General features: G+C 39.6%; 1 protein-coding gene across 2 annotated transcripts; it reads right to left on the bottom strand.

The window, feature by feature from the left end:
- Positions 1 to 8345: 8345 nt before the first annotated feature.
- On the bottom strand, positions 8346 to 34091 carry sertm1 (serine rich and transmembrane domain containing 1). 2 transcript variants are annotated; one of them, XM_008107899.2, is made up of 2 exons: positions 33768 to 33925; positions 8346 to 9424 (listed from the first exon to the last, which is right to left on the bottom strand). In XM_008107899.2, the coding sequence occupies exon 2, from the start codon at positions 9263 to 9265 to the stop codon at positions 8942 to 8944; it is 324 nt and encodes a 107-aa protein (XP_008106106.1). In that variant the 5' UTR covers positions 9266 to 9424; positions 33768 to 33925; the 3' UTR covers positions 8346 to 8941. The 2 variants fall into 2 exon arrangements, with proteins under 2 accessions (XP_008106106.1, XP_062830802.1); XM_062974732.1 differs by having other exon boundaries at positions 9263 to 9424; positions 33768 to 34091.
- Positions 34092 to 60017: the final 25926 nt, after the last annotated feature.

The raw sequence follows: 60017 nt of genomic DNA, 5'->3' as shown, positions 1-60017 counted from the left end.
GATATGGAGGCCTTTTCACCACATCCCTGAACCTGTTTTAAGTCATATATAAGGTTATTTCTTTTCTTTTCTTTTACAATAAAATGCAACTTGAGGCCTTTTCATAGTTATTGCACTATGAGTCCAAATTAATTGTCATGGTTGTATCCTAGAGAATCCTGGAGTTTATAATCTGGTGAAACATGAGGTCTCTCTGCGAATTCAAAATACTTTGAATTTGCCTAAATTTGAATTCCACCTAAATTTCAAATCCCATGATTCCACAAGAAGGCCATTGCAGTTGGAATAGAATCATAGTATTATAACTGTGTGATGTGAAATCACACCCAAGAAATATCCTTTTTAAAAATGGCCAGAGGGGAGAACATCCCCAAAATTTAGCTCCACAACCTCTGGAACCTATTAGGGGTAAAGAAATGTATTTTGGGGACAGAAACTGGAACTCAAGGTGGGTCCTGGGGGTCACATTTTACCCACTTCTGTAAGTGGGACTATCCCCAAGACTCGGTCTTCCCAGCCAGCTAATTCCTAGCCTCATTACTTATAACCAAAGGTCAATCCTAGAGATTTTTCCAAGCATGCTGTATAATATGTATATATTAAACGGGAAAACACACTACTAGTAGAGATTGTTTCCTCTTGTACTTACATGGAATATAGTACAGAGGAATGTATACCGTTTTAAAAAACCCAAACAAATTCTATAGCTCTTTTTTTCTTCTTCTTGACTACACATTTTGATTGGTTAAATTTATTCTTAGCTGGAGTGCTCAGCAGTGGGCACAAGAGCTTACGCATCACAGTCAGGATCTGTTTCTAATGATGTATTGGAAAGAGATTGAATTTTTTATGTCACATACTGAGATGCAGGAAGACAAACTCTTTACGCAGTCACATGAAGAAGCAACCAACTTGGCATGGGCCCCGCCATGTGCAATCATGTCTGGATTGGCAGGAGATCAGGATGGTGGTGCAGCTGTGGAGGTCTAAACCCCAGCAAGGGTTCTGCGGCCTTGCTGCTGTTCCTCTTGTCATTACTGTCAGCCTGTCTCCTCTCTCCTTCTAAGCCAGAAAGCATGCTTGCATCAGTAATGAAAGCAAAGGGGGCGGGGGAGTACTTGTTGACTTTGAAGATGGAGATGTTAAGAAGCATGCCTATAACTTCAGAGGAAGAGAATAGTCCACGAGGAATGGAGGAGTCTACAAAGAGAAATATTGGTAGCAAGGAATATAGATGGATTATAATGCTACATGGGTAACCACGATAATGCTATTTTGGCAGCCAGTTCAAATTTTAGTCCCCCAGAATCATATATTTTTACCAAATTAATTATTTCTTAAAGCATTTCTCTTGCCTCTCTCAGCCCACCAGGGTCCTGGCAAACAATATACCAGAATATTCTGGTATATTGCTGCTGGAGGTTGGACTAGATGGCCCATCTGGTCTCTTCCAACTCTATGATTCTAATAGTTTCAAAATAGTTGAAATCATTTCCTTAAAACAGTTTCAAAAATCACAGACAGGTATAACAACCAGATAAGTCCCTTTTGCTTTTAAGGACCAATGGCCATATAATTCAGTAAAAATAGAATTAAAGCTACAGAATTGATGACTGTCATCCAGAGAGTTGCTAACAATTCCACTGACATCCAGGCACTTGCCAGGTGTTTTTTTTTTTCCTTCTGGCAGAAAAGCAAGAATTGTCACGAGAATCTATTATATTTAGCCACTGTGGTATTTCTTTGTCTCAGTCACAGTGATGCAGCCATTATGTTGTCTCACCATAATGTCCCTTGCTATTTTGCGGCTAAAACGTGATGCATCAAAACTGGTGTGAGTGTACACATGGGAAACAAGCTCTTTTCCTGCTCAAAGCTGGGAGATTAGTAAGTGCATGCCTATTTGATCCTGTCCTGAAAGGACAAAATGGAGATACAGACAGCATGAGCAGAGATAGAAGGATCTGGCACAGAGGACATCCACAGACAGTTCATTGTAGAGATGCTTGAGATGTTTTTCAGAAACTTACAATACAAAAGGAAGATATGAAAAAGTGGTGCTAGGTATTTCCTTTAAGACAGCATTCTTTCTTAGCATGTGTTTTGCAGGACAATATAGAAGTAATCCTACCAAAGTTAGTGTAGAAGTCCATTGACCTCACTGAGCAAAAGACATACATTGGCCTACTACTCCTGGTGCATGTATTTCATGGATTGTTTCAAGCCTTGGAGGAACTGTAACATCCAGTTTTAGAAGCAGCCAACTTAAAGCAGCAATGAGCCTGGAAAAGATCTGCTGAACTTTACTAGGCACCAGAAGCTTGATAAGAAAACAAGAACAATGCATAGTCAGTAATGATCTATCTGCCTTTAAAGACAGTTGGATTAGTTCTAGTGAGTATCTTTGAAAATGGTGCACACTAAGGAAACTGTGGGGCTTCCAGTGGCGCAGTTTGTTAAAGCGCTGAGCTGCTGAACTTGCGGACCAAAAGGTTGCCAGGTTCGAATCCACGGACCAAAATGAACGCCCGCTGTTAGCCCCAGCTTCTGCCAATCTGGCAGTTCGAAAACATGCAAATGTGAGTAGATCAATAGGTACCGCTCCGGCGGGAAGGTAACGGCACTCCATGCAGTCATGCCGGCCACATGACCTTGGAGGTGTCTACAGACAACGCCGGGTCTTCGGCTTAGAAATGGAGATGAGCACCAACCCCCAGAGTCAGACATGACTAGACTTAACATCAGGGGAAGCCTTTACCTTTTTAAGGAGAACTGTAAATAACCAGAATGTCTATTCTGGTAGCACATAATAAGTAAGGCAGAAGAATGTAACATAAAAAAGTGTGGTACTGTTGCAGTACTAATATGTGGACTCATGTGCAACTCAACCTCATGTTTAAATCGAGGGCACGTTTTGGGGCCAAAATTTGAATTCTGATATAATCTATGGATAAGTCAAGGATCACTCCATGGAGTGAGGAATGGAACAGTGCCACCTCTGGGCCAGCCACCTGTGGCCACTGCTGCCATTTTCCCACCCAGGAACTCAAATAGGCCAGTGACAGCCTTCCATCAAGGGGCGGGAAACATTAGTCAGGGCGAGGCTGGCCTTAATCCATTTTAACGGTAGATGAGAACTTATATACCTAACTTAGAGGCAGGTGATGAGCAGTATACCACAATCTGATTCAAGTGAAAACTAATCTTGATCAAAAACCTGCCTAAACCACCAGGTTTTTAGTGCTTTATGAAAAGTGGGTAAGTTGTGGGCCTGTCTGATCTCTTTAGGGCGTGCATTCCAGAGCTGGGGGGCCACCACCGAGAAGGCCCATTCCCTCATCCATACCAAACGTACTTGGGGTGATGGTGGGAGCGAGAGAAGAGCCTCCCTGGCTGATCTCAAAGACTGCACCGGTTCATAGGGGGAAATGCGATCACAGAGATAGGCAGGGCCTGAGCCATGTAGGGCTTTATAGGTAAGTACCTGCACCTTGAATTGGGCCTGGCAAACAACAGTTGTTTCGAAGATGGTGACATGGGTGGTGGGAATAACAGGAAGACAGGGAAAAGGTTTTAGTCCTTCAACTCCCCTCCCCCAATAAAATGGACTATCTTTCTGTCTAGGCTCCCTTTTGGCCTCCGCTTGGATAATAAAACAGTATCATGGTTATGTAGAAGAGAGAATTTCAGCAGGTGTTTCTTATCACGTGGTTGTGTAAGGAACATCTTGCTGAAAATCCTTTTTCTACATAACCATCAGTCTTCTCTAGTTTTCACTCTGGCAACCCAACTCTACACTCACTAGAGGACATGAGACCCCTTTTAAAGCCAGTTTCTTTAAGGGGCTGGGTGTATTGAAGGATAGGAGCAGTCCTTCAAGATTCAGAGGAAAGCCCAGCACATATACAAAACAGTGGACATTGCCAACTGCTGCAATGGAATGCCACACTGTGAGTTTGTGGTCACAAAAAAAATCACTGTATCATTAACTGCTGGATGAGGAGGAGCCCATCTGCTATGTTTCATCTTGTCATAAGACGAGGGTGTTTTGTTTAGAGAAACTACATATGACAGTTCGGTTCAGCTGGAACTATCTGCTTTGTAGGTGGTTCCATGATGCAATTGCTCTCTGCTTGTGCCAAACCAAAATTTCTCAGTATCTCTTAATTTATATGGAATTCATTTATGATAGATTTGACAGAACAGACATTTTTGTTTGAAGTAGAGCGCAACTGTACCTGTGCAAAGGACCTGTGCATAAAGAAAATGACAGTGATGAGTTAACTAACAAAGGGCATTTGTGAAGCATCTTGTGTTTTTCTTACTTATTTAACCTGTCTCTTTTCTTACCAAGACTGATATTCTGGGATGATTTTACTTCCCTCTATTGGTCTGAATTATGGGTTTTTTCTGCGCATATAGCTAGCTGTAGGTTCATTACCTATTTTCCAAATGTAGCTCCTATAATAAACATCTTTCCTTTTTTACTCACACCAGCTTTGAACAATATTGTGTTCATTTATTTAATTGTAACTTTTCACAGATATGACAGGGAACAAAATCTCTTCCCAGAGCAACTGTGATAAAGAGCTGCTTACATTGTTGTGCACTTTCAAGTCATTTCTGACTTATGGTAATCTTAAGGTGATCCTATCACAAAGAGCGTGTGACTTATCCAAGATCACCCATTGGCCTTCCATGGTCAAGCAGGAATCAAAGTGATATGGCTAAATTACTATACAAAGTCCCAGAATACTTGTAAAGTATCTATACACACAAACGATTGTCTATGTACAAAGAAAATGTGTCCAAATGACATATATTGTTACAGTTCCCCGTACAAAGCTCAATTTGGCCGTACCCGACAAAATGAAAAGGAGCAACAGCTCTAACACAAAAGTTGTTCAAGTCTGGTTCCAATACATATAGGCTTCAGGGATACAGTCAATGAAAATATCTTCCAAACAGATGGTTGGTCGTGTTGCTGTATACTGGATTGAAGAAAATAATGATGGAGCACCGCTCTCAAAAAAGTCTTCAAAAGTAAAGTCCAAATAAAGTCCCAAGTCTACAGGGGTCCCGGGTATTTTTGACCCCTTCTTCAGGAGTTGTTAAACTCAGCAACAATGAATTTCTATTTAAAACAAAACATAGAGTAACAAGTATTTTACCAGCAGTATTAACAGAAGTAAAGGTTACCCATATAACAGTATTATACTTACATAGTGCTAAATGCTTTCACTGAGTGACTCTGCTTGTGGTGATTTCAACTGCGAGTAATTCTGGAGGTTCATTCAAAGGTTTTTAAAGAGTACTTGAAGGTTTAAAGGAAACAGCTAAAATTAAGTGATTCATTAAGTCCCTGAGGGGAAAAGGTTTTAAACTTAAAGATCCAGTACATTTCCCTTTGGGATAATAGTTTTTTCAAGTCCATGAAAGGTTTTTGAGAGATGCATTCCAGAGCACAAAATTTAAATGAGGTAGATGAATGTTTGTATTGGGTGAAGTGTGAATATAAAAGAGATTCTGTAGATAAATTTTTGATTCTGGATTTATGTTCAGAAATTCTGATTCTCAAGGATCTGGTTGTTTTTCCGATATACCAGAGATCACAGTCACATGTCAAGAGGTAGATTACATTGCTGCTATTACAAGTAGAAAAATGTTTTAGTGTGGTGCCCACTTTGTTCCTATGATTATATATCTCCTTAGTCTTCCAAGATTGAGGACAACACTTACAACACAAGGATAATGGCCTCTCAGGGTGCTCTTCGGTGTACTAATGGGAGTGATTAAATCTGTATGGATTAAATATTCTCTAATATTTTTAGTACGCCTGTTTCCAAAAATAGGTAATTTATCACAACCTGAAATATCTTGAAGAAGATGCCAGTGCTTTTTTATAATTTGAATTATGTGTTTGGAGTAATGCGATAATTCTTGTGTCCAGATAATTTGATTTTTAGTTGGTTTAGCAGATTCTTTCAGTAGGGTGGTTCTATCAGTTTTTTCAGCTTTAATTAATGCCTTTTTGATGACATGTTTAGGATAGCCTCTACTTCTAAACTCCTGGCTTAAGGTCAGGCTTTCATGAATGAAATGTTCATTAGACTTGAGTTACGCTTTAGTCTAAGTAGTTGTGAAAATGGAAGATTGGTCTTTAAACCAAAGTGGTGGAAGCTGTTATAATGAAGAAAAGAATTTTTATCTGATGGTTTTCTGAAGTTCTTGACCAAAAGTTTGTTATGATATTTATACACAGTAACATCTAAAAAATTGATATGTGACAGGTTGAGATGACTGGTAAACTTAATAGACGTATGTATAGTGTTAATCCAATTAGAGAATCCTACTGCGGCCTCAGTTGTTTTAAATACTATGAATATATCATCAATAAATCGGCCGTAGTATATTATATTAGCATAGTACATGTTTAAAGATGGATTAAGCAATATAGTGTTTTCTAAATGTGCCATGAATAGATTGGCAATCGATGGAGCTAACGGACTTCCCATAGCGACACCGAAGGTCTGAAAGTAAAATTGGTTTTAAATAGAATAGTTTTAAATAGAAATTCATTGTTGCTGAGTTTAACAACTCCTGAAGAAGGGGTCAAAAATACCCGGGACCCCTGTAGACTTGGGACTTTATTTGGACTTTACTTTTGAAGACTTTTTTGAGAGCGGTGCTCCATCATTATTTTCTTCAATCCAGTATACAGCAACACGACCAACCATCTGTTTGGAAGATATTTTCATTGACTGTATCCCTGAAGCCTATATGTATTGGAACCAGACTTGAACAACTTTTGTGTTAGAGCTGTTGCTCCTTTTCATTTTGTCGGGTACGGCCAAATTGAGCTTTGTACGGGGAACTGTAACAATATATGTCATTTGGACACATTTTCTTTGTACATAGACAATCGTTTGTGTGTATAGATACAAGCAGGAATCAAACCCTGGCTTCCAGAGTCATACTCCAATGCTCAAACTACTACACCAGGTTAGCTTTCTCTGCTTAAATATCTTCAAAGAGAGACATCACCACCTCTTCTACAATTAAGCAGATCTTATTGCTAGGACTTCCATCACTAGGTTTTACAGAAACCATTTTCTATCAATTTCAAAATTTGTCTCCAAGTGTTGGCATTCCATCTCCTCCATTACCAACACAGTGTATGACTTCCTCAGCTGAAAACATGTTGGAATTAGCATTTTAATATATATATATATATATATAGAGAGAGAGAGAGAGAGAGAGAGAGAATATATTTAATCATTTTTATAATAAGGATTAAATGTTCAGTATATATGAGGCAAACAAGGATAAAACTTGTGTTAGTATGATCTCTTAATTAATCTTTCTTCGACTCACAGCCCAAAAAAAATTTTTTTTTGGCATTTTGGTTTTTAGGTCTGTTCCTAGGGTTATATGAGGTGGTGATTCAGAAGATTGCATTGGATAGACCACATAAGCTCCCCAACCTTTTTTTTTTTAAACCAGGAACCACTCTCCAACATTAGTACTGAAAGGGTTACCAATCAGTTTTTGGTCAACTTTAGATTCGGTTTGGTTACTGGGGTTATTTGGGATGCGGATTCAGAAAATTGTAATGGATAGACCACATCAGCTCTAGTTTCTAATACAGAACATATGCCACCCAGTAATCGCCATCTGCTTGCCCACAGAGAACCATATTTAATAATATAGAGCTGATGTGGTCTATCCAATACAATTATCTGAATCCGCATCCCAAATAACCCCAGGAATAGGCCTAAAAACAGACACCAAGGCGCCCCCACTTCCAGGCACCACATGGAATGGCTCTGCTCAGGGGGAGGGAGGAGGAGGAGAGGTAGCAGTCCTCAAACAGTAGAGTCTCACTTAACCAACACTCACTTATCCAATGTTCTGGATTATCCAATGCATTTTTGTAGTCAATGTTTTCAATGCATTGTGATATTTTGGTGCTAAATTCGTAAATACAGTAACTATTACATAGCGTTAATGTGTAATGAACTACCTTTTCTGTCAAATTTGTTATATAACATGATGTTTTGGTGCTTAATTTGTAAAACCATAACCTATTTTGATGTTTAATAGGCTTTTTCTTAATCTCTCATTATCCAACATATTTGCTTATCCAACGTTCTGCCGGCCCGTTTATGTTGGATAAGTGAGACTCTACTGTAATTGTGATAATTTACCCAAACTCTCAATTTCATTATTACAAAGTATCAAAAAACCTAGAAAGGTATTTTAAGATTAGAAGCAAACACCACTTAAAAAAAAAACCCACAAAAAATTCACCATATAATTTTGTTAATCTACCAAACACAATACAGTTAAAATGAACTAGCAAGCACATTTATTATATTTGATTTAAAATAAAACAATCATGTCTGACATACAGAGGATTGTATTCAGTATAATATACAAGTAAATCTCAGCAACACACTTTTGAGCTCTAGTTTAACTTGGTTTTGTTGTCTTAAATTGCCTTAAGTTCTGGAAATACAACACAATAAAGCTTTAAATGGCTAGGCCAAGAGGTTTCAATGAATCAGGGTATCTATTTTGAATACTATAACACCATTTCTGGGAAAGGCCATCAAATATTTTGGGTTCAATGAATCATAGCTAAATAGGATACTCAATGTTCAGTTTAAATCTCTGTTTCATCTTCAGAATGGGCAGGGGAAATGCTATAAATCTGCAATGCTACTATAGATATATGTCAGTTTATGTGCTGAGAGGTGAAAAGAACAATAAAAAGGGGAAAGGAGACTACAAAGAAAAATAAAAATACAAATGAATATTAAAGATTGCTTATGATTGGTAGTCCTCCATGGCAGATATTGCATGAGTAACTTTCCTTGCATCCCAAGAGTTAGACAAAATTGTGGTTCCATCCCCAACGTATTCCCTTTCATGTCTTTTTTCACGAAGAAAGGGTTGAAAAAGCAGAGTGCTGAGAGGAAATGCTACAGACTTCTAAGTTAGTGAAGGAGCTCCCAGCATCACTGGTATATTCTGGATAGGACGAACTAGAAGAGATGATGTTCTTCAGCCTCTGGAGGGCAATGATTAATAGCAAGAGAAGAAAAGCAAGGAGGCTGAGAAATATTGACACATAGACATAAACATTAGACATACGTCCCGAAGATGAATCCATGGATGTTGAGAGAGAAGTGGGGTACAGTTCCAGGAAAGTTCCATTTTCCATATTTCCTATTAATCCAGATGTAGGGTTGAGTTCTGACATTTTTTAAAAGAAACCTGACTGTTGTATAATAAAACTGAATAGAGCTAGTAGTCCAAGACAGATTTCCATAAAACGAATGCCATATTAAGCAACTCAGTAAAGCCCATTACCCTTCACTTCTTTGATGAGAATGAACCTGAGATGTGCTATGTGTTGGCTCTGTAAAGAATAAAAGAGAGAAATAACCGTTAGAGAACTGCATTTCATTATTCATTTCCATTTCCATTTGATATGGTATCGCAATTTCTAAAACCAACCATTTCTGTTACACATTTTGTAAGCAATGCAAGACAAGTTTGGACATATAATTTCAAAAGTATACTCTGTGCTTAAACAGTTAACAAATTTGACAAATTCAGAAATCAAGAATCACATGCATATTCTCCTAGTTCCTGAAACAAATAAAATTATTATTATTATTTAATAATAATAAAACTTTATTTGTATTCCGCCCTATCTCCCCAAGGGGACTTAGGGCAGATTCCAACATACAATGACAAACATTCAATGCCTCCGTGAACAAACTAACAGGCAAGGTAAAGGTTTTCCCTGACATTAAGTCCAGTCATGTCTGACTCTGGGGGTTGATGCTCATTTCCATTTCTAAGCCGAAGAGCCGGCGTTGTCCGTAGACACCTCCAAGGTCATGTGGCCGGCATGACTGCACGGAGCGCTGTTACGAACAAACGAATACTGGCATAAAATCCCAGAGAAACCCCGCATATGAAAATAACATTAAAACCTAACATTAAATCAAAGCCTAACATCAGTATATTCAACCTACACGTAGTCAAACAAAATTATATAATAATTTTGCATGTGAAATAGCTGTTTGCTGAACTCAGTACATTATAGTTGTTTTGTTGGTTATTTGTTAAGTCCATAAATAAAGAATTACAACTCTATATATTTCTTCATGTCTGCAGTAATTCCCAGTTTGGTGAGTTGTCTTATTTGCTAGGCAGCTATGTGAGAGCCAGGGAGGTGTAGTGGTTTGCGAATTGGACTACAGCTCTGGAGACCAGGTTTTGAATTCTTGCTCGGCCATGAACCCGACTAGGTCATCTTTAGAAAATCATACTCATTCAGCGTCAGAGAAAATCAACGGCAAATCTGCTCCGAACAAATCTTTCCAAGAAAATCCTGTCATAGGTGTTGGAATTCAATCCCACACTGCACAAGTCTGCAGTCCTCAATGAGAAGTAGTTAGTTAGTTTAGAATAGGCTGAGGGAAATCCCCTGACTCCTGAATGACATTTCTTCTCTCCTCTGTTTCTGCTCTCATTCTGATTGGTTATGTAGAATGGATACTTTGCAGGTACATGCCTTTTGTCTTTTGACTTCTACTTTTATATCTTGGTGTGTGCTGTGTGTATTGAGACTTCTCTCTGCTTGAGTGTCAGGAGAGATGTGTTCTTGGAGATTTCTCTCTCTCTTTTGAACCTCAGAGAGATGGAGTTAGACAGAAACTCAGAACCAGTTATTTACCATTAAGAAATGTAGTTATTATTTTTGTAAATAAACCTTTTGTAATCTTAAAGATTGAACTCTGGATCTTTGCCTCCTAAGCTCTAAATTCTTTACAGCCACGAGGCACTTCACGCTCTGCTTGCTGAGAGCTGAATGCTCAACTATAACTATCCTGCTTTTGTATTTTTGGATGCTCTGCTGTATTTTGGGAGTTTTCCCAAACACACAAAATCCCAAACAATAGGTTTTCCCTAGAGCCACCATAGAGCAGAAACAACCAGAAGGCTTATAATAACAAATATGTTATACTATATTTTACTTTATCTGTTATCTGTAATTATGTTTTAAATGTGTTTTAGTTATGGTTTTTAATATATTATTTACAATTATTTTTTCTTGTAAAAATTGCCATGTGGGTTGACATGAAAAGATTCATTCTAATATCCTAAACACTATTTCATTCCCTCTCTCTATATATACTTATCTCATCCACATGCTAATGTTAGTGTTAGCATTCCCATTTCTACTCAAATGGAAATAGAATGGAAAAACAAATTCCAAGGCATTTTGGTGCATAGGACCCCAAAGTCTATGTCATCTCAACATGATTGATCTTTAGGCAAGTGTGCATACCTTTCAGCATTTCACAGATTGTGTTTCACAGGACATCTGGGGCTAAGTAACTTAGGAGCTGATCAAAATGACAAAGTTTATTAATGAAGAAGAACACACAAGCTAGGAGAAGCCGCGGCAGTTTGTTTTTGCCCAAGCCTACTGGGAAGTTGCAGGAGAGAGAAACTAGGACCCTTTTAAAGGAGATGAAAAAGCAGAATGACAAATTATTAATCAGGACTGTTCCCACCAATTGGAGACAGTTGGACAGCAGGAATATGATAAAAGTGGGGGGTGGGATTGTGATTGGGGAGATATGAGTTTTAAAGGCCACTTTAATGTATGTGCTATATTTGAATTCTGTTTTTACCACACTATTTTTATCTTTTGTATTGCTCTTTTTAAATTTATTTATTATTTATTTACTTCATTTATACCCCGACTTTCTCACCCCAGAGGGGACTCAAGACGGCTTATAACTCTGGCAAAATTCAATGCCATTTATAAACATTGCAATAAAAACAGACCCCATCAACTATAAAACAATTAAACATGTGAGAAAATAAATACATAAAGCAATAAAAACAGATTAAAAACATATAAAGTGCTTGATTCCATTCATCCATAGTCCTTGTTCATAATCCTTATTCAGACTGTGTCAAAATCCGTAAAGTCTTATTCTCCAAAAGCCTGCATACAGAGCCAGGTTTTTGGCATTTTTCTGAAGACCAGAAGGGATGGGACTTGCCTGATGTCACAGGGGAGGAAGTTCCACAGCCAAGGGACCCCCACTGAGAGGGCACTGTCTCTTGTTCCCACCAATTGTGCTTGCGAAAGAGGTGGGACTGAGAGCAGGGCCTCCCCAGCAGATCTTAAGGCTCTAGTTGGCTCATAAGGGGAGATGCGTTTGGACAGGTAAGTTGGATCAGAACCGTTTAGGGCTTTATAGGCCAAAGCCAGCACCTTAAATTGGGCTCAGTAGCAAACCAGCAGCCAGTGGAGCTGGCGCAACAGAGGAGTTCTGTGCTCCCTGTACGCTGCTCCAGTGAGGAATCTGGATGCCGCTCATTGGACTACTTGGAGCTTCCGGGCCATCTTCAAAGGCAACCCCACATAGAGCACATTGCAGTAGTCTATATGAGATATAACAAGAGCATGGACCACCATGGCCAAGTCTGTTTAGTGTGGATAGTTGTTAGCCACCTTGAGTCCCCATGGGAAGAAAGGCAGGCTATAAATAAAGATAATCATAATCATAATAGTAACATTTCTTCAAAAAAGAAGAAAAATGTGTTTACATATGTTCTCCTACTCTATTCTGCTGGAGAACACACATTAGAATAGATCAGTACAGTGCAGAAATCCAAATAAAAGCCCCATAGATTAGACTATTTCTGTCCAAGTGCATCAAAAGCTAAGGTTCGTCCAGTTCTGATGTTCAGCCATCTTATTTAGTGTTTTCTTTCGCAGCAGGGTCCATTGGCTTTATCAGTCTCATTGAAAGAGAACACAGTACAACTGAAAGACATCAGTGTAATACAAAAGTAGTATTTGCTTCAAGGATAATTACATTTGTTTCAATGGGACTATAAAAGTGCCTAGCAGCATTGCCAATGTATTTTTATAGTCCCATTGAAACATGATAAATCTTTAGGCCATGATTGCTATTTGCTTGCTTCGGATCTCATATTAAGGTCAGAGAGACAGTGTTGCATAGGGAAGTGCAGTGCTGGATTAAAACTAAGGAGATCCAGGGTCAAATTTCCACAACACCATAAAACTTACCGGATGACAGAGTCCCTCCCTCTCAGCTTGACCTACTTCATAGATTTCTTGTGAGGATAAATGAGGGAGGAGAACCTTGCAAGCCACCCTGAGCTCTGGGGAGGAAAGATGAGTTCAAAATGAAATCAATTAAGTTAAAAATAACCCTTCTGTTCTTCCAGGAAGCTGTGCCAATACTTCTACACATAGTGCTCTACTTTGTCATCATTGTTTGGCATTTTTCTATCCTCTTGATTCCTCTAACATACATTAAAGGCTTCTCCTTCAAGATGCAGACACTTCCTGTGGCTGAGGAAAGCAAGAAACTATGAGTACCTGTCAGGAAATACAGCATCCTTTTACTAGCATCATTTGTTTCTTGGCAGACTAAAAGGTGCCTCTTGAGACACCTTTGACAGCCCTAAATAATCTACTTCACCATCTTCCTTAGTGCGTGTGAATAACAGTCATGTAACAGTATGGTCCAGACAACAATCTGTAAATTGCTACCTCAGACGCCTTTTAAATGGCAGCTAAATAACTTTCAGAAATATTATATGTGAATACCACACGTCTGATCAAGTCTGCATCTTAAAAATGCCACACTGTTATGTCCTTCAAGACAACTCCAACCTATACCAACCCTATTGTAGATTTTCTTGGCAAGCTTTATTTAGAGAAGTTTTGTCATTCGGCTGAGAGAGAGGGGGGGGGGTAGAGGGGGACTTTCTCAAGGTTAGATTTTCATGGCTGTTCAGAGATTTGAATCCTAGCCTCCGTACAACACTGAAACCACTATATCATGCCGACTTTCTGCACAAAACTAGCTGAAAAGAGTCTGTGTTATTGCTGAAAACTTGCCTCAGTTAAATAGTGTAAAATTTTTATTGCATTGGTCAACTGGAATATAGCATGAACAGGGCATCAGGGGAAAATATCAACTACTATATATATACACCACACAGAAGAGCACCCATTAGCAATAAGCCTCGCGCTATGCCCAAAAGTGTCCTTCCAAAATTTGCCTGAACTGCAAGTATCCACAATGGGTGTTTATTCTTTTTATGGAAAGCTTAACACTGTGATTTGCATAATACATATGCCCTAATCCAGCACTTGCTTGCACATTTTAAAAATATTTCATGCGCTCAGTTGCTTTAGATCAGGGGTGGAAAACTATGGGAGAGGGTGCATTAACACTCTTGAAGACCTTGGAGAATGCACTGTTCTGCTGTTCCAGGAGTTCAAAAGGAGAAGCATGAAATCTGCAATGATAAACAGTCTGAGATCAAGAAGCCATAAATCAGAACAATCCAAGTAGAGAAGCCAGTAAGCAGTCCATGGGTCATAAATCCCAGGCATTCAATAGCAGGATCCAATGTCACAAGGTGGACTGAACTTGCTTTTAGTACCAGACAGAAAGACACTAGCAGCTTTTAAAAAATTTATCTTGGCCGACATACCACATGCCTGATAGTATTTAGAAAACATGTCTCACGGTTGTGGACACATAGCTTTTCTTCATCTTTGCTCACAACGACTTGGCGGTCTCTCTTCCACTTCCCTTTCTTACTAAACTGGAAAACGACTTGCTATTGGAAGCCTTCCTTATCTTCTGATGAAAGCAAACTTCTCCAAGGGGCATGACACCGCACATGACAACCCCTGCCCAAAATTGCCCTGCAATTCCCTCCAGTGCTCTCAATGGCTGTGTGTGAGGGGCGGGGAGGGGGAGCATCTTCACCATGCTTTTTAGGCCACCTGAGTTGCTTTAGGCTCAGAAGTACGTATTGCAAATTCCATAACTTATTGCAGAAGCTATTGGAAAACAATTGCACCCAGTCTATGGGCACATATCCTTTTGGCAAATGTGAATCTCCATGAACATGTGGAGACCACCTTTTGAAAACCACTTGTCAAGAAAAGCATGACCTTGTTAGAAATCAACTTTTTGAACAAGTGATATTTACAAGCATTAATGTAATGACAGACAGGTAACTCAGCTGTTAAACTGAAGAACCATGTCTTTAAATTGCCAAGGATAGAGACATGCCACTACAAAAAATGGTTGTTTCTTTGCAGTTGAAGTTGCCCAAAAAATATTCCCTTTAAATCTCTTAAATCAAAATATGCACTCAGAAATAAAAATAACATATCTTGTTTACTCATAAACAACTTGCGTTAATTCACCATACAGGCACATTTCTTATTTAAGTTCAGTTACAGATAGGATGTAGCTTCTCTGTGTTAAGAACACAAGGTTTCATTCTTTATCAATAGTCCATAGTCTTTAAGTATAGTTGTACTCAGCGCCGTAGCCAGAAAAAAATTTCGGGAGGGGTTTTGAAAATTTCGGGGGGGGGGGGGGTTTGAACCCCTAGGACGCACCCCTTCCCGCTACAAACCTGTCAATATCTGCTTGAGATAGTGCCTGGAGGGACTCTTAATGTTTTGCATCTCATAGACTTAGCATGGGGATTTGGTTAACCAGTTAAAATTCATGAGTAAACCAGATTTTTTTATAACCTGAAAAATTTCGGGGGGGGGGGGGTTGAACCCCTAAAACCACCCCCTCACTACAGGCCTGGTTGTACTTACTGAAGTCCATAACCCTACTGTATCCATTAAACTCTCTAAAGCATACTTCTCTACTGAAGTCCAAACAGCAAGGCATCCACCTCGACTGAGGTATAAAGCAGACTGACTACAAAATGGAGTCCTGAGTCTACACATGCTCAGTACAAACACATGTCTACAACCCCTCCCACACCAAAGAGTCAAACTGGCAAATAAACATACACATAGAATACAGGTTAGCAAATATATACATCAATAAACAAATAGTGAGAGGTATGGGAGGTTGCTATTTCTAATAAGAAGAGTCCTTTAAAAATAAAAGGAAGTGGCTGGGAGTCACTTTGGGTTTACTTTTCATTTTTAAAAAGTAACATTTACAGGAGTAAATTATGTATGTAAATTGTGGATCATATATTAGAACTATTGGTTCAATAAAAATATAAATATTTGAACACTACATGCTGACAAACAACAACATCAGCATCGTTCATTACTGGCTAAGCTGAACAAGCCTATGGGGAATTAGAATCTGGAGAGCCATAGATTCCTCAGCCATGACATAATATACCCAGATCATGGGAAGTTATCCCATTTAAATCATTCCTTGAATGCCACATGTTTGAATGTTCCTTTACTTAGAAAAAATAAAGTATCTTTTAGGAATAATGCAGGTGTCTCCAGTCTTCTGATTTAATGGAATTGAAAAGAAGGATCCGCATTTAATAGACAAATGTGGCTGCAGAAAAGATAAAGTGACTGATGGGATCTCATCTCCACATACTGCAGTAAACTGAGTGTTCTTTCAGATAACCTTGCTAATGCTCATTTCTTACATTTTCATTGCCTGTGGTTCTCCTTTATGCATAACTTGGTTTTATCACTCTATTTTATCCTTCAACCTTTGTCAGCAACCGCGGAAGCTTTATCCGTGGCTCTTAGGCTCTAGGAAACACACTTCAAGTCATTCCTGGCACATGGGTTTTAGTGCAATAAATGAATGTATGCTATGTGGTGTGATTATGTACCATCAGCTTCTAGTAAAGATCAATCCACAAATGGAAGAAACCTCAGAGGGCCCTTCCACACAGCCATATAATCCAGAAAATCAAGGCAGATAATCCACAACATCTGGTTTGAACTGGGTTATCTGAGTCCAAACTGCCATATAACCCAGTTCAATGTGGATTTTATACAGCTGTGTGGAAGGGGCCAGAGGAAGTCCCCACCAGTGCATTCTAGGGAGGTCAAGCAATACAGCAATGTTTAACAACTCAATTTTCAAATGTCCTGTACTCAGGAAGGTGTACCATTTGTAGTTTGAAAGCTAGAGTAAGTAATTAATTGTAACTTTTCCTGTAACCCTAACCCCTCCAATTTCATCCCCAGAAGGTCAGGAACAAAAGCAGCAATTGGTCACATCAAAGGGCTAAACACATAGTGGGATAAGGTCTGACCAAAGCAATGACAAAATACATGGATTCTAGAAAGAGCTTGGAAATGGGCCATGCTGAGTGGGAGATTCTGGGCACTGTGGATCCCAAACGTTAAACTTTATAGTTCTGATTCTAAAATGTCCTTTTGATTTCGAGGGACATTGGACTGAATTAAAGACAGGACATTGGTTTGTAGCACAGTTTTCTCCCTGTAAACAGGAACAGACTGTCTAGTGCTGCTAGTGATTTGTACACTATCACAAAAAGCGCCAGATGGTCTCCAAATGAAAACTGAGATGTCTAAACAACAGCTACCTTCATATTCTTGCCAAATGATTCAGTTGTGACGTCTGGCACGATGGACAGTAAAAATCTAACCATGAGTTCAGAACAGTTCCTGCATACACGTGTTTATGGATTTTTTAAAATGCTGGTCAGTTTAAACTTATTTTTCACTATAAATAAAATGTACATGTTTAAATAAAATTAGTCACTGTACCTACTCTGCAATTTCCACTCTTACTGCAATAATTGAGCAGGGAATAGCAGCAAATTTGCAAGACAGGAAAACCGGATTCTCTCAACAATGACAATGATTATGAGGATTTGTTTATATTCCAGCTTTTCCACAGTACTGGGACTATTGCTCATGCAGCAGTGCTCTCAATCAATTCCTAAAGGCCTGAAGGAATAGGAAGGTTTTGACTTGCTGCCAGATGGAGTTCAAGAAGGGAGTTACCCTGAAGTTCCTAGGTCTTTCAAAGTCTGGAAACAAAGACTGAGCAAGCCTTCCCCCTCATTCCCACCAAAGAAGCCTGAGAAGATACAAGGGCAAAGAGAATGACCCCTCTTGAAGATCTTAGAGCTCAAATAGGCTCTGATATATAGAGATATGGTTCTTCAAATAGCCTGGATACCAGCTGTATAGATAAAACAACTATCTAAATCAGAAGACTGGACATGTGTATTCATACACATGGCTCAATTCAGTCCTCCCTAGATAACCCCCTTTCTTGCAAAGAAAAGTGATTTATCTGTGAGTTCACCTCCTAGAGGTGTACTTCTCAATAGGCCATAGTCTTCAACACACTGGATGTGCACTTTTGGCTATGTCTAGGAGTTTTTGGGGTATGGGGGGCATTATTGTCAGTCATTCAGAGAATCCAAGAAATAGAAAATTGCCCCCCAAACCTTTGAGAGTTTTCCACCCTCACATTAAAAAGAAACACTGGGATCTGTAAGGCAATTTTTTCTTGACCTTGTGGCTTACCCATCTGTGACACCTTTCTTCTATTCATATGCTCATACCTTAAGGAGCAGGGGCAGACATCCTGGAACTGTTTTTAAGGAGAGGGGATTCAATATTGGCAGGCAGATTCTTGTGAATTCTGTTCACTTGCATGTCAATTTTTGAGCCAACATGGTATAGTAGTTGCAGTGTTGGACTATGACTGTGGGGGATTGGATTCAAATTCCTGCTTGGTTATGGAAACAGACTGGATGCCCCTGGGCAAATCACACATTTAGAGGAATGAAGGCAATGGCAAACCACCACTGAACAAATTTGCCAAGAAGACCATGCATTTGGGTTGTCATATGTTGGATATGATCTGGAGGCATACAACACCAAGAACAAATGCAGTTAACAAAGTGATTACCATTAGTAATAGACACCATCAAACTGTTGAAAACATACAAGCAACAATGCCATGTATAATCCATGAAGCCCTACAACTACATAGGAATCTTGGTGGTCCTGATCCATGGTCAGGGAAGAGTTCGTCCTCCCCCTACCTGGATGGGAAGGGGGTCAGATGGTTTCTGTCATTTACTGTTAAGTCCATGTGCTGTGACTCAGAGCCACATCTTCACAATTGCTTTCTCTGCCTTGTCTATTCTTTTTATCATTCATTCTAAAGGCTGAAATTCACTTAGGTATGAATTCCGGTAGTGGCGAGAATTTAGTGGCAGCTTAGATTCATCCTGCAGAGCAGAAAACATTGGACAAAACTTTTCAAAATTATCTTCTTTGTATGATTCCAGTAAAATTGGAAATCCCAGCTGGATTCTAGAGTTCCCTTGTTTCTTCTTCCATCCAAGTTTATACAATGAAATTGTTTGCAAAACAAGTCAGGCATTTGTTGGACCTTACATTCTTGGCAGAATGTAACTTCCAACAAATTCCTAGAAAGCCAAATAATGTAAATCTTTGGCTATGATATTGCAGAATATGGATTAAAGTCCATAAATCTGCCATTGTTGTCGTGCATTGCCTAGAATGACCCAATTCCAACTTATGGAAGACCTGAAGGTGGGCTTTTGATCCTTCAGTTGACTTGGTGTTTCCCCTGCCCTATCCATTTCATAATGAATGTGCATTTCTAGACAATCCAGATTAAGGGAAGAGATAGTTCTGTTTTCAGAATGGTTCTTCCGCCTATTGAAAGACAGAGCCTAGTATGTTACATTTGTGTTTCTATTTCCATTCTTCTAAGCTTATTTAGACTGATCAACCTTGGATAAATAATTCCCCAGGGCTGGATTTGAATCCCTTTACATGTTGCTTTTATCCCTTCAATCTTGGAATCACTCAACTTTGTAATCGGTCCAAATGTAATAAAGAAAAATAACTAATGTAACAAAAGCTACTACTGAGTACATCATTAATACTAAGATCTATTTGTAATTGCATTTTCTATCCTGATGTTCAGTGCTAAAAATGCAATGAAGGCCCATCACACCCTCTCTTTTGAATTGTCAACTGATGACACACATCAGATTTAATTATAAAAACCTAATTTCAGATGATGTAAAGCTTGGAAAGTATACATAAAGTCTCCTCTGTAGATAGTGCATGACAACACCATCCCCAGCTTGCTTTCTATTGATTCTACTTCTGTTGGGGAAAAATTAAATCCCCTAAGGGGATGGTTGTATGCCATTGTCTTCAAATGAGACAAATATAAATGATTTGACTTCTGTTCTAATCCATTCGCATTGGCCTAGGAGTCCTTTTAACAAAGTCTTTTCACATGCTACACTGCATTTGATTATTTCTTCCTAAAACTGTATGCGCTGCAGTGATTCTCAATCACAGCAGAGACAACGCTGCCTACAGAATCCTTGAGCGCTTACACACTCTGGCCCTGGAACACAAAAAAGGGGAGGGGAAAACAATCTTTCTTGGCATGAAACTCTGCTCATTCATTTGAGCTGAAAGGCATCAGTCTTGGAATCCTTTCAGAAAGGTGCAACTATTTCATTAGAAAAAGAACTGGATCAAGGCCATTAGTTACACAGTGATGGAGGCAAATTTGTCATCAGAGTTGTTCTCAGCTAATCACATGTTTCTCTATACCTGTGACCTATGCAGAGCTAGGAAAATTACATTTTTGACTATAGCTCCTAGAATCATACACAATCAACAAGACCCACTGGCTAGGGACTTGTGAGTATTGTAGATTTCATATTCCACTGTTCCTAATGAGACAGCAAATAACCATCACAGTGTGGTCAAGAGCTGAAGCTACAGTCAAAAGATCAATTCACTGCTCCTCTCCACAAGCAGCTGAAGTTGCAGTCATTTTCCCCCAGATAGACTTAATATTTCAATAACAGCTATAGCTTTTTTTGACAATATATCCTATGTGATGTCTTTGCTGATGTCTGATGAGCCAGGCCTTTCTCCACACTTCATTGGGTTTCCAGCTTCATGCAGTGCATATTTTCATGATAGCAGCACCCAGTGACGTTGGTCACCTACCAAGAATCTCATCTAAGATTAACATGCTGGGTCTAGAAACATTACTTTTTTGTGCTGCTGTTCTAGAATCCTATATCCAGTATTTCCAGTAATCACACTAAGTGTGGGACCCTGGATGTTGTAGTCAAAAGGGTAATATTTCAAAGCTTTCAACTGAATTGAATTTTCCTGCCCACGCTCTCACACTGGGGTATGTCTACTTGAGCAACACTCAGTGTGTTTGAAAGGCACTACTGTTAAGTGCCCATCATACCCCTAAAGCAATAGAATTTTGTGAGTATATCAATATTGCAAGAAACAATTTGGGCTGCAGATTGTGACTAAACTGTTGCTCACTATTGTTCACTGTCATGCTGCTGGAAGAAAATCCATTACTTGTTCACTATCATGCTAACATTGCATCTTAGCAGTGGTCTTCTCAGTTGTCTCACACCATTTCCTATAAATGATTCCCTCAATGGACTGGTGGGTCAATAACAAATACACTGAGCAGGATGACATACACAATTTGACTTCACAGCATCAGTACTGGAGAACAGACAACAAGGAACATTTAATGGATCCCAGTGCAAGATAGATTCTGTATATGTAGTACTAATGAACTGGAAGACTTGGCACATTATCAAAATAAATGCCAGCTATATTCCAGCTGTAGGGAACAATATTCCTTGGCTGTATGAAAAACTGGATAGTTAAGGACAACATTTCATTTTCTCTTATAAATGCCAAAACAGCTTTTGATTCAAATGGTTGCTCAATCTGCTGTTGAGGTGGACAGTTTAAGGAAAAAATAAAAAATGGTAATATCTAATTACAAGAGGTACAATTTTAAAATGTTATGAGTTCATCAAATGTTATTGTATTCATTTTATTCATAGAGCAATGCATTTATAGTTTATTTTAAACATGCTTTTTAATTTATTTTAATTGTTACATTCTAAAGACCTTCAAAATAAAATCTGAATGGGTGTGCTTGACTCTCCTAGAACATTTAATAGCTACACACATCACGTACGTGATGACCTCTCAAAGGAACAGCACAGACCATGTACTTTCATTTTTCTGAAGCTGCTGTCCAAAAAATCCTACAAACATTTATGTGTATGTGACATTTACACTTTATGCACACCATGCAAATGCAAAACCCACTCTGTGTTCTAGAGAAAATACCATACCATGACCTTTGCAAACACTGCAGTTCCTACCTGGACACTATCAAAAAGTGCTAACTGGTAGCATTTCATGTGTTGCAGATTTATGTGTGTGTCTGCAGAACTGGACAAGACCCATAACTCCTAACTATTGTAGTTAATATTAAATTATGACAGAAAACGCAGTTAAACAACATCCAAGTGGTTTCTGATCTAAGGGTTTTCTTATTCTATATGACACCTGCCACATCACCACTACCTCAGTGGAAGTACCAGAAGTCACTCAGGATGTTCCATACTGACAAAGAGATGCTTCACATATTTAGACTGACACATGGATAAAGGAGCTTTTCAATATCATTTCTATTCATCACACAGAATAACAACAGAAATAGGCAATGTTTTGCAATTGATGCAAACTGTAAACATTTGGTTTAACCTGAAATGTAAAATATGACTTATATGGATAAAATATACAATTTGAAATATGGTAAAATGCATAGTTTACTTACAGTATTAAGAATTACTAGATGATGCTATGTGAAACAGAAGACAGCCTCCCAAATATTCAGATCCCAAGCTATCAAAATGACAGATGCAGTGGAAAAACAGTGCAACAAGTATAAAGTACTTTTTTGTTTTTGTCATTTGTCAACTTAAGAATTTCATAGGATTTTATTAGGTAAGAAGTACTCAGAGGTGGTCTTTCCATTTTCTTCCTCTGAAATACAGCTACAGCACCTGTTGATACCAAAGTAGGTGGCCGGGTGATCTTCTTAAGAATTGAGGTACCAATATCCATAGGAGTCCTTTTCTCATACAGCCATATGTTACAATTATTAGGTTTTCAGTTTGACACAGCTTGTGCAATGCCATGAAATAAGTAGATTGGATTACCAGGCAAGGGAATGAGGCCCATTTTCAAAGGCAGACCCATGTGGAAAATATTGTAGGAATTTAAGAAAAAAGTTGTCTTAATACATATAAAAGTGAGATGTGAAGATGTAAGAAAAGCACAGCTGGCATACAACTTAAGGTAGTAGATTGCAGATTTTGAAAAAGTTACGGTTTTGGCTCCTCACTATGGCCAGCCAGCATGGTCCTTACCTATGCTAACTAGGGAACTCTCAGTATATAGTCCAAAAATAATTTTTCTGCATTCTGGAAAAATCTGTTTAGGTTTCCAAAAACATGTGTGTCTTTTATGTCAAAATGGGAGGAAAGAACACAATCCATGTAGCAAAGAGTTTCCCTGAGAGGCACTAATTTGATGCCCAGATAATGCTCATAAGCTAGGAACACTGCAATACACAGGACACCTCAAGCTTTTTTCCAACTGCATTTCATACTCTCTGGATTTGTTGTTATTGTTACTATTATTGTTTTGCCTTCTAGCTCTTTTACCTTGTGGGATTACCCACCTTCCTAATATTCTTCACTTCTGTTTTTTGCCATGCCTTCTGTTCTGGTGGCAGCTTCTCTCTTTGTTTCATCCCAGCAGGGCTCTTCATCTTCTATCACTTTTTTCTGCTCACCTTCACTTCCTATTTTCGGCTTGGAACTATTTCTCCCTTTTCATCTTTTCTCATGTTGTCCCACCTTTTTTCCACCAGCCTTTTTTCTCAATTCAAATCATCGGAATGCCTCAAAAACCCCATAAACATCCAAGGGTTCCACATTCAGCTGGGATCCAGAAGGACTGCTGGAACCATTTTTGTTGAGCAGTCACCCTGCAGCTTCCAGGTCCCACCAACCACTCACCATAAACTGGCACCACCAGTTCTCTGACTCTGGAAGATGAGCAGTGTCTTGGCAAGCATCACTCCAGCAGCTATACCATCCATACCAGTAAGCTCTACTGGAGCACCAGACAACAAATCGTAGAAACTGATAGCAGACCTGCTTACTTTCAACTCATAACCAGTAGGTTATCTTCCATACCAGTAAAGTGGTTGAATCCATGCTAGTTTTCCTTTAGTTCCCTTTATAAGGGGTGCTATGAATGCGATTTCCTGCTTCTTGGCAGGGGGTTGGACTGGATGGCCCATGAGGTCTCTTCCAACTCTACTATTCTATGATTCTATGATTCTATGATAACTATAGAGGAGCTATCCAAGGTGCTGAAAACATGATTGGCACCTTGGAGAGCATCTGATAGAAAAGCAGGGAGTTGTCTCGGATTCCTCCTGGGGTTTTCTGCTGGTTTGTTCAATTGCTCTATACAAGTAAAGAGGAAGTTCAATTGACCATTCGTTCCCATGATGAACCTGGTGCTCATTGATGTCAAACATCTGAACATCAGACACTTGAATGATAGTGTTTCCTCTGCCCAATGTCTTCCATGAGTTTTTCAAATTGTAATTTGCTACTTTTTGCATTACAGTATTTCATATAAAATAAGCTCCGCACTATGGATAGCTCTTCTAAAGTCTGAAGTAAAACACAGAACAGATCCATTGTTCTATGGCAAGCACCCACCCTGTCAGCCTTTAGAAAAGAGTTAAAATTTGGCTTTTCCAGTGTGACTTTGAATAATCAGTCCCCATGACAGGCCTCACCTAAACAAAAATCGCTATATTTTGCACTTTATTCTGCTCCTCTGTTGGAAATAACTTGACTTTCTATCTCACTCCAAATCTCCTAGAGAATACTTCAGGACTTTGTACATTTACTCTACCTAACAGTGTTACAATACATATGTTTGCACTTTTGTCTAGACCGCCCTCCCATTTTATCCATTTTGCCATTAAATTGTGGTCTCTGCTTTTTATTCTTATCATTTTATTACTTTATTATTGTACTGTATCGTATTATTGTGGTTTTAATTTGTTTTTTTTATCTTTTTGATGATGTTGCTTATATATGCATTTTATTTTGTTTACTGTTTGTTCCTTGGGCTTGGCCCCATGTTAGCTGCCCCGAGTCCCTGTGGGGAGATGGAGGCAGGATAGAAAAATAAAGTATTGTTATTATTATTATTATTATTATTATTATTATTATCATCATCATCATCATCATCATCATCATCATCATCATCATCATCATCATCATCCCACTAATGTGAAAGCAACCAGTTACCATTGCTTCCTGTTCAAGTCTGTTAAACTTACCATCTATATCCTCTGCTTGCATGCTCCAGGACAGATCCAGATTCAAAAATTTCAAATCATACTCCAGCTTTCCATAGACATTTACCTCCATATCAACTTTCCTTTGCTTCTGGCTTAGTTTGCTTGGATTTCAGTCCTCTACTTGCTTTCTTACTACAATCCAGATAAGACTTTGCAAATCTCACTAATTTGGACAACAACTCTCAGAATTCTCTAACCATCATGGCCAGTAGCTGAGAGATTTGGGGAATTGTCTTCTAAATAAGTATCTTTTCCCTCTCTCCAGCCCAGTGCTGACAAACAAATACTGTAAGCAGCTAGGTGGGTAGTAAATATTTTTTAAACTTAGCAAGAGCACAGAAATAGAACCATCACCTTCAATTTGGTTCAAAGTTCTGAGGACAGTAGTGTTGTTTTGAGGATGTCTGGAAATGACTAGAAATAATTTCAGAAGCAAATGTTAAGTTATTCGGGGGAGGCATACATTCAATTTGTCTCCCATATATGGTTATTCTGATCTCTGAATAATTCCTTATACACAGAATAACCAAGAACTCCATAAACACAGACATTAGTGACATGAAGCAATCAATTTCAGGAAGAGTTTGCAGAAGTAAAAAGTCCAGATATTTGTTCTGGGGAAAAATCGGTAGAAAATTCCTGTCATATAGCTTGGCATTATTTCTCTCATAGAGAGAGGGAAGATCAGCACCAATCTTTCAAGGAAAGTATATTGGAGGTATGTTTTCATAAATGGCATGAGAAATCAATTTTTGGATATGCTTTTAAACAGAAGTTTTTGCTGAGGTAGTTTACATTCATTATGTGTTGTCTGATCCAGAATAAGGAGTTATCCTCCTATGTAATATATTGCGGGACAAATATGCTTGGTTTTAATGTACTTCACTGATGCACAGTTTCTTTTTTTAACCACCTGGAACATAAATATTCAAACATCCAGTTTTCAGCATATAGCTATAGACAGACAGATATGTGTATTTGTTGTTGTGTGCCTTCAAGTCATTTCCCATTTTTGGAAAGTCTATTGCAGGGTGTTCTTGGCAAGATCTGTTCAGTGGAGTTGCCCTTGCCTTTCTCTAAGACCAAGAGAATATGACTTGTATAAGATGACCCAGTGCAATTCCAGGCCAACATCCAAACCACTACTGCTGGCTCCTTGATATCTATATACGTATAGATATTTATAAATATGTCATTGGCTTCCAGCTTTAAAAATCAAGAACAATTCTAGGAAACACTTGTTTTAACAAATTAAAATTTATTAGTTTCATTCATTACAGTACTTGATAAGGCTTTGCTATAAGGACAAATCAAAAATGTGTTTTAAGGAAACCCAATAGAGTTTTCTAAAACTGTGGAGATGTTTTCCTTAGCAACTACACTGTTCCACCTACATGTGTTTGATATACTATAATTGTTGCCATGTCACAAAAACTACTTTTGGAAAAGTAGCATTTTCAGAAGAATAAGGATAGAAATCTCTCTCTGTCTTCCTACTTCATCCTGAAGAAACAACCATTCCTATTTGCTTTGGCAATAATAAGGACTGGGCAACCTAAATTCTCGGCTACCTGAATTCTTTATGTTTTGTTCTCTGGAAAATAAAAATTGGCATGCTGTTTTGTTAACTCAACATGCCTCAAATGGTAGCCGAAACAGGCAGCTTAGATCCATTCAATAGATGAATACCCTCTCCTTGCACATTTCACTTTTTCTTCATAGGAATTTGGAAGTGTCAGACAAATGTTATCTACTCAATAGAATCATAGAGTTGGAAGAGACCTTGTGGGCCATCCAGTCCAACCCCTGCCAAGAAGCAGGAAAATTGCATTGGTCAAGGTCATTGCAGGCTGCTGTGAGATTATCAAAGAACAAAGGTTTTCTTAGCCAAAACAATCTTGCACCTCCTCTGTGGTGGAAAAGTGCTAGCTGTGTTTCTGAATCTTTATTTTGAATAATTTTTAAAAGATCACTTTTTCACTTTCCACCTTTTCTTGAAACCTGAGTTTTGAGACTAGAAACACAAATAATTTCTTCCAAGATGTCAGATCAAAATAGATTGTTTTAACTTTGCAAATTTTGGGGGGAAATTACCTATTTGGATTATTTTTAAAATCTATAAATTTTCAGTTTAAATCAGCATTTCTCAACCTGGGGGTCAGGACCTCTGGGTGGGTTGCGAGGGGGGTTTCAGAGGGATCACCAAAGACCATCAGAAAATGCATATTTGTGATGGTCTTAGAACCCAAATCCCTCCAGTATTTTATTTTGGTCATGGGGGTTCTGTGTGGGATGTTTGGCCCAATTCTATTGTTGGTGGGGTTAAAGGAGCTCTTTGGTTGCAGGTGAACTATAAATCCCAGCAACTGCAACTCCCAAATGATAAAATCAATCACCTCCAACCCCACCAGTATTTTCTATTTTCCCCAAACTCTACCATTATTCACATTTGGACATATTGAATATTTGTGCCAAGTTTGGTGCAGATCCATAATTATTTGAGTCCACAGTACTCGCTGGATGTAAGTGAACTACAACTCCAAAACACAAGGTCAATGCCCACCAAACCCTTCCAGTAGTTTATGTTGTGCCAGAACAGGTTTGGTTCAATTCCATTGTTGGTGGAGTTCAGAATGCTCTTTGATTGTAGGTTAATTATAAATCCCAGCAACTATATTTCCCAAATGACAAAAATCAATCCCTCTCCCAACTCCACCAGTATTCAAATGTGGGCATATCGGGTATTTGTACCAAATTTGTTGCAGTGAATGAAAATACACTCTGCATATCAGATATTTACATTACAATTCATTACAATAACAAAATTACAAAAATATTTTTATGGTTGGGGGTCACCACAACATGAGGAACTGTATTAAGGGGTCACGGCATTAGGAAGGTTGAGAACCACTAGTTTAAATGCATATCTGCAGGACTAGTCTCTCTCTCTCTATGTATAACAAGCAGTTTTAAAAAAAAAACCAATGTTAATTCACCAGGCTGAACTCAAACTTTTCCAAAAAACATTGCTACTTGTAGTAGCTGTATGCCCAGTATTATACTGGGAAAAGATGTACACAAATACTGATCATTTTCTTCAACACAAAAAAGGAATGAAGGTTATGACAGAGCATGGTTAGTATCATGTATAAATCTGTGGACAAACTGTCTTCAGCTGTAAATATTCCCTGACAGTGTTCTTTAGATAAGGGAGAGATATTCATCGCCTTATCATCTTTGACAAAACTATTTCTCAGAAGCAACGCTACACCCAAAGATCCAAAAACCAGAATACTTTTCTCTTTTAAGCAGAATATAACGTAGCTCTCTGGCTTTTTCATGTCATGTCTATTTATGCTTAATTTCTGAGAGGTTTTTTTGTTGTTCTATAATTTTTTTATTCAGATTGTTTATCCACTGTTTTGATTTGTTATTTGTTTGTTTTTCAGCATTGAATGTTTGCCAATCTGTTACTTTCATTGGAAACCGCCATGAGTCCCCACTGGGAGATAGGGCAGGTTATAAATTATTATTATTATTATTATTATTATTATTATTATTATTATTATTATTATTATGACACAGCAAACAAGATAGATATGCTGGATTTCATATCACAAAATCACAAGTCGAACACTTCCCAAGTGTCTAGGACTGTGTGATGTATTTTCGGATGATGCGCGCAGATCCCAGCAGGGTGGCCTTTTGCAGTTGGCAGATCATAATTTTGTCAATGTCTATTGTTTCCAAATGCCGGCTGAGCTCTTTTGGCACGGCACCCAGTGTGCCGATCACCACTAGGACCACCTACACTGGTTTCTATTATTATTATTATTATTATTATTATTATTATTATTATTATTATTATTATTGCTGTTGTTTTTCTTGAACATACGTGTAAAATGAAGTTACCATTTAATGTAGGCAAAGTTGTTTTGCTTTTCACACTTTGCATTTCTGCAAATCCAGACAAAAAGGACCAAGCAGGAAAAAAAGGCAGGGAAGTTTAAAAAATATTTCAAATCTGATTCAGAACATTTTCTTAGCCAGCTTAACAGTTCGGTTTAGAGGAGTGTTTCACTGGTGTGAGGGGAATGCAAGGTTTTTCTGCCCAGTGTGCCAAGAACCAGTATTGTGTCTATGGACTACAACTGTAGCTTCCCCCCCCTCCCCCCCCCCCCGGAAACTTGCAGTGAACTGGCAATCAATAGCTCGTAGAGTGGCATTGAATAACTGACAATAAAAGCAAGGCTGAAATCCAATTGCTAGTCCAAACTACTGCAAACCCATGACATCAACGAGAGCTTCACACGTCAGCTTATATCAGTTCCATTGATTTTCTGTTGCTGTTGTTATGTGCCCTTAAATCATTTCTTATTTATGGCAACCCTAAGGTGACTTTATCATAAGGTTTTCTGGGGCTGAGACTGTGTGACTCACTCAAGGTCACCAGTGGATTTCTATGACCAAGAGGAAAAGCAAATCTTGGTCTCCAGTCACAGTCCAGCACTCAAAACACCACACAACACTGGCTCTCAAGTCACAACACTTAACATTGACTCTATAGTCTGCTAACAACTTGATTTAGTCCCATCTAACAGAATTTATAAAGATTACTTTTTGATTAAAATGTCCAGAATTCTCACGGCAGCCAGAGGACTCTGGGCATTCAAGTATTCAGATTCTTTCACCCATTATCTAAAAAAGGATAATCTGTGTCACCAGCTAAAAGACTAGGAAACAAAACTCTGGGGAGAAATTCAAACATCCGCAATCGACAACCACTGGATCAAGTCATAGCATGCATGTGATTTGTATATTTGGAAAGAACAGTCGCAGGTCAAATGAGGCAGAATTTGCTTCCACACAACCTAATAATATTGCAAGCACAATAGTTTTAAATGCGGAGCCACTTCACACAATCAGGTGTGAGTCAGCCAAGAAGACACAACTATGTGTTAATCCATTCTTAAGGGTTGAAGATCTTAAAATACACATAAATAATGCTTATGTCTGTGTTCATATGGATGTAAGACAGTTTGTTTTAAGTTTTCAAACTCTGTTCTAACATGCAGACCAGCTCTACCATTAGACAGAATGAAGCAGCCAACTAAGGCAACAGATTTTCTAGAAAAAGGCAGAAAATTATTCATTCTTTAAACTTCGTTGCCCTTTGTTCCTATTGCTGCAGGTTTGCTGCTCACTTGGTGGTCCTTGGGTGTATGATGTCCCTTAACTTGGATGAATATGGGGCAGGAGGGGCACCATTTTCTGTCTTGCTTCAGGCAGCAAAATGACTTGGACTACCCATGTTGAAAGGAATATTTGTAATTTGCTGTTAAGGAATATTATGCCAATCTCTCTCTCTCTCTTTTTCTCTCTTTGCATGACAGCATGAAATTCATTTCATATGTGTCTGTTCATGCTGTAGAAAACAGACTTTTTATTTCCCTTCCCCTCCGTTTGTGTGTCTCTGGAGCAGTGTGTCTGTGTGTCAAAGAGAGAAAGAATCCAGGGAGAAGAAAGAAAGACAGGGAGATATCGGTAATTTTTATTTTGCACCATTTCCCTGCACATCTGATGCAGTAAGTGCCAAAATATATGGCTAACCTCTTTGCCCTCTACAAACAAGTCAGAGGGCAAACTATATCTCTCCTGTGATATCAGAATGCAGCCTGACTCTGTAATCTGACCATGATGTTCTTATAGCTGGAAGGGGTCCAGACAATGGGGATGTTTTTACTAGGTTTGGAGGGTGAATGAATGCAGTTTGACACCACTGTAACTGCCATGGCTCAATGTTATGGACTCATTGGGAATTATAGGGTTGCTGTGAGTTTTCTGGGCTGTTTGGCCATGTTCCAGAAAGCATTCTCTCCTGAAGTTTCACCCACATCTATGGCAGGCATCCCAGGTTTGTTGGAAACTAGGGAAGTGAGGTTTATATATCTGTGGAATGTCCCAGGTGGGAGAAAGAAAGAATTGTCTGTTTGAGGCAAGTGTGAATGTTGGAATTGATCACCTTGATTCGTACTGAATAGCCTTGCAGCTTCAAAGTTTGGCTGCTTCCTGCCTGGTGGAATCCTTTGTTCAGAGGTGTTAGCTGGCCCTGACTGTGTATTGTCTGGAATTCCCATTTTTTAGTGTTGTTCTTTATTTACTTTATCTTCTCCCACCCTGGATATTCCACATATATATAAACTCCACTTGCCTAGTTTCCAACAGATCTCACAACCTCTGAGGATGTCTGCCATAGATGTGGGTGAAATGTCAATAGAGAATGCTTCTGGAAACATGGCCATACAGCCCGGAAAACTCACAGCAACCCAGTGATTCCAGCCATGAAAGCTTTTGACAACATGTGGAAATTATAGTTTGGTGGGACACCAATACTCTTTGATAGAGAAGGCTCAAGACCTTAAAATACACCTCCCATTATTCCATAGCATTGATTCATAGCAGTTACAGTGGTTATCAAACTGCCAGTGGAGATTCACCCTCCGTCTCAAGAAAACAGTGCCTTGGAAACAGAAAGGAATTCCCTCTCTACTATCTCACTCTACTCAACTTCTGAGTAGGAAAGCCTGGGCTTCCATGCTTCCTTGAACACTAATCACCTTGATTAGCATTAAATGGCCTTTCAACTTCAAAGCCTGGCTGATTCCTGCCTGGGGGAATCCTTTTTGGGGAGGTGTTAGCTGGCCCTGATTGTTTCATATCTGGAATTCCCCTGTCTTCTGAGTGTTGTTTTGTTTTTTAATTATTTACTGTCCTGATTTTAGAGTTTTTTTTAATACTAGTAGCCAGATTTTGTTCATTTTCATGGTTTCCTCCTTTCTGTTGAAGTTATCCACATGCTTGTGGATTTCAATGGCTTTTCTGTATAGTCTGACATGGTGGTTGTGAGAGTGGTCCAGCATTTCTGTGTTCTCAAATCATATGGTGTGTCCAGGTTAGTTCAACAAGTGTTCTGCTATGACTGACTTCTCTGGCTGAGTTAGTCTGTGCCTTTTATGTTCCTTGATTCGTGCCTGGGCAATGCTACGTTTTGTGGTCCCTATGTGGACTTGTCCACAGCTGCCTGGTATACAGTAGACTCCTGCAGAGGCGAGAGGATCCCTCTTGTCCTTTGCTGAACGTAGCATTTGTTGGATTTCCTTAGTGGGTCTGTAGATAGTTTGTAGGTTGTGCTTCTCCATCAGCTTCCCTATGTGGTCAGTGGTTCCCTAAAATGTATGAAACAATCAGGCCCAGTTACACACCTCCTAACAAAGGCTTCCCCCAGGACAGGAATGAGCCAGGCTTTGAAGCGGCAAGGTTTTTCAATGCTAATCAAGGTGATTAACTGCAACGAGAAGAGTTCTTTCTCCCACTCTGGATACGCCTCCCTTGCCTAGTTTCCAATATACCTCACAACCTCTGAGGATGCTTGCTATAGATGTGGGCAAAACATCAGGAGAGAATGCTTCTGGAACATGGCCATACAGCCCGGGAAAGTCACACTTTGTAGGTTGTGTTTCTTCATCAGCTTACCTATGCGGTCAGTGCTTCCCTTGATGTATGATGTATAAAACAATCAGGGCCAGCAAACACCTCCCAGCAAATGATTCCCCCAGTCAGGCTTTAGAGCTGCAAGGCTTTTCAATGCCAATAAAGGTGATTAATTGCAACATTCACACTTGCCTCCATCGGAAAAGAGTTCTTTCTCCCACCCTGGACCTTCCACAGACATAGAAACCTCCCTTGCTTAGTTTCCAACAAACTTCACAACCTCTGAGGATGCCTGCTATAGATGGGGGTAAAACGTCAGGAGAGAATGGTTCTGGAACATGGCCATACAGACTGGGAAACTTACAGCAATCCAATGATTCCGGCTATGAAAGCCTTCGACAAGACAAACTACTAATTCCAGGATTTGATAGCAATGAGGGTCTATCAATGCTATAGAACAGACATGGGCAAACTTGGGCCTTCCAGGTGTTTTGGACTTCAACTCCCACCATTCCTCACAGGCTCAGGACCCTTCCTTTTCCCCCTCAGCCGCTTAAGGGGGGAAAAGGAAGGGTCCTGAGGCTGTGAGGAATGGTGGGAGTTGAAGTCCAAAACACCTGGAAGGCCCAAGTTTGCCCATGCCTGCTGTAGACTTAGTGCAGTTAGACACCACTATAGCTCAATGCTACATATGGACTCTTGGGAGGCGTAGTTTGGTCAGGCACCAACTCTAGTTGGCAGAGAAGGCCAAGAGATGTATCCAACTACATCTCCCCTGATTCAATGGCAATCGAACTGCATTGATTCTCCAGTGTGAGCAACTCACTCCACTGACTTCTGAGCAGGCAAAGGCTAGGTTTCCAGGCTTACTTGGGAGCAAAGATGCATCTACACTGGAGAATGAATGCAGTTTAAATGCCAAGGCTCAAGGTTAGGGCGTTGTAGCTTTCCAAAGTCTTTCGCCTTCCCTGCCAAAGCACTAGTGTAGACCGGCGGAGGCAAACGGCCAGCGGGTTCCTTGGATCCGGCTCTTTTCACCCCAAATGCAACCCAAATCGGCCCTTGAGAGGACGGACAAGGGGAGGAAGGAGGATGCCCGGCTTTACTGACCTGCTCCGGTGGAAATCCGCTCCGCTTTCCCCGAGGAAACAAACGTCCAGCCCAAGCCAGGCGCGTCTCTCCGGCTTCAGACGCACCGGCGGGACAGCGCTTCGCTCGCCCAGCAGCCGCTCCCAATAGCCACGGGGCGGGGCCAGGCTTCCGCCGCCGCCCAATCAGATCCTCCCTCCAGCCCTCATTTGAATAAAATTGCAACCCAGACCCTCCTGCGCCTCGAAAGGCGCCTCTATAATGAAGAATGACACCACTCTCTGGGTTGCTGTGACTTTCCCGGGCTCTATGGCCATATTCCAGAAGCATTCTCTCCGGACGTTTCGCCCACATCTATGGCAAGCCTCCTCAAAGGTTGTGAGGTACATTGGAAACTAGGCAAGGGAGGCTTATCCAGAGTGGGAGAAAGAACTCTTCTCTATGAATGTTGCAGTTAATCACCTTGATTAGCATTGAAAAGCCTTGCCGCTTCAAAGCCTGGCTCATTCTTGCCTGGGGGAAGCCTTTGTTAGGAGGTGTTTGCTGGCCCTGATTGTTTCATACATCTTATTTATTTATTTATTTATTATTTATTACATCACTTCTACCCCGCCCTTCTCACCCATCAGGGGACTCAGGGCGGCTTACAATATAAATATACACATCAAATTTAAAAATCCATCAAGATTAAAAATTACCAAAAAATTAAGAGTGTACATTAAAAATATACATAATTATACATTTAAATATACATTTAAGGTGCTTTTCATGTCCAGGTGGGGTCTGTCAGTAGGTCATATATTCATATCGCATTTTTGCTGCTACTCATACTCAAATGCCTGTTCCCATAACCACGTTTTTGTTCTCTTTCGGAAAGACAGGAGGGAGGGAGCCTGCCTGACTTCTTAGGGAACCACTGACCACATACGGTGTTGGGAATCGAGGAGCCGTCAAGCTCAAATCATGAGGTAAATTCCCATTAAAATAGCAGAGTGTATGGAAGCATTTCTTCCAATGCAGCAGTGAGACTTAGGCAGTGTGAGTTTAGGAAAGCCTTTGTCTTCTTCAGGATGGCAAAGGACCGCAAAGCCAGCTTCAAAGTTTAAAAGCATTTATTGAGGTAAAAAGAAATCCATTGTTGGATAAAAAGGTTTGGAACTAACTAGCTTATCTAATCTGATCTAATATACATAGACGGATCAAAATAACAAAGATCTAGATAGCTACATCTTGACTACAAGAGGGGACAAAAATGAGTCCTCTCTGGAACAAAGCAGGAAGAACGAATGGCGACCAACCTCATGGTGGGTCCCTTTCTTCTCTAGGGCCATAAAAATTCCAAAGGCCAAATTGGGGAAGTTATGTCAACCCCTAGGAGAGATCACATTTCTAGAGCATCAAAGGATGGGGTTGACCTAAACAGAACAGCTCAGCCAGAAACTAATCAAAGCATGCATAGGACTGTGGGAAAGTGTCCCTAACTCTTTTCTAGGCTTCCTATCTAACCATAGAGACTTAGGCAGTGCAGGATGACATTTTTCCAACATAGGAAAGCTGATGGAGAAACACAAACCTACAAACTATCTACAGACCCACGATGAAAATCTAACAAATTCTACATTCAGCAAAGGACAAGAGGGATCCTCTCACCTCTGCAGGAGTCTACCCTATACTGCTGTGGACAAGTCTACATAGGGACCACCAAACGCAGCAGCATTGTCCAGACACGAATCAAGGAACATGAAAGGCACTGCAGACTCACTCAACCAGAGAGGTCAGCCAAAGCAACCTGAACCAACCTGGACATAGCATATGATTTGAGAACACAGAAATGCTGGACCACTCTCACAACCACCATGTCGGACGACACAGAGAAGCCATGGAAATTCACAAGCATGTGGACAATTTCAACAGAAAGGAAGAAACCGTGAAAATGAACACAATCTGGCTACCAATATTAAACAAACCCTCTAAAATCAGGACAGTAAATAAAGAATAACACTAGAAAAAACAGGGAAATTCAAGACAGGAAACAATCAGGGTCAGCTAACATCTCCCAACAATGGATTTCCCCAAGTAGGAAACAGCCAGGCTATGATGCTGCAAGGCTATTCAATGTTAATCAAGCTGGCCAACTACAATGTTCACATTTACCTCAGGCAGACAAGAGTTCTTTCTCTCACCCTGGACATTCCACAGACATATAAACCCCACTTGCCTAGTTTCTAACAGACCTCACAACTCCTGAGGATGCCTGCCATAAATATGGGTGAAACATCAGGAGAGAATGCTTCTGGAACATGGTCATACAGCCCAGAAAACACAGCTGGCCATGAAAGCCTTCAGCAACGCAAAGTCTGTAGTCTTTTCTGCCCAAGAGTGCTGGTTCCTTACCAGACTGCAAATCCCAGGATTCCCAGATGGATGGATGGTATCCTTGAAGTGACTGGCTTGACTTTGAAGGAGCTGGGGGTGGCGGCCGACAAGGAGCTCTGTCATGGGCTGATCCATGAGGTCATAAAGAGTCGGAAGTGACTGAGCGAATAAACAGCAATATAAATATTTAAATAACAACAATATTTTTTCTATTTCTGGTGAAAGGTTGGGAATTCTGTTTGTTTGTAAACAGAGGGATGTGCCCTTTATGTTTGCAAGACCATGGCTGCATCTACACTGTGGACTTAATGCAGTTTGACACCACTTTAACTGCCATTGTTGAATACTATGGAATCACAGCTGTTGTAATTTTGCAATGACTTTAGCCTTCTCTGGCAAAGAGTCTTGGTGCTTCACCAAACTATAACTCCCATGATTCCATAGCATTAAGTTGTGGGAGTTAAGCTAGTATCAAGCTGCATTAATTCTACAGTGTAGATACACCCTATGTTTTAAATCCTTCTTTGAGCAAGTACTTTTCAGAAAATCCTTATCCTCAATGTGATGGTTATGGACTACTGCTGGTCCTCATCAAGTTTCCAGAAAGGAGAGAAAAACAGTTGTTTCCAATGGGCACAAGAGAAGCTCTGCTTCAAATTATTTCTGCTAGTCAAAGATTATTATGATTATTGAATTAAAGTCATACATGCGTGTATGTTAAATTGGACTACACTAGGTGCACTAATAATTTAGCAAAACCTGCTGGCTGCTTGACAGATTTAATAACACAGTGTAAGCAATTTTATGCATAAATAATCTGAATGTTGCCCATGAACATGAACTATCCAGATGCAAGACTCCAATTTGCCACAGCCCCATCTACACTTAATGCAGTTTCAAACCAGTATTGAAGAAAGTGGTTTCACTGTGCAGATGGTTACACAGGAATTCATGGAACCGATTTGAGGCCTGGATGGGAATTACATAAACCACAGAGCATTGGTGCCCGTTAAGGGCTTTCGTTTGTGTACTTTTGTGAGGGTTTGTTGTCTGGCCATTGCAGTTAGAAGCTACCTTCAAACTGCATTAAATGGTCAGTGTTGATGGGGTCCATGCGGTGTTGTTAGTCCTTCTTTCTTTGTCTGCTCTACCTTATAGAGTAGTTTGTTGTGGGGATAAAACTGACGAGACTAATGCACTCTTTGTAAGGTGCTTGGTGGAAAGATTGGGTAAAAACATAAATTATTAATCATTCAACCAATAAGTCAGTAAGTTTTTTTTCTCCAAAGGATTTTTCTCTGACAAGTTGGAATGGAAATATTGGGATAATGCAGTGGTTCTCAGCCTTCCTAATGTTGCAGCCCCTTAATACAGTTCCTCTTGTTTTGGTGACTTCCAACCATAAAATTATTTTCTTTGCTACTTCATAACTAATTTTGCTACTGTTATAAATCTAACGTAGATATCTGCTAAGCAGGATGTATTTTCATTCACTGGACCAAATTTGGCACAAATACCTGATATGCCCAAATTTGAATACTGCTGGGATTGGGGGGGGGGGGGGGGGATTAATTTTGTCATTTGGGAGTTGTAGTTGCTAGGATTTATAGTTCACCTACAATCAAAGAGATTCTGAATTCCCCCAATGATGGAATTGAACCAAACTTGACACACAGAACTCCCATGACCAACAGAAACTACTGGAAGGGTTTGGTGGGCATTGACCTTGAGTTTTGGAGTTGTAGTTCACCTATATCCAGAGAGCACTGTGGACTCAAACAATGAGGGATCTGGATCAAATTTGGCACAAATGCTCAATATGCCCAAATGTGAACACTGGCGGAGTTTGGGGGAAATAGAGCTTGACATTTTCTGGGATTTATTGTTCACATACAATCAAAGAGCCCCTTGAACCCCACCAATGATAAAATTGGGCCAAACAGATGGAGAGATCTTCAGCATTCTCTGCCAAAGGGGTTCCTAAGACCATCATAAATATGTGTTTTCTGATTATCTTTGGTAATTCCTCTGACACCCCCTTGTGACCCCTCAGGGGTCCCAATCCCCAGGTTGAGAAACACAGGGATAATGGATTATGACCTGTTAGGATCACAACCTATTAGGAATTAGAATCATAGAATCATAGAATCATAGAATAGTAGAGTTGGAAGAGACCTCATGGGCCATCCAGTCCAACCCCCTGCCAAGAAGCAGGAAATCGCATTCAAAGCACCCCCGACAGATGGCCATCCAGCCTCTGCTTAAAAGCCTCCAAGGAAGGAGCCTCCACCACAGCCCGGGGGAGAGAGTTCTACTGTTGAACAGCCCTCACAGTGAGGAAGTTCTTCCTGATGTTCAGGTGGAATCTCCTTTCCTGTAGTTTGAAGCCATTGTTCCGCGTCCTAGTCTGCAGGGCAGCAGAAAACAAGCTTGCTCCCTTCTCCCTATGACTTCCCTTCACGTATTTGTACATGGCTATCATGTCTCCTCTCAGCCTGTTAGGATCTGTTAGGATCATAACCTATTGGGTAGCAGAGTTTCAAAAGTGTTCCTTGAGTTTATTGGGTAATGAATGATCACTGGGCATGAAAATATCTTGTTTCTATTCGACGCTGTCAGCAAACAAAGATTCAAGTAGGCTTCTTTAAAATAACATGTTTATTTTACTCACAACTTCAGGTATTTAAATATACAGGCACATTTCTTGTCAGGTTAAACTTTAAAACATTTCAGTTTGTATCTTTAACTTATAATCTTTAATAGTCTCTTCAAAACTATAATGCTTTGTACACCTCTCTTAAATAACAGTCTTCTTTCAAGAAAATCAAGCCTAATTTGACTTCTAGCTTCTAACATTAGCTTCTGTACTTAAACAGACTTATGCCTCAACATCTTCTAACACTGGCTTCTGCACTTAAATAGACTCAAGCCTCAACTGTCTTCTAACTCCTAACACTGGCTTCTGTACTCAAATAAACTCAAGTCTCAACTGTCTTCTAACTCTTAACACTGGCTTCTGCACTCAAACGGACTCAAGCCTCAACTGTCTTCTAACTCTTAACACTGGCTTCTTCAATTGTTTTAAAAGTTTGAATTTTAATTGGAACTGGGCGTGTTTTTTAATTACATAAGATATTTTGCTCAAGTTAAAATTCATGCTCTAAAAATTACAATCCGATCTCCATATTCACAGGGGTTAAAGGCCCCCCCCCCACAAAAATGGGGAAAAACAGACCCCTTTTTCACCAACTTCCCATCATGTCTATCTCATTTATGATGATCCTGCAAAATGTGAGGCAAGGATGTGGATCATCGGGGGGGAAAGTTTACATTCTGGCTGTGGAAGGTGAAGAGGTCCTATTGGGTTAAGCATCAGCTACAAACTCTTGAATAATCAAATCCACGAAAGGAAAACCTGCAAATGTGGAGGGCAGGCTGTAGTTTTAAAAAGCCTAAGTCAATGATATCATCATGAATAGTAATTATGGAACATCTAATTATATTCTATGAATATATTAACACAGCAGTTTATGTGGAGGGGAGATAAGATGATTACCGGTGGAGTAGGACGAATGTATGTTAAGCACTCTGTCTCTCTCTTTCAGCCTTTGCTCTCTCTAAAGAAAGGCAAAGAGAGAGAAGGCCAATGAACAGAGAAATAGCAGAGATGAATTAGATTTAAACAAGAAAGAGGAGACCGGATATGAAGCCAAGGGATCCCATTTGATCAGAAACTGAAAATTAATCAGAAAACAATTCTGAATTATTGCTTTGTGTGTGGCTACATTCTCATGAAACTTGCACGTCCGAATATGCATGAAGGTGATATTAAACAATAATGTACTTCTACTAAAATGATGATTAAATAGAATTTTCTTCAGTTGCTATACAAAGTGTGATTTGCATCATTAAAGATGAACCCTTCAGAGATGTAATTTACATCAATTTGATTTAATGCAGATCAATCTTTCTCCATGGCTGCCTCCAGGGATTGGAACTCCCTTCCTCAAGAGGCTAGACTCGTTTCTCCTTGCTGTCCTTTCATCAGGAGATAAAAAACCTCTTTATTCCGACAGGCCTTGGAGAACGGATTGCGTTACAAGGAAAGGATTTTTCTTAAACCAATGTTGTAAATAGCTTTAAATGTATAGATAGCTTCATAGGGGGGTGGACATGCAGCCCTAGATGTGGCCTCTGAATCACTCAGATGCCTCTGCCTCAAGTTAATAGGAATCCACATTTAAAATAATAGGGCCCACCTGAGGATGATTTCTTTTTTTGCCTGCAAACTATCCAAGAATCACCAAAACCACTTGCAAAACCTGTCTCTCAGCTTTATTCTTTTAAGCTACTCATTATATTTGAACTTATCACACCAATATGATTTGCATTTTCCACTACATAATAATAATAATTATTATTATTATTATTATTATTATTATTATTTATATTCCACCCTTTCATAGAATCATAGAATCATAGAATCATAGAATAGTAGAGTTGGAAGAGACCACATGGGCCATCTAGTCCAACCCCCTGCTAAGAAGCAGGAAATCGCATTCAAAGCACCCCCGACAGATGGCCATCCAGCCTCTGCTTAAAAGCCTCCAAGGAAGGAGCCTCCACCACGGCCTCGGGGAGAGAGTTCCACTGTCGAACAGCTCTCACAGTGAGGAAGTTCTTCCTGATGTTCAGGTGGAATCTCCTTTCCTGTAGTTTGAAGCCATTGTTCCGTGTCCTAGTCTGCAGGGCAGCAGAAAACAAGCTTGCTCCCTCCTCCCTATGACTTCCCTTCACGTATTTGTACATGGCTATCATGTCTCCTCTCAGCCTTCTCTTCTGCAGGCTAAACATGCCCAGTTCTTTAAGCCGCTCCTCATAGGGCTTGTTCTCCAGACCCTTAATCATTTTAGTCGCCCTCCTCTGGACGCTTTCCAGCTTGTCAACATCTCCCTTCAACTGTGGTGCCCAAAATTGGACACAGTATTCCAGGTGTGGTCTGACCAAGGCAGAATAGAGGGGGAGCATAACTTCCCTGGATCTAGACGCTATTCCCCTATTGATGCAGGCCAGAATCCCATTGGCTTTTTTAGCAGCCGCATCACATTGCTGGCTCATGTTTAACTTGTTGTCCACGAGGACTCCAAGGTCTTTTTCGCACACACTGCTGTCAAGCCAGGCGTCCCCCATTCTGTATCTTTGATTTCCATTTTTTCTGCCAAAGTGAAGTATCTTGCATTTGTCCCTGTTGAACTTCATTTTGTTAGTTTTGGCCCATCTCTCTAGTCTGTCAAGATCGTTTTGAATTCTGCTCCTGTCTTCTGGAGTGTTAGCTATCCCTCCCAGTTTTGTGTCGTCTGCAAACTTGATGATCGTAAACTTGATGATTTTCCCCAAAGGGACTCGGAGCGAATTACAGTATCATAGAGCAAACAAAGGCAAACATTCAATGACTTATTTACAAACATACAATGAGACATACAACACAGACAAAGGCAAAGACTTATCCTTTAATTTCCAGCTTTGGGGCAGTGCCCATTTCTGGCTTTGGGGTGTGCTCTTTCTCCATTTTCAAGCCACAGAGCCTGTGATGTTACCTCCTAGTCATGTGGCATGCTTGAAGCGTCTCTTTGCCTTTTATTGTGGGAGCAGTACCTAGTTATCTACTCACATTTGCATGTTTTCGAATTGTTAGGTTGGGAAGGAGCTAGGGCTGACAGACAGAGGGAGCTTATCCCCGTAGCATGGATTTGAACTGCCAGCCTTCAGGTCAGCAAATATAACCCAGTGGTTCTCAACCTGTGGGTCCTCAGATGTTTTGGCCAACTCCCAGAAATCCTAACCACTGGTAAAGTGGCTGGGATTTCTGGGTGTTGTAACCCAAAACACCTGGGGACCCACAGGTTGAGAACAACTGATATAACCCATTGTGCCACCGGAGTCCCTTTGTACTGTATATATGCTTGTCCACAGTAGCTTCACAGTACATATCAGATGCAAGTCAGAAATGTATTCCTCCCACTTGGGGTTTTATTGCAAGATTATTGCATGAGGCAGGCAAACTGCCATTGCAGCTGAAAATCTCTATTGTGTACATCTTGCTGCCAGTGCCAGTCTGTTTGCTCCCTGTGATTCTGTCATCCCTAAATCCATCAATATCTCCCAATCCCACAGTATTCCCATCACCACCTTGGTGCAATATCCAAGTATATCCACTATCAGTGACAGCATGACTCTAATAATAATAATAATAATAATAATAATAATAATAATAATAATAATTTACTTTTATTCCACCTTTCTCCCATGAATGGGACTCAAAGCAGAAGGCCAATCATAGAGTTGGAAGATACCTTGTGGATCATCCAGTCCAATCCCTTGCCAAGAAGCAGGAAATTTTCATTCAAAGCACCCCTGACAGATGACTATCTAGCCTCTGCCTCCACCACACTCTGGGGCAGAGAGTTCCATTGTTGAACAGCTCTCACAGTAAGGAAGTTCTTCTTAATATTCAGGGGACTACAAGAGAATAGCAGATTTGTGAGATCATGTCCGTAGCCTCAAAATTGCTACCTTTATACTTTTTACATATATGATTCCATGTCAAAAAACAAATCATGAAGAATTTCTGTTTCTTTCTTTTCATTTTGAAACATTAACTAACTGTCCTGGATTTTCACTCTAAAACTAGATATGTGAGCACTTCAAAGTGACATATATCCATTACTCAACTGTCTTCTTAAATAAAAGATCCAGCCTTCCAATTATCGAGTGATAAGCAGTAGTAATTCCGAAGACCAGACATTTAAGTCCAGCCATTTTTCCTATTCACTCACTGAAGAGCTTTCTGTGCCAGAGTAACCTCATGAGGTACAATGTTCTTAATCAGAGTTCTCCAGAATATCAGGCAATCCATTATCCTAAATGTCATATGTATTATATTAACAAATTCATATAGTCTTTAAAAAGTCAAGACCCATCTCTCACTGAATACAGTTCTGCATAAAATATTAAATGCTCTGCTACACTGGATCCATCAATTATTATTTGACATTGTCCTAAAGATGTGCAAAATGGATTAAATGGTTTGATATTCTGTGGTTGAAGCCCTTTGTCACACTCACATGGTATGAAACTGTGCTGATGAAGTTGGATAGTGGTTTTTTCTACATTCTTCTCCCACAATAAAGATCTTTAAGCAGAGGTTGGATGACCACCTTTTGGAAATGCTTTTGTTATGTATTCCTGCATGGCTGGACCCTTGCAGTTCCTTCCAACTCTGTGATTCTGTGATTTCATATCCTTATTGTGAATGACAGTGCTGTAAAGCTTATTGCATATCTGTGCAAGGTGCTTGCTCACTGTTCAGTTGTGCAGTGGGGAAAGTGCAGACATAATAAAATGGTTTATAAAGGCAGGACTTAGACTTCCTTTGCAAACCAGTAATTGGACTGAATGCGCTGAAAAACTGGCATGCACTGCTCAAGAAAGCACAATTACACACACAAGTTATGTTTGCAGATCTTCACTTGCACACCTCTGAACTGAATACAACTTTAAGCAATATCCAAAGAAAGATAGCTTTGTGAAGAAGAAAACTTATGTGACACTACCTGGATTCCAGCCAGCATATTCGTCTAATTATACCTTGTAGCATATTTTGTGGCTGAGAGGCCTTTTCCACGGTCAGCCTGAAGGCAGCAGTTTTCCAAGCTCAAAGAGAGAATGCCTTCTACTACTTATATTAAATCTGAAGTCATACTTGTCCAAGAGGAAGCTCTATGGAAGACAACGTGCCTGATTTCTAAGTAAAGGTGAACCCAATTGCATTATTCAATACACACAGAAAAGGAGTAAAGTCTAGGCTGAGTGAAACCAGTTTGCAAAGGAAAGGTTGGATTTTTACTCCTGGGCCTTGATCAAGATGAAGGCAGTTGTGACTAAGCCCTTATTGCTGCCTGTAGAATTGAGTCATGGCTATGTTTTTCCTCTTCTAGAGCCTTCTTAATCCAGTATAAATTTGCTGTTGAAACAAGGCCAAAAATAAAATAAAATAAATGCCCTGCTATAGCTCTGTTTAACTCTTGCTGGCAGCTGAGTACCAAAGGATTCAATGGAAACCAAAGGACAGGGCTGCAACAATTCAGCCTTGCTTTTTAGCTTCTGGTAGTGATGTGGTGAAGTACCATTGGAACATTTAACTTTGCAAAGTAAGTGCCCTGAATAATAAGAAAGAAGAACTGGTACTCTTCTCTGTAAATGCTTCAGTTTCTATTTAGAACTCAGCGGGTTTTTTTAAACACTCAAGGACTCACAGGTTGCAGAACCTGATTAATGGTGGAGTCTGGATATACAGACTCACTGCTCTTCCTGCTTTGCCCATTTACAACAGAAGCCACCAATGATTGTGGCTGTGGCAAATACTTCTGCCACAAAAACTGCTTTATGTACTTGTGGCATGCAGCTTATAAATAGCAGTGAAAACGGGAAGATGTGGTGGAGACTCTTTTGGTCTACAACTCCCAGCATCCCCCCAAAACAGTAACCATTCAGGGTGGGAATTTCTGGGACCTATACAAGAAGTAGCATTGCTTTTTTGTGTGTCAGGAGCAACTTGAGAAACTGCAAGTCACTTCTGATGTGAGAGAATTGGCTGTCTGCAAGAACGTTGGCCAGGGGAATGCCCGGATGTTTGATGTTTTACCATCCTTGTGGGAGGCTTTTCTCATGTTCCCTCATGGGGAGCTGGAGCTGACAGGGGGAGTTTACCTGCCCTCCCCTGATTTGAACTGCCGACCTGTCAGTCAGCAGTCCTGCCAGCACAAGAGTTTAACCCATTGCGCTACTAGAAGCTCTAGTAGCATTGCTATGTACTAAACAAAAGTAAAGCCCAAAACCTCTGAGCTGCAGAATAGTCACAGTGCAGTTCTAAGACTCCTTCCCCCCATATAAATATGGGGGTTTCTTGGAATCACAGGTAGGTACAGATAAAGGTTTTCCCCTGACATTAAGTCTTGTCATGTCCAACTCTGGGGGTTGGTGCTCATCTCCATTTCTAAGCCTCCAAAGTCATGTAGCCGGTATGATTGCATTTATCTTCCCACCAGAGTGGTACCTATTGGTCTACTTATATTTGCATGTTTTTGGTTGGCAGAAGCTGGCACTGGCAGTGGGAGTTCACCCCACACTCCGGATTTGAACCGTCAACCTTTCGGTCAGCAAATTCAACGGTTTAGCCCACTGTGCCACTGGGGGCTCCATAGAATTGCAGGTGCTTTTCTTATATATAAATAACGCTTTTTTTCCTCTTGGTGGTACTGAAATTAATATGCATCTTACATTTGATGGTGTCTTGGAATTGAAGAAATAAGGATATATTGCTTTGCCAAAGTTATTTAGTTTTTATGGAAACATTTGTCACTCAAAGAATGGCATTTACATATTTGAAAGCACTGCATTTGGTCAAGTAGGAGAAGCTTGCCACTAGCAATACTGAAAGGAAAAAATGGGAAGTCATAATTTAGATGCATTTTTTCTGTATGCATGAATAGATTTTACACACTTTCAATCTCTGAAAGGTCAAATTATGTTCTTTTTTATCCTCCTGATACTAACCTTTCTTGTCTACACAAGTCGCAGCTTTAAGGTCCACTGAAAGGCAACAGACAAATATCTCTATCAAGCCATCACCATGGCATTAAACATTATACTTGCATAAAACATAGTAGCACCATTGTTGGCATTATTGTGAAAAAAGATAAGGCTTCCAGAGAATGCAGTAGTCTAGGATTATGTAGGCCGCTTCCTCTCTTGAGATTAACGTCTTTTCCCCAGCCATCCAGTAATGTAGTTTGTGCCACCAACTGAGAGAAAAAAAGAACAACAACAATTTGTATCTCTTCTCATGATTTCATGGCATTCTTGGCTCAAAAGGACTCCGAATTTCCATTAGACTCGGAGTCTGGGGAAAAAGAGCCTGCGTTTAATAATAATAATGGAGAGATAGGGAATTTTCATATTGTGGTTTTTTTTCTGGTGTGGAGCACAAAGCCCATAAAGGAAGCACTGAGGGGCCTCAATAGATTGCCAACTGCTCCTGCGAGCTGCCAGAGCAGGACTAATTGTTTTGGATAACGTTCCCCTGATTTGTAGTTAGACAAGCTTTCCCATTCTGGTGCTGAATGAACAGCTCCTGCTTTCTGTCTTCCAATTCCCCAGGTGCACCGTCTGGTCTTCACTAATCCCGCATTCGTTTTGTGCAGCATAGCTGAAAATCATCAACACACAAAAAACAATTTGCATCTAAAGCTCCACACATTAAACAAACAAGTGCTTTTGTTTATTATCTGGATATGTTTGCCTGCTATGATGGATCATAAAAATGAATGAAACAATATTTAATCAGATAATTTTATCCCAGGCTGAAATTTTTGATGCCACACGTTTTGCGGATATTATGAACCCTGTATTCTTCTATTGATATTTATCATTTTTTTCTTTCCCACACAAGTCACAATTTCCCATTGTCTAGGCATATCATAAAAGCAGAGCTGGTTGCTGTGGTCATTTATTGGAAGGAGGGGAGAAGTGACCAAGCATGTTCTAAGCAAATTTATTTCACAATGATATTTCTCCATATCACTTCTCATTTTCACCAACAGTTAGATTTTTTGTCATTGCATATGACAATTATCTAAACCATAGAATGGAAACTGTTCACATGATAGCAAAATAACAATAGCTTTGTTGGTCAACTAAAATGCCCAAAACATGCAAGCTTTCAAAGCTTCATTGACTTCTTCATCAGGCAAAGATGATAAAGATCATATAGGAGAAGAAAGGTGATGATGTTCTGTTTTGTGTATTTTGCTGAGCGACCAATAGGAGCAAATAGTCTTAGGTAAAGGTAAAGGTTTTCCCCTGACATTAAGTCTAGTCATGTCCGACTCTGTGGGTTGGTGCTCATCTGCATTTCTAAGCCGAAGAGCTGGTGTTGTCCTTAGACACCTCCAAGGTCATGTGGCTGGCATGACTGCATGTAAGAAATAGTCTTACATGACAGAATTTTCCAGGTTCTTCAGAAATGGGGCCACAAAGTGGAGTCCATGACATGCAAGTGTGGAGAAGTGCAAACCTCAGATCACTTATTACAATGCAACCTGAGCCCTGTCACATGCACAATGGAGGATGTTCTCACAGCGACACCAGAGGCACTCCAAGTGGTCAGATTCTGGTCAAAGGACATTTAGTATAATGCCAAGTATTTATCTTTGTGTTTTTAAATATGTGATAACTTCCGACACAATAAATAGATAAATAAATAAATAAATGGAACTTACTTTGTTTGAAATGTCATTGCCTGTCTTCTATTGCCCTTTGTTTGCCCATTGTCAAAAAGAGGGTGGCCTTGGCCTGCATTGTGATCCCTCCAGGCCATCTTAACTAACAACAGCATGTAGGTCTATGATTGCAAATACGTCTGTGGGGGCGTCCACCCTAACACACAAACATCGTGGCATAATTGCTTCTGCTTTATGATATTTAGCATCTTGCCTAATTAAGGAGCCAGTGGAGTTTTGAAAGTTTGCATGATTTGAGATGGCCAATAAAGCTATCATTGTTTTGCAGGTTTTGTATTTTCCTTCATGGCCAAAACAGTTGCCCTGCTGATAGGATGTGGGACATACCTTTTCACTATTCGCAACGAGACTGGCCAATGCTGAGGGATGATGGGAGCAGTAGTCCACTATCTACATTATGACTGAGAACATATACAAATGAAATAAAAATGTTCATCATGTGAAAAATGCAGCCATGTTATTACACAAGAAAAACACACTGCTTGGTTTTGTTGATATTATGGATTGGGTCCAAGATTGGGAATTAGGTTACTTGTGATTGTCTCATATCCCAACAACAGTTGGGTTCTTTCAACAGTTCTATCTGACTTGGAGATTACGAACTTTGTATCAGAGGATTCAACTCTATATGCAGAAAAATCCATATTCATTAAAAAGTCCAACTCAAGGCAGCCAGTTCTTCCTCCTACCTTTTCATCTGGAACAATCTAGTTTCATTATCAAATGGAATACTTTGTGTCAGCAAAGTTGCATTTTATTTGATGTTTCTCATCCCAAAGATGTTTAAAATAGGTCAACTTGTACATTAACATAGTATTCAATTTTTTTCTCTCCACCCCTCTATTTCTATATTTCCATATTTAGCATGGCTTGGTTCCCAGCATTGATCTTGTTATATTTTTAAAATCAGCATGAACCTCAGCCAGATTTCACAAATCTAAATAAGACCATCACAAGTATCTCAGCGATTTGTACTTATGCACTGTCTTTGATACTATTTAATAATATCTGTAAGATAATAATATTTGTCAGTGCTTCCAGTCTTACAAATTAGTACAAAATACACACATTAATCTGTTTCTTCCATAAATGCTTGAAGGAAACCTTTGGGTTTTTCAATTCCAAATGTTTTCTTTTTCTTTTTGAGTCTAATGGTAGGACTGGGTGATGCTCCTGCCAGAGTAAACAAGCAAAAAAAAAAAAAAACCTTCCTGGGTCATTCTTCCTTGTATGTATAGCACACACTTTCTTGTGTCAATGTGCATCCATTGCTCTGCACACTGATGCAGCCACTGCTACATTGCAGCATTCATTTTGTGTGAGTGGCAAGTGGGCTTTTGGTGAAATGGTTAATAGGTAGCCATACATTGGGCTACCTCTGGACCAAGTTTAGAAACTCCAGTTACTTCAAAATATGGCAGCCAGATAGGTTACAGGTGCATCTAGAAATGAGCATATTAAAATCACTCTATTGGTCCCCCAAGTAGTTTCTGAGCAAAGTACAAAGTGTGAGTTAATAGCTTTAAAGCCCTACATGGTTTGGGTCCAGGTTACCTTCAGGATCACCTTCCCCCATATAATCCACCCCACACACCTTGGTCCTTTGAGGAAAATTAACTTCATCCAGTCAGAATTTGACTGACAGCTATCACCCAGAGGACCTTTTCATTCTTAGACTGTGGAATGACCTGCCAGGAGCAATTCAACAGCTAAATGAGTTGTCAGAATTTAAAACAGAATTAAAGACCTATCTCTTCCGGCAGACCTACCCAGTCAATTTTCAGCTATGAATTTAAACTGGCATATGAATGATTTTAATGTGTTTTAATCTTAGGACTATGTCTTTTAATATATGTGTTTTAGTGATCTTATCTTTTTATCTATGTTCCCTAACTCTGTCTTACTTCTTCTTCTTCTTATTATTATTATTATCATTATTATTTGGGTAACAAATAATAATAATAATAATAATAATAATAATAGGTAAGGTAAAGGTTTTCCCCTGACATTAAGTCTAGTCATGTCCGACTCTGGAGGTTGGTGCTCATCTCCATTTCTAAGCTGAAGAGCCAGTGTTGTCTGTAGAACCTCCAAGGTCATGTTGCTGGCATGACTACATGGAGTGCCATTAATGAAATAATAATACCTATAATAATGAATATGAGTATTTTATGGCTATTGATCTACTCACCCTTGCATTTTTTCAAACTGCTAGGTTGGCAGAAGCTGGGGCTAACAGTGGGAGCTCACCCCACTCCCGGGATTTGAACTGTTGACCTTTCAGTCAGCTCAGGGGACAGAACACAGATATTGCCATTGCCTTGCAACCTTCCTTCCTTCCACTGTGCCATCCCTTCTTTATTCAAGTGAAGAGGATGACATGCCCACAATATGGTGTTCAAGATATATTAAAACCTCTCAGTCCAGCCAACCTCTATACAAAGAACAGAGGAGGGGTGTCATGTAGTCTTTTACCAAAAGCAAGAAAATGTCTTTAGGTGCCCTGGGGTGTATCCTCTACTGTGGAATTAATGTGATTTGAAATCCCTTTAATTGCCATGGCTCAATGCTATAGAATAATGGGAGCTGTAGTTTGACAAGATCTTTAGCCTCGCAGGGTAAATAAATAGGCCTGTGTGTGTATATCCCCCAAACATAAAGCAGCAAGGAAATAGTTATGTTTCAACTTTTGAAAGCTGTACTTTTGAATGTTAAAAGGGATGGATGAAATGGGAGATATTTACACATACCAATCCATGAGCGGAGGTGTGAATAGACATAATGGTTTCTTGGCCCACTGCATTTATTAATATACTGGTTCCCATCACAGCTCTGCATGTAACAAAAGAATTCTCTATAGGAAAGTTTTCTATTTCAAGGGAACTGGCTTCCAGATAAGCAGAACATATTGCTTTGACACCTCAAAGATGAATAACAGGCCAGCTGCTTGACAGACACCTAGGAAAGATATTTAATGATAGCTGCATTGGTCATGCAACAAAGTATAGCAACATAAATATATATGTATACAAAAAAGTTATACCTTTATTGGCTAACCAAAATTCAAAAAAATACTTCATCAGGCAAAAGATGTTAAAAATCAAACAGGAGATGGAAAGTGACAATGGTAGACTCACAGGCCTACATTTTGGATCAGATGTTGTTTCTGTTGTAATTCAGGTGTTCAATGCCATATGGGACCTGGGAACCCAGGCCAATAAAAGACTGGTAATACATTTCATCTCCATTGGCAACAGAAAAGTAACTTCCCTTGAGATCCAGGTTGTCCTTGTCCTGTGTAAGCTGAGAACTAAATTTTTTGTAAAACCAGTATTTCTATGTCTGGAAAATCTTTTAGGTGCTGTATAGGTAAAATATGTCAATTGTAGTCCAAGTGGAAGAGTTTTACCTTTACTAGACATAAAATCTTTAAAAGGTTAAATGCCAGTATGCTACCTCCCCATGTTAAAGTTTCCCCTGTTGATGCAAAATTTGATTTCTTCACATCTTCAAAAACACCTTGGATCCCATTCTGGGAAAAAAGGCAGGATATAAATTCAATCAATCAACCAACCAACCTAGAATAAACATTCAGGAGAAACTATGTTGGCCATATAGCAACACTTTTATTGGCCAACCAAAAGGTTACCTCTGCCATCATACCTAACTCTTTGAAAGTTTAATCACAATTTGCACCTTTCTGAATCCAATTGAGCTCATACATTGCTCAGTTATATAATAAAATACATATGACTGTAATGTTCTGGGTCCCTCATTGTATCTGAACAAGTCCACCAAAGTCCAGAAATGTTTGTTACAACTTAGCCTAGAGTTACTGCTAGATTATGCGTCCCCAACTCCTTTCCTTTTCATGCTTTTTGATTACTTTAATAATTAAAGATGACTTTGTACTGCTATTTAAAGAGTTAAATGGCTGAAGATTATGATCCTCCAAGTCCTCCAACACCCTATGATAGGGTTGCCATAAACTGGAATCAACCACACATATCAATGTTGCTGCTGTTGTTCTTTTCTGCCTTTTCCCCATCCTGGGACTTGAGACAGATTGTAAAGGTTTAAAAATACAGCTAAAAATTCATACTACATAAAAGCTAAAAGTGTAATTAAACTAACAGTATACATAAGAACAATAACAATGAGTCTGAAAGACTGACATTTTGCAGTCTACAGTAGACTAGTAAATTGCATAACACCCCCTACTCCACCATACACAAGTTTCAAGGTAGTGAGTTTCCAAAGACAACCGTATTATTTTGGCATCTGAGACAGGAGCAGCACTTCTCTTGTTCCTCATAGTTTTTTTTTATCGTGTCAAAAGCAACTTGAGAACATACTGCAAGTCGCTTCTGGTGTGAGAGAATTGGCCATCTACAGAGACATTGTCCATGGGACTCTGAGATGTGTTAACTGAGAGGCTTCTCTCATGTCTCCTCAAGCTAGACCTGACAGACATGAGCTCACCCTATTTTGCGGATTCAAACTGGTAAAATTCAGGTCAGTAACCCAACCTTCAGGTCAGCAGTTCAGCAGGCACAAGGATTTAACCCATTGCGCCACCACAGCTCCACATTATTATTTCATTTTACTTCTTATAGTAAAATGAAATAAGGTAAAGGTAAAGGTTTTTCCTGATGTTAAGTCTAGTTGTGTCCAACTCTGGGAGTTGGTGCTCATCTCCATTTCTAAGCCGAAGAGCCAGCATTGTCCGTAGACACCTCCAAGTTCATGTTGCTGGCATGACTACATGGAGTGCCATTAATGAAATAATAATACCTATAATAATGAATATGAGTATTTTATGACTGAGTTGAGAGTGTTTATGGTATTTCAAATAGAGCAGTCCATGTTAAGATAGAAAAGAGGAGGGATACCATCTTGTCCTTTGCCTTTAAGGTATTTGCATTGGTACTGGATTCATACTGCCAATTAGCAAGTCAAATTCTGCACATTGAGAAACTGAAGTGCAGAGAGCTCTGGGGATGTCCACTTTGTGTACAAAGAATCAGAAAAAAGGATGATATTTTTCAATCACAAATCACTATTGCTGTTTGTGACACCACAAATTGTCCAGTCTCAATATATGCTGTCTTCTTTTTTCTTCCAGGTAAGAAAGGTATCTATTTAAATTTACAACATTCAAAGACAGAAGATTTTATTCTTGTTTTGAATAGACTGTATTTAGCTGTATTTATAGACTGTATTTATGAAGTTTGACATCCCTCTAACGGCCGTAGCTCAATGCTCTGCCCAAGAGGCTGGTATGTCACCAAACTATAAATCCCAGAACTCCATAGCACAGAGCCTTGGAAGTTAAAGTGATATCAGACTGTATTAATTCTAAAGTGCAGATCCACTCTGTGTCTCCCTTCCACCTGAAAAAGCCCTTTCTCTTCCTGGTAGCTATCATTTGCTTTTTAAACCTACCATTAATATATGCTTAATAAAAAAAACAGAGGTTACAATAAGGATACTGTTGTTGAGCATGTACCCACATGGAGTGTTTCATCTTCAGATCCACTCAAGTGTAATTCAAGTAATTAGTTTTTTTTCAGCCAGTAGCAGCTGATGATATGCATAGATGAATAAACAATAAATCTGTCCATCATTCCCCTCACACTTTGCATGATGGTCTCTTATATCTTAAGTACTTGAGTGGATGACATTCTCCTGGATTCAGAAAGGAAAACTACAGAATGACAACTGCAGCATGGCAGGGCTGGCTCTGTCATAGGGGAGAACTGGCATCAAAATGGAGGGAACAAAGCCACAACTGTTTCTGGTGGTTCTTTCCTATTAGCAAACATTACAGTCCAAACTAGTTTTGCATATTCCAACTGAGTGCGCTGTCCTCAAGTGAGTGCTGAAATCAGGTTCATCTGCCAACATACTGGGCTTTAATAGATGAAATGGGGTTTCTTGTATGTGAGCTAGGATATCTATGTGAAGTAAGGGACAAGGCTTCTTGTATTTTTTCTTCCACTAGCTTTCAAGTTATGGCCACCCTAAGGCTCATGGGATATCATGACTTTATTGGCAGGATTTGTACAAAGTAGGTTTGCCTTTCCTTTCCTTTGTGACTTCCCTAAATCATCCAGTGTGTTTTCATGGCCAAATAGGGATTTGATCCTTGGTCTCTAGAGATGTAGTCCAATTTCTATAGCATGCTGGTTCATTAAAGGACTCTAGCTCCTTTAATGGTTGTGTAGAAGAGAGGTTAAAGCAATGGTATTTCCCGTAGTAACCTATGGATGCGAGAGCTGGACCATAAGGAAGGCTGAGAAAAGGAAGATAGATGCTTTTGAATTGTGGTGTTGGAGGAAAATTCTAAGAGTGCCTTGGACCACAAGAAGATCACACCAGTCCATACTCTGGGAAATAATGCCTGACTGCTCACTGGAGGAAAGGATATTAGAGGCAAAGATGAAGTACTTTGGCCACATAATGAGAAGACATGAAAGCTTGGAGAAGATAATGATGCTGGGGAAAATTGAAGGAAAAAGGAAGATGGGTCAACCAAGGGCAAGATAGATGGATGGTATCGTTGAAGTAACTGGCTTGACCTTGAAGGAGCTGGGGGCGGCCACGGCCAACAGGGAGCTCTGACGTGGGCTGGTCCATGGTGTCACACAGAATCACAGAATCATAGAATAGTAGAGTTGGAAGAGACCTCATGGGCCATCCAGTCCAACCCCCCACTAAGAAGCAGTCAGAAGCGACTGAATGAATAAACTGTTGGGTTATCTAAGCAATCATGCATGCATTTTCAATGTGGGATGGTTTATGTAGTTAGTTATGTCTGTTGCTTAGTAACATGAGCCAAGATGCATTCCAGAGTTGAAGCCACCATTAAGGGGGTTTTGCATATGAAATGGGAAATGGGTGTATCCTTTCTGGGGACACACAGGAAGTGATGTACAGATGCCTCTTCCTGTCTCTTCCTCTTCGCTCCTGACCATGCCATGCTGATGTTCTTATCTGTTAAGAGATATGTAGTTTCCTGAACTGTTTTTCTTTGGAACTAAGATGTTTTTGCCTGTATGACCATCATCATACAAGATTGTGAGTAAACATATTTTTGCTATTTTATTTGATGTCTCTGATGCTTATTTTATGCGCATGACCTTTTAAAGGGAAAGGGAGGCTGGATATTTTGTCTTATTGTTTATTTACTATTTACCTCTGCTCACATAAACCCCTAGTCTTCTGCGTTTTTACTGCTCTCCACAAATGTTTAACCATATTGGAATCATAATCTTAACAGGTTATGAAAATATATTCCTATTAGGTTATGGGCTCAGACACAAAAAGGGGATATATTTTTAAAAGAGCAATTTTAAGAGGTAATATTTTGTTTTGACTCTTTGTTTGGAGAGAAGTTTCTGAGCTCTACAGTAAAGAGAGCTCACACATTGAGAAGGCATTTCCTGCTTCTTTTGTTCTGGCTGAGGCTTGAAGATTGCCTGAAGGCAAAGCCTTTGTGTTGTAAATAGCCTGGCTGCATGGTCGCCATTTGAATGTTTGCAGGCCTTGCCAGCCAGAGGCTTGACTTTTAAAAGGACACTTTTTTTTCCTCCTCCTTTCCCCTGTGCATGTGCTTATCAGAGAACCATTTTGATTTTTCTTTTTGGCAAATTTTTCATTTTAAGCCAATATTTTGAGATTTTGATTTTGATCTTTCATTCTTTTTGGAATTCCTATATTTTTGATTGAAGAATTTTGATTTTTGGAATTTTGTTTGAAAGATGGATGATAGAGAGAGAATGTATTTGTTGAGAGACGATTTGAACAGCCATAATTTTCATTATTGGCATGATAAAGTGTTGATACTCCTTGAGTATGAGAGAGTGTTGGATTGTATTGAGAGAACATGTCCAGAGTCTAATGAGGAAGCTATTTCAGATTGGAAAGTGAAGGATGCAAAAGCCAGATATTTGATCACTTCTTCTCTGAAAACTAAGCAAATGATGTATGTAAGAGATTGTGTAACAGCCAAGGATATGCTGGATGCACTAAAACGCACATTTGGCCATATTTCAAAGCTGGCTGCTATTGGATTGTTGAAGAGACTTATGAAAACAGAGCTTAATGATAAGAAAGAGTGTGATAAACATTTAGAGAATTTTACAGAAATGCTTGATAAGTTAAAGATGTCTGGTTTTATCATTGAAGATTTTCATAAGGTTGGATTATTGATCGGCTCTTTGGGAAATATTTTTGACCCATTTTTGTCTTCAATTGAGTCCAATCCAGATATAACTTTTAATTTGGCCGTTGCAAGGTTCAGAGACTTCTGCAATGATCAGCATAGAAGTTCACATGTGGATAGCCCCAAAGCAAATGAATCAAGTTACATGGTGTCAAGTCGCCACCCTCATAGCGGCGGAGCTTCAAGGGACAGCCCAAAGGGGAGCACATGTTTTAATTGTGGAAAATTTGGTCACATTGCTAGATTTTGTCGCCTACCAAAGAAAGATGGTACGCCATCTGGTGGCAATAAGCAAGTAAAGCAAGAAAAGAAAGTTTTTACAAACAAGCCTGCTGGAAACAGACAATCACAAAGAGGCTTGATGGCTGCTCATTCTATTTTAACAATTAATGAGAACAAAGACAAAGAAGATGTTTGGATTGTTGATTCAGGTTGTACACAGCATAGCTCAAATAACTCTGAGAATTTTGTTGAACTGAATCAAGGAGTTAAAGGTGATTTGAGAATAGCTAATGGAGATTTATTGAAAATAAAAGGATCTGGAAAGTGTATTGTGAAATGTAGTTTGCCTGATGAGGTTGCTGTAACTGAGATTTCAGATGTTCTTTACATTGATTCACTTCAATGCAATATGCTAAGTGTTAGTTCCATGGACAAGAAGGGATTTGCAATTCATTTTGAGAATGGTCAATGTGATATTACAAAAGAAGGTGTTTTATATGCCAAAGCTTTTGAAAAGAATGGAATGTATGAATTGTGTGTTTCATCTGAGCAAGCCAACATGGTTAAGAGACATGTTGATGGAAAGAATCTTGAAATTTGGCATAGACGTTTTGGTCATAGAGATGCAAATGCAATTCTGCAATTGCAAAAGGACAATTTGGCTACAAATCTTGAGATAAGCAATACAGCTTTTGATAAATGTGTAGTCTGTGTTCAACAGAAAGCAGTGAGTCCCTCTTTTCCAGTCAACACAGAAAAGAGATCTACTAAGATTCTAGATTTAATTCACAGTGATATTTGTGGTCCCTTTAAGACTTCATTTGGAGGAAATAATTATGCAGTTATTTTCTTAGATGATTTTTCAAAGTTTTGTGTTTCTTATATTCTGAAAGACAAATCTGAAGCTCAAGACATGTTGCAGAGATATGTTGCTATGGTGAAGACTAAGTTTGGATGCACACCAAAAGCTATTCAAACTGACTGTGGTAGTGAGTACACTTCACATCGCACACAAAGGTTCCTGGGAGAGAATGGAATTCAGCATATTAAGAGTGTTCCTTATACTCCTCAGCAAAATGGAGTGGCTGAAAGGAAGCTTAGGTCTCTAGTTGAGATGACAAGGTGTATGTTAAAAGATGTAAATCTTCCAGATTGTCTCTGGGGCGAAGCTTTTGCCACTGCTACTTTTCTTCATAATCGTCTACCAACGAAAGGTGCTACTAAAACTCCTTTTGAGTTGTGGACTGGTAATGTGCCAAGTATGAAACGCATCAAAAAGTTTGGAAGTATAGCTTATGCTTACATTCCCAAGCAGAAAAGGCACAAGTTGGACTATAGATCTGAACAAACTATTTTAGTTGGTTATGCACCTGCAAATAAAGGCTATACAGTCATGAACTTAATGACTGGTGAAGTATCTACATGACATGTAGTGCATTTTGATGAACAGAGCAAAGTCAATCTAAAAGGGACTGTGCTAGATTTTTCAGATGAAGAAGAGAATACTACTTTACAGCTTACAGAGTCCATTGATGATGTACCAACAATTTCTTCAATTGACACACTGGAAATGTCACCGGAGTTCATCCAGAGAGGCAAGGAACGCACCACAGATGCTAGAGGCAGTACACAAACAGGAGGGCCAGAAGATGATGCTGGTGAGCTGTGTCCTGGAGTAGATGGATCTGCGGAGGTAGGTTGTCTTCCAGAACAAACTCACAGGTATTCATTGCGTCCTAACAGAGGTGTACCACCCTCGAGATTGTCTTACCTTGCAGAGTCAAAATTATCCAGTGAACCGTCTACTATAGAAGAAATTGAGATGCTACCTGCCACAGAAGCTGAACGGTGGAGGAAAGCAGCACAAGAAGAGATTGATGCTCTACACAAGAATGGAACTTGGACATTAACTGAACTTCCACCTGGTAAGAAGCCAATTGGATGCAGATGGGTATTCACATTAAAGAGAGATGCAGAAGGAAGAATAGAGCGCTACAAAGCGAGACTAGTTGCTCAAGGATTTTCTCAGAAGTATGGAGTGGATTATGATGAAACTTTTGCACCTGTAGTGAAACACAGCACCATAAGACTACTTCTAAGTATTGCAGCTTCAAAGAAGATGACTGTACGACATCTAGATGTTAAGACTGCATTCCTGCATGGAAAGATTACGGAAAGTCTATTTATGAGACAACCACCTGGTTTTGAGGACAAGAGAAGACCTCACCTTGTTTGTAAACTTCACAAGGGTCTATATGGACTTCGTCAATCAGCAAAAGCCTGGAATGACAAATTAGATGAAATGCTGAAGCAATTGGGATTCAAGCAAGGAGAAGCAGATCAGTGTTTGTACACTAGAACCAAAAATGGACATTGTACTTTTATTCTGACCTATGTAGATGATCTTATTGTATCAACTGAATCAGATGATGATTACACCGAGGTTGTACAACATTTGAGCAAACAAGTTGAATTGAAAGAACTTGGAGATGCTACGTACTATCTTGGAATACAAATCAAGAGAGAGGAAGATGGATCTTTTCTCTTGAGTCAGAAGCAAAAGATTATAGATTTACTGGAAGTTACTGGACTTCAAGATGCAAAAACAGTAGCTACACCAATGACTACAGATTTCTTGAGAAACAATGAAGAAAGTGAACTTTTGCCAAACAACAACCAGTATAGAACTGCTATAGGAAGGCTCCTATATTTAGCTACCAGTACCAGACCGGATATATCGTCTGCTGTTGGAATTCTAAGCAGAAAGGTCAGTGCACCTACTCAGAGAGATTGGATAGCTGTCAAGAGAGTTGTAAGATACCTGAAAGGAACAAAGGACTTACAATTGAAGTTACCAGCAAGTGACAAACCAAGATTGATTTGTTACTCAGATGCTGACTGGGCTAGTGCTTCTTCAGATTGTCAATCAACTAGCGGATATCTCTTTATGTACGGAAATGGTCCTATTGCTTGGGCCAGCCGGAAGCAAGAATTAGTGGCTAAATCCACTACTGAAGCAGAATACATAGCCATTTCCCTAGCATCAGATGAACTTTTGTGGCTTCATCAACTTCTGACTGACTTTGGAATTGATGAGCAGAAGCCTATTCAAGTGTTTGAGGACAACCAAAGTTGTATCAAGTTTGCCAAGTCTGAGAAGATGATGATGCGTACAAAGCATATTGGGATAAGGTACCATACTGTACGCAAACTTTCTCAAGATGGAATGGTTGAACTGACATACTGTCCAACAAAGGAGATGGTGGCGGACATTTTGACTAAACCGTTACCTAGAGATGGCTTCCAAGACCTCCGTGTCAAGATGGGACTAATTGTTTAAAATGCATGACAGATTGAGGAGGGCTGTTGGGTTATCTAAGCAATCATGCATGCATTTTCAATGTGGGATGGTTTATGTAGTTAGTTATGTCTGTTGCTTAGTAACATGAGCCAAGATGCATTCCAGAGTTGAAGCCACCATTAAGGGGGTTTTGCATATGAAATGGGAAATGGGTGTATCCTTTCTGGGGACACACAGGAAGTGATGTACAGATGCCTCTTCCTGTCTCTTCCTCTTCGCTCCTGACCATGCCATGCTGATGTTCTTATCTGTTAAGAGATATGTAGTTTTCTGAACTGTTTTTCTTTGGAACTAAGATGTTTTTGCCTGTATGACCATCATCATACAAGATTGTGAGTAAACATATTTTTGCTATTTTATTTGATGTCTCTGATGCTTATTTTATGCGCATGACCTTTTAAAGGGAAAGGGAGGCTGGATATTTTGTCTTATTGTTTATTTACTTTTTACCTCTGCTCACATAAACCCCTAGTCTGCGTTTTTACTGCTCTCCACAAATGTTTAACCATATTGGAATCATAATCTTAACAGGTTATGAAAATATATTCCTATTATAAACAACCAAAAAAGTGAAGCAAGTGTGATGAGCAACACCCACTGAAATTCTGCTACACACACATTAAAAAGATTATTATTTCACGTGGCAACCTTCATCAGCTAAAACAGAAAAATATCTTGAGTTGGACCTTCAAAGAAGGAATTTTAATGGCATCAGGAGAGCATGG

Source organism: Anolis carolinensis, chromosome 3 (genome assembly GCF_035594765.1).
Source record: "Anolis carolinensis isolate JA03-04 chromosome 3, rAnoCar3.1.pri, whole genome shotgun sequence".
NCBI lineage: Eukaryota > Metazoa > Chordata > Lepidosauria > Squamata > Dactyloidae > Anolis > Anolis carolinensis.
The sequence above is the reverse complement of the archived record's forward strand: the minus strand, read 5'-3'. Positions and strand labels throughout refer to the sequence as shown.

Coding starts and splice junctions, on each gene's coding strand:
- sertm1 (XM_062974732.1), bottom strand. CDS start 34,076: ATGCTTCTGGAATATGGCCATAGAGCCCGGGAAAGTCACAGCAACCCA. Junction 9,425..33,767: donor GCGGATTTCCACCGGAGCAG/GTCAGTAAAGCC, acceptor TATTCTTTACAG/AGCCAACACATAGCACATCT.